The following is a 72,089-nucleotide window of genomic DNA, read 5'->3' on the forward strand; positions in this document are numbered from 1 at the left end:
GGGTAGGGTTAGGGTTAGGGGTAGGGTTAGGGCTAGGGGTAGGGTTAGGGTTAGGGCTAGGGGTAGGGGTAGGGGTAGGGTTAGGGTTAGGGTTAGGGCTAGGGGTAGGGTTAGGGTTAGGGCTAGGGTTAGGGTTTCGGTATGTGCACACGTATTCTGGTCCTCTGCGGATTTTTCCGCTGCGGATTTGATAAATCCGCAGTGCTAAACCGCTGCGGATTTATGGCGGATTTACCGCAGTTTTTCTGCGCATTTCACTGCGGTTTTACAACTGCGATTTTCTATTTGAGCAGTTGTAAAACCGCATGTGCAAAAGTGACATGCTGCGGAATGTAAACCCCTGCGTTTCCGTGCAGTTTTTCTGCAGCATGTGTACAGCGATTTTTGTTTCCCATAGGTTTACATTGAACTGTAAACTCATGGGAAACTGCTGCGGATCCGCAGCGTGTGCACATACCTTTAGAATTAGGCTATGTGCACACGGTGCGGATTTGGCTGCGGATTCGCAGCAGTGTTCCATCAGGTTTACAGTACCATGTAAACATATGGAAACCAAATCCGCTGTGCCCATGGTGCAGAAAATACCACGCGGAAACGCTGCGTTGTATTTTCCGCAGCATGTCAATTCTTTGTGCGGATTCCGCAGCGTTTTACACCTGTTCCTCAATAGGAATCCGCAGGTGAAATCCGCACAAAAAACACTTGAAATCCGCGGAAAATCCGCAGGTAAAACGCAGTGCCTTTTACCCGCGGATTTTTCAAAAATGGTGCGAAAATATCTCACACGAATCCGCAACGTGGGCACATAGCCTTAGGGTTAGGGTTGGAATTAGGGTTGTGGTTAGGGGTGTGTTGGGGTTAGGGGTGTGATTAGGGTTATGGCTACAGTTGGGATTAGGGTTAGGGGTGTGTTGGGGTTAGTGTTGGAGGTAGAATTGAGGGGTTACCACTGTTTAGGCACATCAGGGGTCTCCAAACGCAACATGGCGCCACCATTGATTCCAGCCAATCTCGTATTCAAAAAGTCAAATGGTGCTCCCTCACTTCCGAGCCCTGACGTGTGCCCAAACAGTGGTTTACCCCCACATATGGGGTACCAGCATACTCAGGACAAACTGCGCAACAATTACTGGGGTCCAATTTCTCCTGTTACCCTTGTGAATCAAAAAAAATGCTTGCTAAAACATAATTTTTGAGGAAAGAAAAATTATTTTTTATTTTCACGGCTCTGCGTTGTAAACGTCTGTGAAGCACTTGGGGGTTCAAAGTGCTCACCACATATCTAGATAAGTTCCTTGGGGGGTCTAATTTCTAAAATGGGGTCACTTGTGGGGGTTTCTACTGTTTAGGCACACCAGGGGCTCTGCAAACGCAACGTGACACCCGCAGACCATTCCATCAAAGTCTGCATTTCAAAAGTCACTACTTCCCTTCTGAGCCCCGACGTGTGCCCAAACAGTGGTTTACCCCCACTCATGGGGTATCAGCGTACTCAGGAGAAACTGGACAACAACTTTTGGGGTCCAATTTCTCCTGTAACCCTTGGGAAAATAAAAAATTCTGGGCTAAATAATTATTTTTGAGGAAAGAAAACGTATTTATTATTTTCACGGCTCTGCATTATAAACTTCTATGAAGCACTTGGGGGTTCAAAGTGCTCACCACACATCTAGATAAGTTCCTTTCGGGGTCTAGTTTCCAAAATGGGGTCACTTGTGGGGGGTTTCTACTGTTTAGGCACATCAGGGGCTCTGCAAACGCAACGTGACGCCGCAGAGCATTCCATCAAAGTCTGCATTTCAAAACGTCACTACTTCAATTCCAAGCCCCGGCATGTGCCCAAACAGTAGTTTACCCCCACATATGGGGTATCACCATACTCAGGAGAAACTGGACAACAAATATTGGGGTCAAATTTCTCCTGTTACCCTTGGGAAAATTAAAAAATTCTGGGCTAAATAATTATTTTTGAGGAAAGAAAACGTATTTATTATTTTCACGGCTCTGCATTATAAACATCTATGAAGCGCTTGGGGGTTCAAAGTGCTCACCACACATCTAGATAAGTTCCTTTCGGGGTCTAGTTTCCAAAATGCGGTCACTTGTGGGGGGTTTCTACTGGTAAGCCACATCAGGGGCTCTGCAAACGCAACGTGACGCCCACAGAGCATTCCATCAAAGTCTGCATTTCAAAACGTCACTACTTCACTTCCGAGCCTCGGCATGTGCCCAAACAGTGGTTTACCCCCACATATGGGGTATCAGCGTACTCAGGAGAAACTGGACAACAACTTTTGGGGTCCAGTTTCTTCTGTAACCCTTGGGAAAATAAAAAATTCTGGGCTAAATAATTATTTTTGAGGAAAGAAAACGTATTTATTATTTTCACGGCTCTGCATTATAAACTTCTATGAAGCACTTGGGGGTTAAAAGTGCTCACCACACATCTAGATAAGTTCCTTTGGGGGTCTTGTTTCCAAAATGGGGTCACTTGTGGGGGGTTTCTACTGTTAAGCCACATCAGGGGCTCTGCAAACGCAACGTGACGCCCACAGAGCATTCCATCAAAGTCTGCATTTCAAAACGTCACTACTTCACTTCCGAGCCCCGGCATGTGCCCAAACAGTGATTTACCCCCACATATGGGGTATCAGCGTACTCAGGAGAAACTGGACAACAACTTTTGGGGTCAAATTTCTCCTGTTACCCTTGGGAAAATAAAAAATTGCAGGCTAAAAGATCATTTTTGAGAAAATAATTTTTTTTTTTTTCATGGCTCTGCGTTATAAACTTCTGTGAAGCACTTGGGGGTTCAAAGTCCTCACCACACATCTAGATTAGTTCCTTTGGAGGTCTAGTTTCCAAAATGGTGTCATTTCTGGGGGATCTCCAATGTTTAGGCACACAGGGGCTCTCCAAACGTGACATGGTGTCCGCTAATGATTGGAGCTAATTTTCCATTTAAAAAGCCAAATGGCGTGCCATCCCTTCCGAGCCCTGCCGTGCGCCCAAACAGTGGTTTACCCCCACATATTGGGTATCTGCGTACTCAGGACAAACAGGACAACAATATTTGGGGTCCAATTTCTCCTATTATCCTTGGCAAAATAGGAAATTCCAGGCTAAAAAATCATTTTTGAGGAAAGAAAAATTATTTTTTATTTTCATGGCTCTGCGTTATAAACTTCTGTGAAGCACCTGGGGGTTTAAAGTGCTCAATATGCATCTAGATAAGTTCCTTGGGGGGTCTAGTTTCCAAAATGGGGTCACTTGTGGGGGAGCTCCAATGTTTAGGCACACAGGGGCTCTCCAAACGCGACATGGTGTCCGCTAACAATTGGAGCTAATTTTCCATTCAAAAAGTCAAATGGCGCGCCTTCCCTTCCGAGCCCTGCCGTGTGCCCAAACAGTGGTTTACCCCCACATATGAGGTATCGACGTAGTCGGGAGAAATTGCCCAACAAATTTTATGATCCATTTTATCCTACTACCCATGTGAAAATGAAAAAATTGAGGCGAAAAGAATTTTTTTGTGAAAAAAAAGTACTTTTTCATTTTTACAGATCAATTTGTGAAGCACCTGAGTGTTTAAAGTGCTCACTAGGCATCTAAATAAGTTCCTTGGGGGGTCTAGTTTCCAAAATGGGGTCACTTGTGGGGGAGCGCCAATGTTTAGGCACACAGGAGCTCTCCAAACGCGACATGGTGTCCGCTAACGATGGAAATAATTTTTCATTCAAAAAGTCAAATGGCGCTCCTTCCCTTCCGAGCGTTACCATGTGCCCAAACAGTGGTTTACCCCCACATGTGAGGTATTGGTGTACTCAGGAGAAATTGCCCAACACATTTTAGGATCCATTTTATCCTGTTGCCCATGTGAAAATGAAAAAATTGAGGCTAAAAGAATTTTTTTGTGAAAAAAAAGTACTTTTTCATTTTTACGGATTAATTTGTGAAGCACCTGGGGGTTCAAAGTGCTCACTATGCATCTAGATAAGTTCCTTGGGGCGTCTAGTTTCCAAAATGGGGTCACTTGTGGGGGAGCTCCAATTTTTAGGCACACGGGGGCTCTCCAAACGTGACATGGTGTCCGCTAAAGAGTGGAGCCAATTTTTGATTCAAAAAGTCAAATGGCGCTCCTTCCCTTCCAAGCCCTGCCGTGCGCCCAAACAGTGGTTTACCCCCACATATGAGGTATCAGCGTACTCAGGACAAATTGGACAACAACTTTCGTGGTTCAGTTTCTCCTTTTACCATTGGGAAAATAAAAAAATTGTTGCTAAAAGATAATTTTTGTGACTAAAAAGTTAAATGTTCATTTTTTCCTCCAATGTTGCTTCTGCTGCTGTGAAGCACCCGAAGGGTTAATAAACTTCTTGAATGTGGTTTTGAGTACCTTGAGGGGTGCAGTTTTTAGAATGGTGTCACTTTTGGGTATTTTCAGCCATATAGACCCCTCAAACTGACTTCAAATGTGAGGTGGTCCCTAAAAAAAATGGTTTTGTAAATTTCGTTGTAAAAATGACAAATCGCTGGTCAAATTTTAACCCTTATAACTTCCTAACAAAAAAAAATTTTGTTTCCAAAATTGTGCTGATGTAAAGTAAACATGTGGGAAATGTTATTTATAACTATTTTGTGTCACATATCTCTCTGGTTTAACAGAATAAAAATTCAAAATGTGAAAATTGCGAAATTTTCAAAATTTTCGCCAAATTTCCGTTTTTATCACAAATAAACGCAGAATTTATTGACCTAAATTTACCACTAACATGAAGCCCAATATGTCACGAAAAAACAATCTCAGAACCGCTAGGATCCGTTGAAGCGTTCCTGAGTTATTACCTCATAAAGGGACACTGGTCAGAATTGCAAAAAACGGCAAGGTCTTTAAGGTCAAAATAGGCTGGGTCATGAAGGGGTTAACATGCAAACCACCCTTGGGGTAAAGGTGTTAAACTCTGTTTATTGGCATAAAGAAATTGACTAGGATTGTGGAGCGCCAATATTTGTTTATTATTGTGATGCTAGTCACCACTCAAAGACAAGCCGTGAGGCAGGGTAGTCAAGCATTCCAGTGTCAGATACTAAGAGATCACATAGTAAATTACAAGGGAAAGACAATGGCGAAATCAGGTCCCGGTCTGAGGTCAGAATACCAGGAAGGTAGCTGACCAGAGCAAAGGGGCTAGGCAAATGGTCAGAACAAGGTCCAATGTCAGGCAGCAATAGATCGACAAATAGAGCACAGGAATGCAATTCAAATGCTACATCTGACATAGATCTGGGACTGACAGTTAAGCTAAGTAGCTGGGTGATCACAGCTACTTAGCTTAACTGTCAGGGAACAGCTTAAACTGGATGGCTGAGCTGTCAATCAAAATACTGACAGCTCATCACGCCCCTCACTAGACTGGATGACTGAACTGTCAATCAAAATAACAACAGTTCAGCCCACCCCTGCACTAGATCGGGCAACTGAGCTGTCAATCAAAATACCAACAGCTCAGCATGCCCCCGCACTAGTTTGCATGACTGCACTGTCAATGACTAAGTCCAAGAAACACTGAGCAGAGTAATCGTGACACATATGCGAAAGGGTCCATTCATACATCCAGAATGCTGCTATACTGTTGTCTCCACAAATCACTTTAATCTCTGATCCTTTAAAGGGAACCTGTCACTTCAGAAAGCACAATCTACCTGCAAATATAGTGTAAATCTGCAGGTAAATAAAGTTCCAATGTTGCCTGGTGGCCTTATTGAAAATACAGCTACCGGGAGAAAATAACTTACTTTCCAGTGAGCAACTTGCTTTCAAACATGGGTGTGTGCATGGAGAAGCTTCAGTCTCACATCACAGCACTCCTGTCTACATTGTGAGAAGCAGCTGTAAGCATGTACCAGCACTTTGATTGACTGCCAGCTCTGCAGCACATCGATCCAGGGATTGCTGGCAATCAAAATGCTGTGGCATGTTTACAGCCACCACTCACAGTGCTGGGAGAAATAGAATCATAGAATCATAGAATGGTAATGTTGGAAGGGACCTCTTGGGTCATCTGGTCCAACCCCCTGCTCAAAACAGGATTCACTAAACCTTCCCAGACAGATGTCTGTGTAGCCTCTGTTTGAAAACTTTCGTGGAAGTAAAACTCACCACCCTAACTGTCAAAAAGTTTTTTTTCTAATATCTAATCTGTGTTTCCTCCCATTCAGTTTCATCCCATTGCTTCTAGTGTTTCCTTGTACAAATGAGAATAAAGATGATGCTTCTACAATGAGACAGCCCTTGAGATATTTGTAGACAGCTATTAAGTCTCCTCTCAGTCTTCTTTTTGCAAACTAAACATTCCCAGATCCTGTAACCATTCCTCATAGGACATGGTTTGCAGACCGGTCACCATTCTGGTAGCTCTTCTCTGAACTTGCTCCAGTTTTTTTTATTTCATTTTTAAAATGTGGTGCCTAAAACTGGACACAGTATTCCAGATGAGGTCTGACCAAAGAGGAGAAGAGGGCAATAATGACTTTGCGTGATCTAGACTGTATGCTTCTGTTAATACATCCCAGAATTGCATTTGCCTTTTTTTGATGCTTCATCACACTGTTGACTCATGTTCAGTTTATGATCTATTAGTATACCCAAGTCTTATTCAGATGTGCTGTTGCTTAGCCCTTTTCCTCCAATTCTGTATATGCTTTTTTCATTTTAATTGCTCAGATGTAGTACTTTGCACTTTTCCTTGTTAAAAACCATTCTGTTAGTTGCTGCCCACTGCTCCAGTTTATATATATATTTTTTTGAATCTTCTCTCTCTTCTCTAGTGTTAGCTATCCCTCCTAGCTTTGTGTCATCAGCAAATTTAATCAGTGTACCCTCAATTCCTTCATCTAAGTCATTGATAAAGATGTTGAACAATACAAGGCCCAGGACAGAACTCTGTGGTACCCCACTTGAGACGTTCTTCCAACTGGATGTGCATCCATTTACGACCACTCTTGGATCCGATCACTAAGCCAGTTATGAATCCACCGAACAATTGCCTTGTCCATTCCATACTTAGTCATTTTTTCAATAAGGATGGTGTGAGATACATTGTCAAATGCTTTGCTGAAGTCAAGACATACTATATCTACAGCATTTCCCTGATCCACCCAGTCAGTGATTCCGTCATAGAAGGAAATTAAGTTAGTCTGACATGACTTATTAGTCACAAACCCATGCTGACTCTGGTTTATCACTTCATTCTTATCCAGGTACTTACGTACATGTTGTTTAATAATTTGTTCAAAGATCTTTCCTGGTATGGAAGTCAGACTCACCGGCCTATAGTTCCCTGTGTCCACCTTCTTCCCCTATTTGAAGATAGGAACAACATTTGCTCTCCTCCAGGCTTCTGGGACTTCTCCAAGAATTTTCAAAGATTATGGAGAGTGGTTAAAAAATTTTGTCTGCTATCTCCTTCAGTACTCTGGGGTGTAATTCATCTGGACCTGGATACTTGAATTAATTTATGTTAGCTAAGTGTTTCCTCACTATCTTTCTGTTTATAGATATCCTTGATTCTTCTCTTTTTTAATAGGACAGTGAACATCAGTTGATGTTACAGTACATTTCCTTTCTGACAGAAAACAGATGCAAAATAGAAATTTAAAAGTTTGGCCTTCTCAACATCCTTTCTTACCATTTCATCATTTTCATCCTGTAAAAATCTTATAGCATCTTTGACTTTTCTTTTACTTTTGACATATCCCCCAAATCCTTTTTTATTGTTTTTTGACATCTCTTGCAAGCCTTAATTCATTGTCAGCTTTAGATAATCTGATTCGTCCCCTGCAGGTTCTGCAGACAGCATCATATTCTTCTTTAGATATGCCTCCCTCTTTCCATTTGATAAACATTTCTTTCCTCCTTTTTAGCATTTAAGTTCTGTGTTCATCCATCCTGGTTTCCTTACGTGCTTTGCATTCTTCCGTCTTTTTTAAATTGTTAATGATTGTGCTTTGAGAATATAATTTTTCAAGATTTCCCATCCTTCCTGGACAATAGCCACCTCCCCAATGATTAAAAATCAGCAGCTCCTGGGAAGAAATAAGTTAATTTTCTCCTGATAGCCAAACTTTTACTATGGCTGCCATGCAGCATTGCAACGCTTTTTACCTACAGATTAAACATGTCTGCAGGTAAATAGCAATTTCCATGATAACAGGTTGCCTTTAAGGTTTCCTGTGTGAACTAGTCATTTTACCCTACAAATCACCGAAGCAGCAGTGATCACTGATGGACATGCTCAGCTCTAACAGTTACATAGACCAACTACATGTCTTTCTTGCAAGCCACACGGATGATCAACAACATAGCACATCATACATACATACATATATTCCTTTTATATATTATGGACAATGAAGCATCAGAAAATCGATAAAACAGCCTCTTGAAGAAATAACTAGTCTCTTAACCACTTGGCAGGGTGCTGGTTTGTAACCAAGGCATTCATAAGCCTGCTGAGGGCTCCCATCAGTGCTATGTTGGTTCTTCTATGAAGCCAAGCCCACATCTGGGTTTCATAGGAGAACGAAAAATTAACTATATATTGCAATACTGTAATTTTTCGGCATATATAGAATAAGCGATCATAGTTTTAATTCCTTTAAGGGGATGAAAAAAATACTAAAAATTAAAATAAGTGTTTTAAAAAATATTTTAAATACTAAACATTTAACTTTTTTTCTGTTTAAAAATAGACAAAAAAAAAAAATATATATATATATATATATATATAGATAGATATATCTATAATATAACGCTGGGAGCGTCACTCTGCCCGAAGCCTTTATGGACTGCGCAGGCGCAGCGCTCCTAACGTTACATTATAGAGTGTCAGGAAAAAAAAATGGCGCCGGAAGGCGCGGACTACTGGGAGCAGGGGGTCGGGAGCAGGGGGACACTGTGCACATATTTGCGCCCTGATTATGCTGTGGCACTTCATGCCACAGCAATTTGTTACTCACGCAATTCCTTTCCACCCATTTTCTTCGTCCTCCTGCTGCCGGAATCGGCGCCTGCGCAGTCTGCGCTTTCCGGCACCATTTTCTTGAAGACACACTGCAGGTGTGCCACCTGATACGGGGCATATACTATGGAGCATCTTATGGAGCAGCATATGGATGGGAGCAGCAAATTAAAGAACGGTGGCGCAGGATGGGAACAGCACATGACAGAATGGGGGCGCAGGATGGGAGCAGCACATGACAGAATAGGGCAGCACATGACAGAACGGGGGAGCAGGATGGCAGCAGCACATGACAGAAGGGGGGTGCAGGATGGAAGCAGCACATGACAGAACGGGGGCGCAGGATGGAAGCAGCACATGACAGAATGGGGGAGCGGGATAGAAGCAGCACATGACAGAACGAGGGCGCAGGATGGGAGCAGCACATGACAGGATGGGGGCGCAGGATGGGAGCAGCAAATGACAGAATGGAGGCACAGGATGGGAGCAGCACATGACAGAACGGGGGCGCAGGATGGGAGCAGCAAATGACAGAATGGAGGCGCAGGATGGGAGCAGCACATGACAGAATGGGGGCGCAGGATGGGAACAGCACATGACAGAATGGGGACACAGGATGGAGCAGCACATGTCAGAATGGGGGCGCAGGATGGGTGCAGCACATGACAGGATGGGGGCGCAGGATGGAGCAGCACATGACAGGATGGGGACGCAGGATGGAGCAGCACATACCAGGATGGAGACCATATACCAATATAAATGCTCGCCACCCGGGCGTAGAACGGGTTCAATAGCTAGTATATATATAAATATATAAATATATATATATATATATATATATATATATATATACACTGCTCAAAAAATAAAGGGAACACTAAAATCCCTCATCCTAGATATCACTGAATGAAATATTCCAGTTGTAAATCTTTATTCATTACACAGTGGAAAGTGTTGAGAACAATAAAACCTAAAAATTATCAACATAAATCACAACTAATATCCCACGGAGGTCTGGAGTTGGAATGATGCTCAAAATCAAAGTGGAAAATAAAGTTACAGTGTGATCCAACTTCAGTGGAAATGCCTCAAGACAAGGAAATCATGCTCAGTAGTGTGTGTGGCCTCCACAAGCCTGTATGATCTCCCTACAATGCCTGGGCATGCTTCTGATGAGGTGGCGGATGGTCTCCTGTCCTGAGGGATCTCCTCCCAAACCTGGACTAAAGCATCCGCCAACTCCTGAACAGTCTGTGGTGCAACGTGAAGTTGGTGGATGCTGCAAGACATGATGTCCCAGATGTGTTCAATTGGATTCCGGTCTGGGGAACGGGCGGCCCAGTCCATAGCTTCAATGCCTTCATCTTGCAGGAACTGCTGACAGAATCCAGCCACATGAGGTCTTGGATTGTCCTGCATTGGGAGGAACCCAGGGCCAATGGCACCAGCATATGGTCTCACAAGGAGTCTGAGGATCTCATCTAAGTATCTAATGGCATTCAGGCTACCCCTGGCAAGCAAATGGACGGCTGTGCGGCCCTCCAAAGAAATGCCACCGCACACCATTACTGACCCACTGCCAAACCAGACATGCTGAAGGATGTTGCAGGCAGCAGATCGCTCTCCACGGCGCCTCCAGACTCTGTCACGTCTGTCACATGTGCTCATTGTGAACCTGCTTTCATCTGTGAAGGGCGCCAGTGGTGAATTTGCCAATCCTGGTGTCCTGTGGCAAATGCCAAGCATACTGCATGGTGTTGGGCTGTGAGCACAACCCCCATCTGTGGACGTCGGGCACTTAGACCATCCTCATGGCGTCGGTTTCTATCCATTTGTGCAGACACATGCACATTTGTGGCTTGCTGGAGGTCATTTTGCAGGGCTCTGACAGTGCTCCTCCTGTTCCTCCTTGCACAAAGGCTGAGGTAGTGGTCCTGCTGTTGGGTTGTTGCCCTTCTATGGCCCCCTCCACATTTCCTGGTGTACTGGCCTGTCTTCTGGTAGCGCCTCCAGCCTCTGGACACTACATTGACAGACACAGCAAACCTTCATGCCACAGCTCACACTGATGTGCCATCCTGGATGAGCTGCACTACTTGAGGAACTTGTGTGGGTTGTAGAGTCCGTCTCATGCTACCATGAGTGTGAAAGCACAACCAACATTAAAGTGACCAAAACATCAGTCAGAAAGCATTGGTACTGAGATGTGGTCTGTGGTCCCCACCTGCGGAACCACTCCTTTATTGTGTCTTGATAATTGCCAATAATTTCCATCTGTTGTCTATTCCATTTGCACAACAGCATGTTAAATTGATTGTCAAACAGTGTTGCTTCCTAAGTGGACAGTTTGATTTCACAGAAGCTTGATCGACTTGGAGTTATATTCTGTTGTTTAAGAGTTCCCTTTATATATATATATATATATATATATATATATATATATATTTAGTATTGGATGTCCTTAAAGCACAAATTCATAACGTAAAGACATGGCTGTAGTGGTGCTGTAATACAGATGAAATTGATATCTTTGGTGAACAAATCTGCTGTATTCTTCTTTAATCACCATTTGACGTTTTCTCTGGTGGCTCAGTGGTTAGTACTGCAGCCTTGCAGCGCTGGTGTCCTTGGTTCAAATCCCACCAAGGACACCATCTTCAAGGAGTTTCTATGTTCATCCCGTGTTTCCTCCAGGTACTCCGGTTTCCTCCCACATTCCAAAGACATACTGATAGGGAATTTAGATTATGAGCCCCATCAGGAACATCGATGATAATGTGTGCAAACTGTAAAGCGCTGTGAAATATGTTAGCCCTATATAAAAAAAAAATATTATTATTAATTAAATTTTGGTGCATAGAGGCCGGACTGTATCCGGGGTCTTCTCCTCACGGTCTGTGATTCCCCGGCCCCAACCGCCTGCCCCTGGTTACTGAATTGAATGATAGGTCACTGCTTTTTCTGGGATCTGCCTCCTCTGTTTGAAATCTCAGCAGTGACCTGACAATTGCAACTTTTGGTAATTTTATGCAACTTTTTACCAGCTGCGCGAAAGTATGCAGAGCGGGGGAGGAGCAGGAGCACCTCGGACAGATGTAGTAGTGCCCAGCTCACAAATTCAACAAAATTGGTGACATAAATTACACAAGAATTGTTACTCCAGTCTATGACTATAGTAACATTTCTGGAGTAAGTGGCGCTCTCCCCTTTTTTCATTTTATTAATGCATAAACATCATTGGCATAGGAAACACCAGTCTTAGTGAAGCAGCCCGATATTCTTCTTATAAATTACAGGCAGAGCTTATTATAAAGCATTGGTCCTTTATTTTTTTCTCGTAGCATTGTTGCTATGTTCCATCCATAAATGGCAGAAATCAAGACAGAGCTTTTGCTTTTTCTCTGTGGCTCTTTTATTCTGTAATGTATATTCACAAGAGCATATTGCCCATTTCCGACACAGCGCAATACACATAAGCAGAGGAGTTACTCGCTTTCTATTAGATTTTACTCTGATACAGCTGTGGATGGATGTATTGTCTTCTAGATTTCACATTACTTAGCGAGGATGTAGAGACTTAGCTGTGTCTCCGCAGCTCAGCATCATAGAGAGCTCTCCTATTGCATGACAGCTCTTATAACTGTAGCATGCAGTAATATCAGATGTAACCATTACGCATCCTAAATGAACCCCGGCAAGATTATACTTTAATCGGATATTTAAGTGCTGCGCCCATTTGCCATCTGTGGGAGGCCGAGAACTGAGAGGCTGGCATCTGGGCTTCCTAACGACATCAGTCTAAGAGCTGGCAGGTCCGTTGTGCTCTGCAAATTTTAATTCTCAGTGCTAAGGAGAGCTTCAAAGTTATATCTATTACAATGAGCCTGCAAATATTTGCTTGTAATTAGCTGGAGACCGGGTTCTCTAAATAATGGATTCATTAACTGCAGATTAGGAAATGTTACAGGTAAAAAGTATCCCTATGGACCTTCTGGGTTTATATTGTGGTTAAGGCATGCTGCCAATTTTTTTTTACAAAAGTTTTGCTTACAAAAGTTTCAAGGTCATTATAGATAAATGAAAATGCAATGCTATCCTCCTTAGATCTCATTCAGACATCAGTTTTTTATGTATATATTCTATCCATGTTTTGCATGGATATAAGTCGTACACATAATAATCTATGGCTGTGGTGTCAAACTGCATTCCTCGAGGGCTGCAAACAGGTCATGTTTTCAGGATTTCCTTGTACTGCACAGGTGATAATTTAATCACCAACTCATTATTTGTGTAGGTGATTAAATTATCACCTGTGCAGTACAAGGAAATCCTGAAAACATGACCTGTTTGCAGCCCTCGAGGAATGCAGTTTGACACCCCTGATCTATGGTGCTGTCCACATCACAAACACATGCCCTTTTTCTCCGGCATCATAATACTAACACAAGTCTATGAGACCATGAAAATTAGAACGCACATCAGTGTGCAGTCCTTGTGCTGTAATTTAAGGAGTTGTCCATGTGTAGGACAACTCCTTTTTATACCCCACACTTGGCCCCGATAAAATAAAAAAGCCTATCTTCCCGTGCCGGTGCCATTCTCGCATTGTCGGCACTCGCTCTCCCCGAGGCTCTCGTGTTGTTGTTGTGCACTCAATCAGTGCTGGCGTTACTGTCCCCACGTCAGAGAAATTGAACATGAAAAAGAAGTCAGGGATCAGCTACAGCCCCGCATATGAGGAGTTGTCCAAGTAGTGGATAACTTCTTTAATACTGCTAAAGGTACGAGAAGCTTTGTCATCCATTTATTTATCGATACTAGAAAATCACTGATAAAACACATAGGGTAAAAACCTATCATACTGACCAAACACTGAAGAAACTCAGATCTAAGACACTAACATTTGAATGATGCCTAAGGGCCCTTTCACATTTTTTTCCTACGTTTAGTGGCTCCATCGGGGTTTATGTCTGAGCTCCCCCAAAAACCTGATTCTGGTGTATGCGCCCTTAGGGCCATTGACTATATTGATGCAGACAGAGTCACCATGTGCGCTGTGGTACATCATTTTCATCCATATATGCCTATTAGAGGCAGACAGCAAGACGTAGTAGACATCTTGTCTGAACTCCTCAAAAAACAAGATTCGAGTGTTTTCCCTGATAGGGCCATCGACTATTTTGGTGCAGACAGAGTAACCATGTGGTCTGTCATACATCATTTTCAGCCATATATGCCTGTTGGAGGCAGACAGCAAGACATAGTAGACTCAAACTGTCAACTTAGGAAGCAACACTGTTTTACAATCAATTTCACATGCTGTTGTGCAAATGGAATAGACAACAGATGGAAATTATTATTATTTATTTATATAGCACCATTGATTCCATGGTGCTGTACATGAGAAGGGGTTACATACAAATTACAGATATCACTTACAGTAAGCAAATAATCAATTACAGACTGATACAGAGGGGCGAGGACCCTGTCCTTGTGGGCTTACATTCTACAGGATGGTAGGGAAGGAGACAATAGGTTGAGAGTTACAGGAGCTCCGGTTTTGGTGAAGCGGTAGCTTCGGTAGTGATGAGGAGGCAGTGGTGTCAGTGCAGGCTGTAGGCTTTCCTGAAGAGGTTGGTTTTCAGGTTCCATCTGAAGGATCCAAATGTGGTTGATAGTCGGACGTGTTGGGACAAAGAATTCCAGAGGATGGGGGATATTCGGGAGAAGTCTTGGAGGCTGTTGGGTGAGGAGCGAATAAGTGTGGAGGAGAGAGGGAGGTCTTGGGAGGACCAGAGATTACGTGAGGGAAGATATCGGGAGATTAGTTCAGAGATATATGGAGGAGACAGGTTATAAATGGCTTTGTAGGTCAGCATTAGTAATTTGAACTGGATACCCTGAGGGAATGTGAGCCAGTGAAGAGATTTGCAGAGTGGGGAAGTGGAGAAGTAGCGAGGAGAGAGATGATTTAGTTGGGCAGCAGAGTTAATAATGGACTGGAGAGGTGCAAGGGTGTTAGCAGGGTGGCCACAGAAAAGGGTGTTGCAGTAGTCAAGGTGAGAGATGATGAGGGGATGCACAAGCATTTTAGTAGATTGACGGTTGAGGAAAGGACGGATTCTGGAGATATTTTTGAGGTGGAGGCGACAGGAGGTGGAAAGAGCTTGGATGTGTGGTTTGAAGGACAGGGCAGAGTCAAGGGTTACTCTGAGGCAGCGGACTTCCGGTTCTGGGGAAAGCGTGATGTCATTAATTGCGATAGATAGGTCAGGTAAGGAAGATCTATGAGATGGAGGAAATATAATGAGACACAAGACACACTCAATAAAGAAGTGATTCTGCAGGTAGAGACCACAGACCACATCTCAGAACCAATGCTTTCTGGCTGATGTTTTGGTCATTTTGAATGCTGGTCGAGCTTTCACACTCTTGGTAGCATGAGACGGACTCTACAACCCACACAAGTTCCTCAGGTAGTGCAGCTTATCCTGGATGGCATATCAATGCGAGCTGTGGCAAGAAGGTTTGCTGTGTCTGTCAGCGTAGTGTCCAGAGGCTGGAGGCGCTACCAGGAAACAGGCCAGTACACTAGAAGACATAGAGGGGGCTGTAGGAGGGCAACAACCCAGCAGCAGGACCACTACCTCAGCCTTTGTGCAAGGAGGAACAGGAGGAGCACTTCCTGAGCCCTGCAAAATGACCTCCAGCAGGCAACAAATGTGCCTGAGTCTGCACAAACGGTTAGAAACCGACTCCATGATAATGGTCTGAGTGCCCGACATCCACAGATGGGGGTTGTGCTCACAGCCCAACACTGTGCAGGATGCTTGGCATTTGCCACAGAACACCAGAATTAGCAAATTCATCACTGGCGCCTTGTGCTCTTCACAGATGAAAGCAGGTTCACACTGAGCACATGTGACAGACGTGACAGAATATGAAGACACCGTGGAGAGCGATCTGCTGCCTGCAGCATCCTTCAGCATGACCGGTTTGGCAGTGGGTCAGTAATGGTGTGGGGTGACATTTCTTTGGAGGGCCACACAGCCCTCCATGTGCTTGCCAGAGATAGCCTGACTGCCTTTAGGTACCGAGATTAGCTCCTCAGACCACTTGTGAGACCATATGCTAGTGCGGTTGGCCCTGGGGTCCTCCTAACGCAGGACAATGCCAGACCTCATGTGGCTGGATTGTGTCAGCAGTTCCTGCAAGATGAAGGCATTGAAGCTATGGACTGGCCCACCCATTCCCATAACCTGAAGCCAATTGAACACATCTGGGACACCATGTCTTGCACCATACACCAATGTCACGTTGCACCACAGACTACCCAGGAGTTGGCGGATGCTTTAGTCCATGTCTGCCTCATGAGGAGCATGCCCAGGCATTGTAGGGAGATCATACAGGCATGTGGAAGCCACACACACTACTGAGCATCATTTCCTTGTCTTGAGGCATTTCCATTGAAGTTGGATCAGCCTGTAACTTCATTTTCCACTTTGATATTGAGCATCATTCCAACTCCAGACCTACGTGGAATATTAGTTGTGATGTACTTTGATCATTTTTAAGTTTTGTTGCTCTCAACACATTCCACTATGTAATGAATAAAGATTTACATCTGGAATATTTCATTGAGTGAAATCTAGGATGTGAGATTTTAGTGTTCCCTTTAATTTTTTGAGCAGTGTATATATATATATATATATATATATATATATATATATATATATAGTGCAGAGCAAAAGTTTGGACACACCTTCTCATTTAAAGATTTTTCTGTATTTTCATGACTATGAAAATTGTACATTCACACTGAAGGCATTAAAACTATGAATTAACACATGTGGAATTATATACTTAACAAAAAAGTGTGAAACAACTGAAAATATGTCTTATATTCTAGGTTCTTCAAAGTAGCCACCTTTTGCTTTGATGAATGCTTGGCATTCTCTTGATGAGCTTCAAGAGGTAGTCACCGGAAATGGTCTTCCAACAATCTTGAAGGAGTTCCCAGAGATGCTTAGCACTTGTTATCCCTTTTGCCTTCACTCTGCGGTCCAGCTCACCAAAAAACATGTCGATTGGGTTCAAATCTGGTGACTGTGGAGGCCAGGTCAAGCAGGAAAAAGGAGCAGCATCCATACCAGGTGAATCGTGTCCAAAACGGTCTTTATTCAGCCATATAAAAGATACAACGTTTCGGCCAAATTGGCCTTCCAATTTCCATGTGGAGGCCAGGTCATCTGGTGTAGCATCCCATTACTCTCCTTCTTGGTCAAATAGCCCTTACACAGCCTGGAGATGTGTTTGGGGTTATTGTCCTGTTGAAAAATAAATGATGGTCCAACTAAATGCGAACCGGGTGGAATAGCATGCCCCTGCAAGATACTGTGGTAGCCATACTGGTTTAGTATGCCTTCAATTTTGAATAAATCCCCAACAGTGTAACCAGCAAAGCACCCCCACACCATCACACCTCCTCCTCCATGCTTCAGGGTGGGAACCAGGCATGTAGAGTCCATCCGTTCACCTTTTCTGCGTCGCACAAAGACATGGTGGTTGGAACCAAAGATCTCACATTTGGACTCATCAGACCAAATCACAGATTTTCACTGGTCTAATGTCCATTCCTTGTGTTCTTTAGCCCAAACAAGTCTCTTTTGCTTGTTGCCTGTCCTTAGCAGTGGTTTCCTAGCAGCTATTTTACCATGAAGGCCTGCTGCACAAAGTCTCCTCTTAACAGTTGTTGTAGAGATGTGTCTGTTGCAAGAACTCTGTGTGGCATTGACCTGGACTCTAATCTGAGCTACTGTTAACCTACGATTTCTGAGACTGGTGACTCGGATAAACTTATCCTCAGAAGCAGAGGTGACTCTTGGTCTTCCTTTCCTTGGCCGGTCCTCATGTGAGCCAGTTTCTTTGTAGTGCTTGATGGTTTTTGCAACTGCACTTGGGGACACTTTCAAAGTTTTCCCAATTTTTCGGACTGACTGACTTTCATTTCTTAAAGTAATGATGGCCATTCTTTTTTCTTTACTTAGCTGCTTTTTTCTTGCCATATTACAAATTCTAACAGTCTATTCAGTAGGACTATCAGCTGTGTCCACCAGACTTCTGCACAACACAACTGATGGTCCCAAACCCATTTATATAAGGCAAGAAATCCTACTTATTAAACCTGACAGGGCACACCTGTGAAGTGAAAACCATTTCCGGTGACTACCTCTTGAAGCTCATCAAGAGAATGCCAACAGTGTGCAAAGCAGTCATCAAAGCAAAAGGTGGCTACTTTGAAGAACCTAGAATATAAGTCATATTTTCAGTTGTTTCACACTTTTTTTGTTAAGTATATAATTTAACATGAGTTAATTCATAGTTTTAATGCCTTCAGTTTCAATTTATAATTTTCATAGTCATGAAAATACAGAAAAATCTTTAAATGAGAAGGTATGTCCAAACTTTTGCTCTGTACTGTATAATAGCAGCATAATTATGCACTAGCACTTTACATCACTTTTTGGCCTTTGTATGATGTATCGTAGGACTATACCTTTACACTAGCACATCAACATAATGCAATGGCAATTTATACTATTATCTGCCTATATGTGTGGTACAAACTGTTCAATGCTTTTGCTTTTTATGTGAACTTAATCACTTCGTCTGGGCATTTGACATTATTGTCCTGGGTGTGCGCCCCTTGCTTTTATGTTTTTTATGGTTTTATGGTTATTGGTTTGTTATCTTATTTGTTGTTACCTGAATATCAATAAAATATGATTATAGATCACAAATTTTGATGTATTAGGATTTTATGGTCGGATCTTTTCTACTTCTTTCCTGGTTATTTCATTGACTGTCCAATTTCCTAAATTAATACAGTCTGGCTTTTGACATGTGGAATAATTATACACATTGCACAATAGAAAAATCAATATTATTATTTATTTATTTATTTATTTATTTATTTATTTATATAACACCATTAATTCCATGGTGCTGTATATTAGACGGGGTTACATCAAAATACAAATATCACAGTAAACAAACTAACAATGACAGCTTGGTGCAGAGGGAAGAGGACCCTGCCCTTTCAGGCTTACATTCTACAGGATTATGGAGAAGGAGACAGTAGGTCGGGGGTTGCAGTAGCTCTGATGGTGTTGAGGTGGCCGTGTGGTCATTACACTTTGTAAGCTTTTTTGAAGAGGTGTATTATATTATAAACAGTATATACTCCAAAGCCAATTTTTTCTTGTTTTATATCTAATCCATCCGGACATTGCATGAGGCCTATTCACAAAGTCCATGTGATGTCTTGATGTGAGTCATTCCTAAGCATCATGTGATCATAGGGCCTAGTAAGCACCAAAGTTGCCTAGAGTACCAGACCACAGATGTAATGGGCAGACCCAGTACCATGGCGGACCAGATTGGATACATAGAAAATTCTACATGTAAGACATGAACATTTTATTGTTAATTTGTCCATAACAAATAATTACAAATGTGAATCCACCTTCAAGGCCACATTCAGACATACTTAGCTTGCTGATGGTTTTTGCAGTGGATTTGTAGTGAAGTAAAATCTGGAACAAAATCATTTTGCCTGCTGGTGTGCAGTAGATTTGTGGCAAAGTGCACAATGGACTTTTTCCTTGCCACATGAATGTATTCTTAGGCTACATTCTGACAATGAGCTTTCGGTGAGTTTTTGATGTTGCAAATATTACCATTTCTGCACCTATTATGTAAAATGGGTTGCATGCATTTTTTTCAAAAATACGCAGCCTAAAAAACTCGCCAAAAATTCATTGTAGGAACGTAACCTTATTGTTTGTACACACAATGGGTTTTTTCACATGGATTCTACTCCAAAAACCACAGACAAAACGCTCTCTGAAGATGCTGAAAATAATGAACTTGTGCATTTCTTTGCAAAAATGATGTGCTGTTCATATGTTAAACGATATGTTAAACAATATTAATTATTAACTGCTTCAGGTTTCCAAAGCTGACAAGCGCTTAATAGAAGTGGGCTGACGATTCTTCAGGTGTTTTCGGTTCTGAAGAATGTTCTATGATTTACAAAAGAAGTCAATAGAAGGGATCAAAAAATGCCCAGAATTTACCTGGGTTTCCTTTTAAGCATTTTGCCAGCATCTTTGCTTAAATAGCTTAAATAATCAAAAGCTGTCTCATCATTATTCAGTGGAGTAAAACATAATGACAGGAAAATATCAGTAAAAAGACTACTCAAAAACCAATGGAAACCAAAAATACATGATACAAAAGATGATTCAGAAAAAAAACAGGGTCATTTCCTGAAGTTTCTTTCGTTTACAAAATTGGGTGGGTTCACCTGCCTAAAAAGACATTTTGAGCACATACCCCTAAGCTGTTTTTCAAAGTTTCATAATGGCCAGTAAGAAGATCCCATCTAGTGCGAGGCAGCAAGTTTCCTTTTAATTCCACACTCTCAAATTCAAAACATTTAGTCACTGCAAACTAACACTCTTTTAGAGTATATTGACATTACAGAAGCAGGTCTCCCACGCTATGGACAGCCCTACATTGGCCGGAACAAAGAGATGCTGCCTAACAGAAATCAGGAACAAAAGGTAACAAATTTTAGCTAATTCTTGGGACAGCTTTTCTTATAAAAATTTGGTGGAGAGATATAAATCCTTTACCTGCAGGTTATCACCACATTCAATAGAAGCTTTAGAAGAGACCTGCTTTTAAACGGACCTGTACTTTCATCACACTTAGCATAAATCAATAGTACATGCAAATATAGGAAACATTGTTATATATTTTATTAAAGAAATTAACTTTCATCCCTACTTATGAAACAGTTATTCCTCTCCCCCCTGAATCCTGAACTTCCCATGCGCTCTAAGAAAAAAAACAGAATAAATCCATCATGCTCAGACCAGATGTACTGTCATCTATCTGTGGTGTCAGTTGAAACCGCCCATTATACTCAATGAAAGGGTAGTGGGAGGAAAAGCGAGGAGCAGGGGGAGAAAACAGGCAGAGACACACACAGAAAGATTGTGTTGAGCTCTCTAACAAGTCTTTTGCCTCACATCAGAGTTGCACCTACACTGTTCAGTATTGCTCTATAATGTCCTTCATACTACTGCATTTCACTGTGTGCTTTGAAATGAAGAGCAGGAAAAAAAAAGTGCAAACTCGAGGAGGAACCTCGAGTGTTATTCTTCATGTACACACAGGGCAGCTTACTCTGAAATGTAATTAGAAAGTTTGTTACTCTTTAAATAAACAAAAAGTTTATAGCGCTGATGTGCTATCAGTCCTGATAATATATTACATTAGCAGGAGCTCAAATTCCTACATCTAATAGAGAGCAGAATAATTTTTTGTTGGGTACAGTTGTTTGCTATTTCGCCACTAACATGCACAATCAAAGGCTCCACTTTATAGTATTGATTGGAAAATAACGGAGATTATTCTACTTTGGTCCAGTGCTCTCGGTTATTGTTCGATCCTCACAAGTGCACTTTAAAAGCCTATACTTAAATGGCTGCTTGTGTCTGATAGAGAACTACTTTTATCCTGATGCATAATAATCTAAAAGTTCCACTCTTGGGTAGCTACATGAAAAGAAGCAATTAATAGGAAAATAAAATTCAGAAAATAAACCTATGCATATATAGCGTAGTTATAACATCAAGATTACAAATAAAATGTTCACACAGGGCATTCACATGTACCGTATATACAACCCCTGGCAAAAATAATGGAATCACCGGCCTTGGAGGATGTTCATTCAGTTGTTTAATTTTGTAGAAAAAAAGCAGATCACAGACATGGCACAAAACTAAAGTCAAATGGCAACTTTCAGGCATTAAGAAACACTAAAAGAAATCAAGAACAAAAAATGTGGTAGTCAGTAATGGTTACTTTTTTAACCAAACATAGGGGAAAAATGATGGAATCACTCAATTCTGAGGAAAAAAATATGGAATCATGAAAAACAAAAAAACACTACTAGTATTTTGTTGCACCACCTCTGGCTTTTATAACAGCGTGCAGTCTCTGAGGTATGGACTTAATGAGTGTCAAACAGTACTCTTCATCAATCTGGCTCCAACTTTCTCTGATTGCTGTTGCCAGATCAGCTTTACAGGTTGGAACCTTGTCATGGACCATTTTCTTCAAATTCCACCAAAGATTTTGAATTGGATTGAGATCCGGACTAATTGCAGGCCATGTCATTGACCTTATGTGTCTTTTTTCAAGGAATGTTTTCACAGTTTTTGCTCTATGGCAGGATGCATTATCATCTTGAACAATGATTTCATCATCCCCAAACATCCTTTCAATTGATGAGATAAGAAAAGTGTCCAAAATATCAACATAAACTTGTGCATTTATTGAAGATGTAATGACAGCCATCTCCCCAGTGCCTTTACCTGATATGCATTCCCATATCATCAATGACTGTGGAAATTTGCATATTCTCTTCAGGCAGTCATCTTTATAAATCTCATTGGAACGGCACCAAACCAAAGTTCCAGCATCATCACCTTGCCCAATGCAGATTCGTGATTCAATACTGAATATGACTTTCATCCAGTCATCCACAGTCCACGATTGCTTTTCCTTAGCCCACTTTAACCTTGTTTTTTTCTGTTTAGGTGTTAATGATGGCTTTCGTTTAGCCTTTCTGTATGTAAATCCCATTTCCTATAGGCGGTTTCTTACAGTTCGGTTACAGACGTTGAGTCCAGTTTCCACCCATTAGTTCCATTTTTGTTGTGTTGTGCATTTCCTGTTTTGGAGACATATTATTTTTAAGTTTCCGGTCTTGACACTTTGATGTCTTCCTTGGTCTACCAGTATGTTTGCCTTTAACAACCTTCCCATGTTGTTTGTATTTGGTCCAGATTTTAGACATAGCTAATTGTGAACAACCAACATCTTTTGCAACATTGCGTGATGATTTACCCTGTTTTAAGAGTTTGATAATCCTCTTCTTTGTTTCAATTGACATCTCTCGTGTTGGAGCTATGATTCATATTAGTCCACTTGGTGCAACAACTCTCCAAGGTGTAATCACTCCTTTTTAGATGCAGACTAACGAGCAGATCTAATTTGATCCAGGTGTTATTTTTGGGTATGAAAATTTACAGGGCGATTCCACAATTTTTCCCTCAGAATTGAGTGACTCCATAATGTTTCCCCTATGCTTGGTTAAAAAAAGTAACCATTACTGACTACCACATTTTTTGTTCTTGATTTCTTTTAGTGTTTCTTAAAGCCAGAAAGATGCCATTTGAAATTACTTTAGCTTTGTGCCATGTCTGTGATCTGCTTTTTTTCTGTAAAATTAAGCAACTGAATGAACATCCTCCAAGGCCGGTGATTCCATAATGTTTGCCAGGGATTGAATTTGCAAACAAAATGTTCAACCTCTTTGCAAATTAGGCTTAGGCCTCTTTTCCACTTGCGAGATAAACGTCCGTGTCTCACATGTGAAAACCAAGCTGTGGCGCCGGCAGTCCAGAGCGGAGCTTGCGGCCGCATAGCAATACATGGAGCCGCATGCTCCGCTCCCAAGTGCCGGCGCCAGAGCTTGGTTTTCACATGCGAGACACGGACGTTTTTCAAACCAGAATGATTTACCTACCCCAGCACAATTAATAAAACAAGTTATTTTTTCAGATTCAAAACAAAATTCCACTTGCTGTACAATGACTATTGCTGTATCAGAATTATTGAACTCCTTTATGACAAGCATCTTTAGTCCTTATGGAGTACCTTTGGCTGTTATAGCCTGATGCAAATATGATGCATATCCAGACTCCAGCTTCTGGCTGCAAGTCTGAGCAATGTTAACCCATTCTACATGGGTAATGGCCTTCAGTACAGTAACATTCTGGGGTTGTCAAGAGAATGGTCTAAAAGGTTAAAGGGAGAGATAATTGCCAGAAACAAAGAAAATTATACAAAAAGGTTACATGTTCATCGAAATACAGCTGGGAGCAAAATTCACAAGTTCAAAATTGTACGAACACTGAGAACAGTACCCAGACATGGCAGAAAGAAATAGGTCCATTTTTCAACCAGTTAACCCCTTTCTGACATCTGATGTACTATCCCGTCGAGGTGGGGTGGGCCCGTATTCCCACCGACGGGATAGTACGTCATACGCGACCGTCCCCAGCACATTAACCCCCGACACATCGTGATCAAACATGATTGCGGTGTGCTGGCGGTGCAGAGAAGCATCGCGCAGGGAGGGGGCTCCCTGCGTGCTTCCCTGAGACCCCCACAGTGATCGCGTTGCTGCGAGGGTCTCTTACCTCCCTCCCTGCCACAGACCCAGATCCAAAATGGCCGCAGCATCCGGGTCCTGCAGGGAGGGAGGTGACTTACAAAGTGCCCGCTCAGAGCAGGCGCTTGGTAAGCCTGCAGCGCTCTAAGTCAGATCGCTGATCTGACAGAGTGCTGTGCAAACTGTCAGATCAGCGATCTGTGATGTCCAACCCCTGGGACAAAGTAAAAAAGTAAAAAAAAAAATTCTAAATGTGTAAAAAAAAAAAAAAAAAATTCCTAAATGATGAAAAAAAAAAAAAATTATTATTCCCATAAATACATTTCTTTATCTAAATAAAAAAAACAATAAAAGTATACATATTTGGTATCGCCACGTCCGTAACGACCCAACCTATAAAACTGTCCCACTAGTTAACCCCTTCAGTAAATACCGTAAGAAAAAAAAAAACTAGGCAAAAAACAACGCTTTATTATCATACTGCCGAACAAAAAGTGGAATAACACGCGATCAAAAAGACGGATATAAATAACCATGGTACCGCTGAAAATGGCATCTTGTCCCACAAAAAACGAGCTGCCATACAGCATCATCAGCAAAAAAATAAAAAAGTTATAGTCCTCAGAATAAAGCGATGCAAAAATAATTATTTTTTCTATAAAATAGTTTTTATCGTATAAAAGTGCCAAAACATAAAAAAAGATATAAATGAGGTATCGCTGTAATCGCACTGACCTGAAGAATAAAACTGCTTTATCAATTTTACCAAACGCGAAACGGTATAAACGCCTCCCCCAAAAGAAATTCATGAATAGCTGGTTTTTGGTCATTCTGCCTCACAAAAATCAGAATAAAAAGCGATCAAAAAATGTCACGTGCCCTAATATGTTACCAATAAAAATGTCAACTCGTACCGCAAAAAACAAGACCTCACATGACTCTGTGGACCAAAATATGGAAAAATTATAGGTCTCAAAATGTGGTAATGCAAAAAATATTTTTTGCAATAAAAAGCGTCTTTCAGTGTGTGACGGCTGCCAATCATAAAAATCCGCTAAAAAACCCGCTATAAAAGTAAATCAATTTCCCCTTCATCACCCCCTTAGTTAGGGAAAAATAAAAAAAAATGTATTTATTGCCATTTTCCTACTAGGGCTAGGGTTAGGGCTAGGGTTAGGGCTAGGGTTAGGGTTAGGGTTAGGGCTAGGGTTAGGGCTAGGGTTAGGGCTAGGGTTATGGTTAGGGCTAGGGTTAGGGCTAGGGTTAGGGCTAGGGTTAGGGTTGGGGCTGGGGTTAAGGCTACAGTTAGGGTTGGGGCTAAAGTTAGGGTTAGGGTTGGGGCTAAAGTTACAGTTAGGGTTTAGATTACATTAACGGTTGGGAATAGGGTTGGGATTAGGGTTAACGGTGTGTCAGGGTTAGAGGTGTGGTTAGGGTTACTGTTGGGATTAGGGTTAAGGGTGTGTTTGGATTAAGGTTTCAGTTATAATTGGGGGGTTTCCACTGTTTAGGCACATCAGGGGCTCTCCAAACGCGACATGGCGTCCGATCTCAATTCCAGCCAATTCTGCATTGAAAAAGTAAAACAGTGCTCCTTCCCTTCCGAGCTCTCCCGTGTGCCCAAACAGGGGTTTACCCCAACATATGGGGTATCAGCATACTCAGGAGAAACAGAACAACAACTTTTGTGGTCCAATTTCTCCTGTGACCCTTGGGAAAATACAAAACTGGGGGCTAAAAAATAATTATTTGGGGAGAGTTTTTTTTTTTCACGGCTCTGCGTTATAAACTGTAGTGAAACATTTGGGGGTTCAAAGTTCTCACAACACATCTAGATAAGTTCCTTGGGGGGTCTAGTTTCCAAAATGGTGTCACTTGTGGGGGGTTTCTACTGTTTAAGTACATTAGGGGCTCTGCAAACGCAATGTGACGGCTGCAGACAATTCCATCTAAGTCTGCATTCCAAATGGCGCTCCTTCCCTTCCGAGCCGTCCCATGTGCCCAATTGGTGGTTCCCCCCCACATATGGGGTATCAGCGTACTCAGGACAAATTGTACAACAACTTTTGTGGTCCAATTTCTCCTGTTACCCTCGGGAAAATACAAAACTGGGGGCTAAAAAATAATTTTTGTGGGAAAAAATTTTTGCTTTATTTTTATGGCTCTGCATTTTAAACTTCTGTGAAGCCCTTGGTGGGTCAAAGCGCTCATCACACATCTAGATAAGTTCCTTAGGGGGTCTACTTTCCAAAATGGTGTCACTTGTGGGGGGTTTCAATTTTAGGCACATCAGTGGCTCTCCAAACGCAACATTGCGTCCCATCTCAATTCCAGTCAATTTTGCATTGAAAAGTCAAATGGCGCTCCTTCGCTTCCGAGCTCTGTCATGCGCCCAAACAGTGGTTTACCCCCACATATGGGGTATCGGCGTACTCAGGACAAATTGTACAACATCTTTTTGGGTCCATTTTCTCCTGTTACCCTTGGCAAAATAAAACAAATTGGAGCTGAATTAAAGATTTTGTGAAAAAAAAGTTAAATGTTCATTTTTATTTATACATATATGCTAGCCACCTTAGGGAGAGACCCAAGTTGGGCTAAATGTAGCGGGACGAAAGAGACCGAAAAGCCCTCTACTTAAAGGAAATACATAGTGGATGCTTTCCTGAAACGGAAAGTACTTGCAAGCAGCATAATACAAAGAATAGCAGGTTTACCCAGAATCCTTTGCAGTAGGCGGAGCTATGCAAATCATCTCTTTCCACCCCAGTCTAATCCACAGCGCTTGGAACCGCCAAGCGTGCAATGCTGCGGATTAGTTTCTAAATTTACACAGCCAACCAATTCCTACCTGTGGACACGTGTCACGTGTATCGCTTGCTCACCGAGCCCCACTCCATACAGCCAACCAATTCCAGCCCTGTGCTGATGAGGGCCTAAAGCCCGAAACACGTGTCCACAGGTAGGAATTGGTTGGCTGTGTAAATTTAGAAACTAATCCGCAGCATTGCACGCTTGGCGGTTCCAAGCGCTGTGGATTAGACTGGGGTGGAAAGAGATGATTTGCATAGCTCCGCCTACTGCAAAGGATTCTGGGTAAACCTGCTATTCTTTGTATTATGCTGCTTGCAAGTACTTTCCGTTTCAGGAAAGCATCCACTATGCATTTTTATTTAAACATTCCAAAAATTCCTGTGAAACACCTGAAGGGTTAATAAACTTCTTGAATGTGGTTTTGAGCACCTTGAGGGGTGCAGTTTTTAGAATGGTGTCACACTTGGGTATTTTCTATCATATAGACCCCTCAAAATGACTTCAAATGAGATGTGGTCCCTAAAAAAATGGTGTTGTAAAAATGAGAAATTGCTGGTCAACTTTTACCCTCATAACTCCCTAACAAAAAAAAAATTTTGGTTCCAAATTTGTGCTGATGTAAAGTAGACATGTGTGAAATGTTACTTATTAAGTATTTTGTGTGACATATCTCTGTGATTTAATTGCATTTAAATTCAAAGTTGGAAAATTGCAAATAAACGCAGGTAATATGAAAGAAATTTTACCACTATCATGAAGTATAATATGTCACGAGAAAACAGTGTCAGAATCACTGGGATCCGTTGAAGCATTCCAGAGTTATAACCTCATAAAGGGACAGTGGTCAGAATTGTAAAAATTGGCCCAGTCATTAACGTGCAAACCACCCTTGGGGGTAAAGGGGTTAATATAATCCCTCATAAGACAAGACATTTTAAAATCTGATGTTTTCTCAATCACACCGGATGCAACTAATCAAGAAACTAACCAATTAGGAAAAAAAACACATCAAATACCTGGACTGGTTTGTTGACTGTGATATCTTACTGCATATCAGATACCTGGCTAAAATTACATTAAGGGTATGTGCACACGATGCAGATTTAGTGCAGAAAAATCTGCTGCAGTTCTGCACTAAATCTGCATCTCCTGGCAGAATCTGCAGGTGCGTTTTTGATGCGTTTTTGATGCGTTTTTGATGCGTTTTTTGAGCACAAATCTGCACAAAAAACGCATGAAAAACGCATAAAAACGCATGAAAAACGCATCAAAAACGCATCAAAAACGCACCTGCAGATTTCTATTATGGAGGGGTGCAGAAACGCTGCAGAACTGCACAAAAGAAGTGACAGGCACTTCTTTGAAAACTGCAGCGTTTCTGCGCAGATTTTTCTGCACCATGTGCACAGCTTTTTTTTTTTCACATTGATTTACATTGTACTGTGATCACAGTGCAGTTCTGCAGCGTTTCTGCTGCAGAAAAATCTGCTGCAGTTCTGCACTAAATCTGCATCGTGTGCACATACCCTTACACTGCACCATTATCATGAGCTAGCATTCCTAGGGACACTTCTATCACAATATTTGTTCGGGCAGAACAGGCTGCCAATCATCTGACAAGCGTGTAGCACTGGCAGACACTCTAGCCGTGGGATGTTTCTGTGTCCTCAGATATTGCAGAAAAAAGGGGGATCCTGGCTGGGTGTCTGTGTTATTACCTGAGAAATACACCACTGCAGATCGCATGCTGCTGGTTAACATGGCAGGCCAGGACCCAACAAAGTAGAGATGAATAAGGCCGCCGTCACACATGCGAGTTTTACGGACGTAAGAGCGCAGAATCTACGTCCGTAAAACTCGCAAAAAATACGGCACAATTATTCTCTATGCCCCTGCTCCTATTTGCCGTATTTTACTGATCAGTATTATATGGCTTTCTACGGCCGTACAAAATCGCAGCATGCTGCGTTTGTCACCGTACTGCGCAAGAAATACGCCAATGAAAGTCTATGGAAGCGTGAAAAATACGGATTACACACGGACAAGCAGTGTGACTTGCGAGAAATACGCAGCGCTGTTAGAGAGAAAAGCCGGTAATTCAGTGCGGTGTACAGTAAAATCACACTGACAGCTTACAGTAGAATAGGTAGAATAAATGTGTACACATAGAATAGGTATATATATATATATATGTCAGTGAGACACATATATGTATATATATTAATATTTATTCCAGCGCTAGACAGCTTGAAAGCCGGTAATTCAATTACCGGCTTTTTCCTTCTCCTTCCTAAAACCCGACATGATTTGAGACATGGTTTACATACAGTAAACCATGTCTTCTCTCCATTTTTTTTGCAGATTCCACACTACTAATGTCAGTAGTGTGTATCTGCAAAATTTGGCCGTTCTAGCTCTTAAAATAAAGGGTTAAATGGCGGAAAAAATTGGCGTGGGATCCCGCGCAATTTTCTCTGCCAGAGTAGTAAAGCCAGTGACTGAGGGCAGATATTAATAGCCTGGAGAGGGTCCATGGTTATTGGCCCCCCCCCTGGCTAAAAATATCTGCCCCCAGCCACCCCAGAAAAGGCACATCTGGAAGATGCGCCTATTCTGGCACTTGGCCACTCTCTTCCCATTCCCGTGTAGCGGTGGGATATGGGGTAATGAAGGGTTAATGCCACCTTGCTATTGTAAGGTGACATTAAGCCTAATTAATAATGGAGAGGCGTCAATTATGACACCTATCCATTATTAATCCAATACTAGTAAAGGGTTAAATAAAACACAAACACATTTTTTAAAATTATTTTAATGAAATAAAAACAATGGTTGTTGCAGTATTTTATTCAACGCCCAATCCAGTCACTGAAGACCCTCGTTCTGTGAGTAAAAAAAACATAATAAACCAACAATATACTTACCCTCCGCAGATCTGTAACGTCCAACGATGCAAATCCTTCTGAAGGGGTTAAAACATTTTGCAGCAAGGAGCTGTGCTAATGCAGGCTGCTCCTCGCTGCAAAACCCCAGGGAATGAGGCTAAAAATAGATCAATGATCTATATTTAGCTTCATTTGCGGTGAGGCGCCCTCTGCTGGCTGTTCATAGATCGTGGGAAATTACCTAGAAAGCCAGGGAGCTGGGACAGTAAAAGTTATGTTTTAATATTTCCCATTGGTGCTGGAGCCCAATCCTCATGGACCCTTCCATGCAAATAAGAAGTAAACACACAAGTGTGAAACAAAGCAGAATTAGTTTTAAACCTTAACAAAGTACCTCCTTTTTACTCTGATGACAAATTTACACCCCCTTAGCATTATCTCAAAAAGCTTCATCAAGTCGTCACCTACACTGGCTTTCCAACAGTCTAGATGGAGTTCCCAGAAGTGACGAGGACATGTTGGTGCCTTTCCTTCATTTTGCATCCAACTAATGCCAAACCATCACATTTTTTAGGTTTTGGAGAAGGAATAGTAGACTTTCCAGGCAAGGCACTAGGTACTGTCAGGGCTACCACTAGAAATTTCGGGGCCTCATACTGGCAAATTTTTGGGGCTCCCTCGAGACTTCGCCCAGGCCCAGGCTCCACCCCAGCCCCGCCTACATCCCTTGAACTGTCCACAGTCCCACCGCTCTCTCTTGGAAAAACTCCACTTCTCACCTATCACACATTAACAGTTCCCATCACCAGATCACACATATAGCTGGCAGCTTTTGTTTTGGCCAAAAGATTTTTTAAGCCGCCACCACAACAAGGTAGACACTTTTGGCCGGGCCCTACTCTACTGTAACCTACTAAATATTTGTTAAAATATGCAATACAATTTAGGTATATTTTTATTTATTTTTCAATTTTTAAAATGACCTATAATACTACATACAAGGAACAAATACCACAACACTATGACCAGATGACATATTACCACCACAGTGATCGAATAATATAAAATACAAGGAACAAATACCGCTACACCATGACCAGACCACATATTACCTCCACATCATGACCAGACCACATATTACCAACAATGACTGAATACTACAATACTGATCAGTAATACAAAAAAAAACCACAATACTATCACCATCAGTGCCATTATGCACAGGAGATCTGTAATTAGTAAGCAGTGTCTGTGTACAGGTAATACAGTGATCACTGGTGACATTACACACAGGAGCTCTGTATATAATGTATAGATAATACAGTGATCACTGGTGACATTGTACACAGGACCTCTGTATATAGTATACAGTGTATAGTGTAAGTGTATAGGTAACACTGACTCACCAGTGACGTCTCTAGGTGAAGTACTTCATCTTTCATCCAGCACAGACCGCCATCACTTTATCCAGCCAGGACTCGTCTCTGCAGGAAATAAAACAGTTATCTCGAGTTCCGCTTGTAGAACACATTACTTAATTTTCCCAACTTCTACATTACACCACATGAAGAAGGCAACATAGTATCACTCTACACAGTAACAGGACCGCCCCCCCATTTAAAACAGTATACTCAAAAAATAAAATAAATACATCACTGCAATAATAATATCCCTTAATTAGCCCCTATGGTAATATTCGCCATCCTGGCCACCGTGTGTCTCATTTCAGGCTCCAGCCATATGTTCTCTCATCCTGCCCTCATGAGTATCCATTCTACCCCATATGATCTCCCCATCCTGCCCCATCTATCTCCATCGTATCCATCCTGCCCCATCTGTTTCCAATCCTGCACCATCTCTGTCCAGCACTCTGCCCCATCTCTGTCCAGCACTCTGCCCCATCTCTGTCCAGCACTCTGCCCCATCTCTGTCCAGCACTCTGCCCCATCTCTGTCCAGCACTCTGCCCCATCTCTGTCCAGCACTCTGCCCCATCTCTGTCCAGCACTCTGCCCAGCACTCTGCCCCATCTCTGTCCAGCACTCTGCCCCATCTCTGTCCAGCACTCTGCCCCATCTCTGTCCAGCACTCTGCCCAGCACTCTGCCCCATCTCTGTCCAGCACTCTGCCCCATCTCTGTCCAGCACTCTGCCCCATCTCTGTCCAGCACTCTGCCCCATCTCTGTCCAGCACTCTGCCCCATCTCTGTCCAGCACTCTGCCCCATCTCTGTCCAGCACTCTGCCCAACACTCTGCCCCATCTCTGTCCAGCACTCTGCCCCATCTCTGTCCAGCACTCTGCCCCATCTCTGTCCAGCACTCTGCCCCATCTCTGTCCAGCACTCTGCCCCATCTCTGTCCAGCACTCTGCCCCATCTCTGTCCAGCACTCTGCCCCGTGTCCAGCTTTCTGCCCCCCATGTGTCCAGCTTTCTGCCCCCCCCCGTGTCCAGCTTTCTGCCCCGCCCCCCCCCCTGTCCAGCTTTCTGCCCCCCCCCGTGTCCAGCTTTCTGCCCCCCCCTGTGTCTAGCTTTCTGCCCCCCCCGTGTCCAGCTTTCTGCCCCCCCCCCGTGTCCAGCTTTACTGCCCCCTCTGTGTCCAGCTTTACTGCCCCCTCTGTGTCCAGATTTACTGCCCCCTCTGTGTCCAGATTTACTGCCCCCTCTGTGTCCAGATTTACTGCCCCCTCTGTGTCCAGATTTACTGCCCCCTCTGTGTCCAAATTTACTGCCCCCTCTGTGTCCAGATTTACTGCCCCCTCTGTGTCCAGATTTACTGCCCCCTCTGTGTCCAGATTTACTGCCCCGTGTCCAGCTTTACTGCCCCCTGTGTCCAGCTTTACTGCCCCCTCTGTGTCCAGCCTTCTGCCCCCCCTGTGTCCAGCTTTACTGCCCCCCTGTGTCCAGCCTTCTGCCCCCCGTGTCCAGCTTTACTGCCCTTCTGTGTCCAGCGGCCTTCTGCCCCCCCCCCCCGTGTCCAGCTTTACTGCCCCCGTGTCCAGCGGCCTTCTGCCCCTTCTGTGTCCAGCTGCCTTCTGCCCCCTCTGTGTCCAGCTGCCTTCTGCCCCCATGTCCAGCTGCCTTCTGCCCCCTCTGTGTCCAGCTGCCTTCTGCCCCCTCTGTGTCCAGCTGCCTTATGCCCCCTCTGTGTCCAGCTGCCTTCTGCCCCCCTGTGTCCAGCTGCCTTCTGCCCCCTCTGTGTCCAGCTGCCTTCTGCCCCCCTGTGTCCAGCTGCCTTCTGCCCCCTCTGTGTCCAGCTGCCTTCTGCCCCCCTGTGTCCAGCTGCCTTCTGCCCCCTCTGTGTCCAGCTTTACTGCCCCCCCGTGTCCAGCGGCCTTCTGCCCCCGTGTCCAGCTGCCTTGTGCCCCCTCTGTGTCCAGCTGCCTTCTGCCCCCTCTGTGTCCAGCTTTACTGCCCCCTCTGTGTCCAGCGGCCTTCTGCCCCCCTGTGTCCAGAGGCCTTCTGCCCCCGTGTCCAGCGACCTTCTGCCCCCTCTGTGTCCAGCTGCCTTCTGCCCCCTCTGTGTCCAGCTGCCTTCTGCCCCCTGTGTCCAGCTGCCTTCTGCCCCCCTGTGTCCAGCTGCCTTCTGCCCCCTCTGTGTCCAGCTTTACTGCCCCCCTGTGTCCAGCTGCCTTCTGCCCCCTCTGTGTCCAGCTGCCTTCTGCCCCCCTGTGTCCAGCTGCCTTCTGCCCCCTCTGTGTCCAGCTTTACTGCCCCCCCGTGTCCAGCGGCCTTCTGCCCCCGTGTCCAGCTGCCTTGTGCCCCCTCTGTGTCCAGCTGCCTTCTGCCCCCTCTGTGTCCAGCTTTACTGCCCCCCTGTGTCCAGCGGCCTTCTGCCCCCCTGTGTCCAGAGGCCTTCTGCCCCCGTGTCCAGCGACCTTCTGCCCCCTCTGTGTCCAGCTGCCTTCTGCCCCCTCTGTGTCCAGCTGCCTTCTGCCCCCTGTGTCCAGCTGCCTTCTGCCCCCCTGTGTCCAGCTGCCTTCTGCCCCCTCTGTGTCCAGCTTTACTGCCCCCCTGTGTCCAGCTGCCTTCTGCCCCCTCTGTGTCCAGCTGCCTTCTGCCCCCCTGTGTCCAGCTGCCTTCTGCCCCCCTGTGTCCAGCTGCCTTCTGCCCCCTCTGTGTCCAGCTGCCTTCTGCCCCCCTGTGTCCAGCTTTACTGCCCCCCTGTGTCCAGCTGCCTTCTGCCCCCTCTGTGTCCAGCTGCCTTCTGCCCCCGTGTCCAGCTGCCTTCTGCCCCCTCTGTGTCCAGCTTTACTGCCCCCCTGTGTCCAGCTGCCTTCTGCCCCCTCTGTGTCCAGCCTTCTGCCCAAACCCCCCCCCCCCCGATCGCCGCTCTCCGCTCTCCGCTCTTAATAGAAAAAAAAAAAAGTTCTACTTACCTGCCGCGCTCCTCTCTCCACGCAGCTGCACTGTGCACTCGCCGGCGACTGACAATGACGTCAGACGCCGGCGACCTGCCCGCATGTCAATAGCGTACAGCTGCAGCGCCGGCCGCCGCTAAGGGCCCGGTTCAGCCTGCGGCTGCCGGTAGGGGCCCGGTGAGCAGGTAAGAGGGGGCCCGATGCGGGCCCCCTCTGCTCACCGGGCCCCTTACGCCAGTCACGGCTGTAATGCCCTGATGGCGGCCCTGGTGCAGTTTACCAGATTCGTATACAGCCTTGATAAATGCCCTTGAGACGAGACCAGAAACTGACATTACATTAGATTTTGTGAAAACAAGACTAATAGATGAATATCAGAGAAGAAAAGAACAAAGAAATGATTCTTCTACTGAAAAGGACAGTGAAAACGCTCTTAAAGGTACAGAATTCCAAAAACCCTATAATAAAGAGACAAGAGAATGCTTCAGATGTAAGAAAAAAGGTCATTTAAAGAAAGACTGTACCATATGGAAAGCAGAACAACAAAAATTACAACATAAAAAGCATACAGAGAAAGTAAAAAACACAATTTCCGATTCATGTGAGAATAATTGGAAAGGCACATTTAAAGTAACAGACAAGAAATCATCACTTGGTTGGTTTATTGATTCAAGAGCAACGAGTCATATGACAAGTGACAAGAATTTCTTTACTGATCTTGATTTAGATAAGAAAGAAGCCATTTATCTCGCAGATGGAAGCAAAATAACCGCAGAAGGTATCGGACAAGGTATGCTAAATTGTTCAAACAAGTTCGGACAAGATTCAAAGATACTTGTACAAGATGTGTTGTATGTTCCAAAATTGGAAGACGGATTATTATCTGTGAAACGTTTAACAGCAAAATGACTTACAGTGAAATTCAAAGACAATGAGTGTGCAATTATTGCATCATGATTAAGGGTGCTTTGTCACCGGAAACGCGTTGACCTTGGTTTTAATTTTTTTGTATGCTGATGTTTTGTCCTTTCACTATATTTTAAGTGAAATAAATTATGGATTTTTCACTATTTCGTTGAGCTGGATCTCCTTCTCTTTCCTGTGTGCAATTATTGCAGGAAACAAGGTGATAACCAAAGTCAAGGCAGATGAACAATTATATCATTTTGACACACCAAAGGAACAGATGAAGGTATGTACACATGTTTCAAAAACCTGACCTGCACATCCAAACATAGACTTAGTGTGAACAGGTGCTGAACCTAGAGTCGCCAACTCGTATATAGTTAAGTAAATAAGGCAGCACACTGCAGCGCTAAAACATGCAAACTTGAAAACACGAAATTTGAACTGCGTTACTGCACTAGAAATATGAAAAATGAGAGCTTTTAGCGCATAAAAATGGCCAATTTTATGTGTACCTGGTAGCCCCTTTACGGCATCTCTCTTATACCAGGTCCTACGCTTGCCTTACCTCGCTGAGAATAAACGTCTCCATCTGAATGGGTACATGTGAAACCTCTTCTTAGACTAAAATTCTCTCTCTCTGTGGAGGGGTATTGGACCTGCTGTAATTAAAACACCTGAAGCTAGGAGGCGGAGTGCACGATCAGAAGGCTAGAGAATACATTTCAAAAACCTGACCTGCACATCCAAACATAGACTCAGTGTGAACAGGTGCTGAACCTAGAGTCGCCAACTCGTATATAGTTAAGTAAATAAGGCAGCACACTGCAGCGCTAAAACATGCAAACTTGAAAACACGAAATTTGAACTGCATTACTGCACTAGAAATATGAAAAATGAGAGCTTTTAGCCCATAAAAATGGCCAATTTTATGTGTACCTGGTAGCCCCTTTACGGCATCTCTCTTATACCAGGTCCTACGCTTGCCTTACCTCGCTGAGAATAAACGTCTCCATCTGAATGGGTACATGTGAAACCTCTTCTTAGACTAAAATTCTCTCTCTCTGTGGAGGGGTATTGGACCTGCTGTAATTAAAACACCTGAAGCTAGGAGGCGGAGTGCACGATCAGAAGGCTAGAGAATACATTTCAAAAACCTGACCTGCACATCCAAATATAGACTCAGTGTGAACAGGTGCTGAACCTAGAGTCGCCAACTCGTATATAGTTAAGTAAATAAGGCAGCACACTGCAGCACTAAAACATGCAAACTTGAAAACACAAAATTTGAACTGCATTACTGCACTAGAAATATGAAAAATGAGAGCTTTTAGCGCATAAAAATGGCCAATTTTATGTGTACCTGGTAGCCCCTTTACGGCATCTCTCTTATACGAGGTCCAACGCTTGCCTTACCTCGCTGAGAATAAACGTCTCCATCTGAATGGGTACATGTGAAACCTCTTCTTAGACTAAAATTCTCTCTCTCTGTGGAGGGGTATTGGACCTGCTGTAATTAAAACACCTGAAGCTAGGAGGCGGAGTGCACGATCAGAAGGCTAGAGAATACATTTCAAAAACCTGACCTGCACATCCAAACATAGACTCAGTGTGAACAGGTGCTGAACCTAGAGTCGCCAACTCGTATATAGTTAAGTAAATAAGGCAGCACACTGCAGCACTAAAACACAAGAGGTTGGTACACAAAATGAGAATGCTTGGTCTGGGGGAAAATGTGTGTAAATGGGTTAGTAACTGGCTTAGTGATAGAAAGCAGAGGGTGGTTATAAATGGTATAGTCTCTAACTGGGTCGCTGTGAGCAGTGGGGTACCGCAGGGGTCAGTATTGGGACCTGTTCTCTTTAACATATTCATTAATGATCTGGTAGAAGGTTTACACAGTAAAATATCGATATTTGCAGATGATACAAAACTATGTAAAGCAGTTAATACAAGAGAAGATAGTATTCTGCTACAGATGGATCTGGATAAGTTGGAAACTTGGGCTGAAAGGTGGCAGATGAGGTTTAACAATGATAAATGTAAGGTTATACACATGGGAAGAAGGAATCAATATCACCATTACACACTGAATGGGAAACCACTGGGTAAATCTGACAGGGAGAAGGACTTGGGGATCCTAGTTAATGATAAACTTACCTGGAGCAGCCAGTGCCAGGCAGCAGCTGCCAAGGCAAACAGGATCATGGGGTGCATTAAAAGAGGTCTGGATACACATGATGAGAGCATTATACTGCCTCTGTACAAATCCCTAGTTAGACCGCACATGGAGTACTGTGTCCAGTTTTGGGCACTGGTGCTCAGGAAGGATATAATGGAACTAGAGAGAGTACAAAGGAGGGCAACAAAATTAATAAAGGGGATGGGAGAACTACAATACTCAGATAGATTAGCGAAATTAGGATTATTTAGTCTAGAAAAAAGACGACTGAGGGGCGATCTAATAACCATGTATAAGTATATAAGGGGACAATACAAATATCTCGCTGAGGATCTGTTTATACCAAGGAAGGTGACGGGCACAAGGGGGCATTCTTTGAGTCTGGAGGAGAGAAGGTTTTTCCACCAACATAGAAGAGGATTCTTTACTGTTAGGGCAGTGAGAATCTGGAATTGCTTGCCTGAGGAGGTGGTGATGGCGAACTCAGTCGAGGGGTTCAAGAGAGGCCTGGATGTCTTCCTGGAGCAGAACAATATTGTATCATACAATTATTAGGTTCTGTAGAAGGACGGAGATCTGGGGATTTATTATGATGGAATATAGGCTGAACTGGATGGACAAATGTCTTTTTTCGGCCTTACTAACTATGTTACTATGTTACTATGTAACATGCAAACTTGAAAACATGAAATTTGAACTGCATTACTGCACTAGAAATATGAAAAATGAGAGCTTTTAGCGCATAAAAATGGCCAATTGTATGTGTACCTGGTAGCCCCTTTACGGCATCTCTCTTATACCAGGTCTTACGCTTGCCTTACCTCGCTGAGAATAAACGTCTCCATCTGAATGGGTACATGTGAAACCTCTTCTTAGACTAAAATTCTCTCTCTCTCTGTGGAGGGGTATTGGACCTGCTGTAATTAAAACACCTGAAGCTAGATTATTATCTGTGAAACGTTTAACAGCAAAAGGACTTACAGTGAAATTCAAAGACAATGAGTGTGCAATTATTGCAGGAAACAAGGTGATAACCAAAGTCAAGGCAGATGAACAATTATATCATTTTGACACACCAAAGGAACAGATGAAGGTATGTACACATGATCACAAAAACTGTATTCACATGTGGCATAGACGTCTAGGACATAGACACCCTGACAGTATAAGGGAACTACAGGGAAATGAATTGACAAAAGATTTAAAGATATCAGATTGCTCAATTACCATAAGATGTGATTGTTGTATAAAATCCAAAGCCACAAGGATATCTATTCCAAAAGAAAGTGAGATGAAAAGCAAAAGACCACTTGATTTGGTGCATACTGACGTATGTGGACCCATGAAAGTGACTACATCAGGAGGCAATAGATACATGTTGACTTTTATAGACGATTACTCAAGATACACAGTCACATACTTAATTAAAAACAAAAGTGAAGTTTTTGATAAACTTGTAGACTATGTAACAAGATCAAGTAACAAATTTCAAAGGAAGCCAATTGTCATCAGAAGTTATAATGGAGGTGAATTTACAGGTCACAGAATAGAAGACTACTTAAAACAAAATGGGATAGAACACCAGAAAACGGTTCCATACACACCTGAACAAAATGGAGTAGCAGAAAGAAAAAACAGAACTCTAACAGAGATGATAAGATGTATGCTGACGGATTCCAAACTACCAGAGAAATATTGGGGTGAGGCAGCAATGACAGCTACTTATCTACAGAACCGACTTTTTTCCAGAAAACTGACGAAAACTCCATATGTAAATGACGAAAGCTAGCACTCGACGGTAGTGAGTCACGGTGCTAGTGAACGGGTCATAAAAGTCCCATAAACCATAGAATGAAGAAATCACTGCACTCGTATATTGAAGTTGCTTGAACAAGTGTAAAGTGTAAACAAGTGTAAAGTGTAAGTGTAAAACTCCATATGAACTGTGGCAAGGTATGAAACCAAGTGTCAATCATTTAAAAGTTTTTGGATGTAAAGTTTTCATATTCATTCCAACAGAAAAACTTTCCAAACTTCAAAACAGATCCATGGAAGGAATATTTGTTGGATATAGTGAAAATTGCAAAGGATACAGAATCCTAGATCCCAAAACAGAAAGAGTTACGGTGAGTAACAGTGTGACATTCATTGAAGATTTAAATGAAGACATTATGATTTCAGTTGAAACAAAAAATGAGAAAACCAATAATGACACAACTGAAGAAATATCTGCTGAGAAAGAAGCAGAAGTTAATGAAGAACAAAATACTGAAAGTGAAGAATCACAACTACAAACAGACACAGAACCAAGACGTTCAATGAGAGAGAACAAAGGAAAACCACCAAAACGTCTCTCATACAAGACAAGCACAAGAAAAATCAATGAGCCTACTTCTTGGGAAGAAATATCTAAACTTCCTGTAGAAGAAGCTAATAAATGGATAGAAGCAACAGAAACGGAAATTAAATCCATGCAAGATTCAAATACATGGACACTGACAGATTTACCAGAAGGAAGAAAAACCATAGGATGTAAATGGATTTTTTAAGTTAAATACCAAACAGATGGCACAGCTGAAAGATACCGAGCAAGACTCGTAGCTAAAGGGTATTCTCAAAAATATGGAGAAGACTATGATGAGACATTTGCTCCAGTTGTCAAACACACTACAATAAGAACTTTACTTACAGTTGCAGCAATGAAACAGATGCAACTGAGACATCTGGATGTAAAGACAGCTTTTCTGAATGGAGATTTAACAGAAGACATTTATATGGAACAACCTCCAGGATTCAAAGATGAAAGAAATCCAAACAAAGTTTCTAAACTACAGAAAAGCACATATGGTTTAAAGCAAGCAGCTAAAGCGTGGAATGACAAAATCACAGAAGTACTTACAAATGAAAAATTTCAAAGAAGCAAAGATGATCCATGCTTATACACAAAAAGGCTGATTAATAGATGGATTTACATACTCATATATGTAGACGATATTTTGATTTGTTTTGAACAAGAAAGGGATAACGAAAACATTCTAAAAATCCTGAAGCGACATTTCGAAATCAAAGACTTGGGAAATGTAAAACAATATCTAGGAATACAAGTAGAAAGAGAATGAATCAAAATCACATGATTCAAGACATAACAGAAAAATTTGGATTAAAGGATGCAAAAACAGTAAAGTCTCCAATGGAAACTAATTATCTCAAAGAGATGAACAGTGAACAAAATATGCTACCAAATAATGAAGAATACAGAACAGCAATAGGAAAACTACTGTATCTAGCGACCGTTACAAGACCAGACATCGCAGCAGCAGTAGGAATCCTGAGTAGAAAGGTATCAAAACCAAATAAAGCTGATTGGAATGCCGTGAAGAGAGTAATACGTTATTTGAAAGGAACTAGCAATGTTAAGCTGAAATTACCCACAAGCGATGATTGCATTTTAACAGGATATGTTGATGCAGATTGGGCTGGAGATCCAACTGACAGAAGATCTACCAGTGGACATATTTTTTTCCTCTTAGGTGGACCAATAAGTTGGACAAGTAAGAAACAGTCAATTGTGACACTATCTTCAACAGAAGCAGAATATGTTGCCGCAGCACATGCGAGTCAAGAAGTACTGTGGTTAAGACAATTGTTGACAGAATTAGGACAACCACAGTTGGCACCAACAAAACTGAAAGAGGACAATCAAGGATGTCTTGTTCTTGCTCAGATGGAAAGAGTCAATCCAAGAACCAAGCATATTGATGTGAAATATCATTTCTTGAGAGATCATCAGGAACAAGGAGTCTTGAAGTTAGAGTACTGTCCTACTGAAGAAATGACAGCAGACATTTTCACGAAGGCGTTGAATGCTGATAAACATCAGAGACTAATAAAAAAGTTGGGTTTCATTGAATAAGTCCTTACTGTTGAGAAAGGGTGTTGGCATATGCAACAGATTAGAACTTATAAGTGAAAGGAGGACTTTATACTAACCAGACAGCAGATGGCAATAGTGTGTAAAGTTATATACTTGCTGTAATGTGGGGAGGGAAGCTCTCAGTTGTTGGTTGTTTTCTTACTTTCTGTTTTGCTTTTCTTCATGAATGTGTTGTGTTCAGTGCACGGACTGTGTGACACTGAATTGTATCTCATGTTTATCCAGTATGAAGTAAATACTGTTTACTCAAGATATCTTGCTGATTGAAGCTCTCCTAAGTACAGCGGTGACTGCAACAACATGCACTCTGCAACAATGATTTGGGTAAAACGTTTGGGATATCCTTCCTTAAGCTTCTAACAATAGTTGAGCAGAATTTGGGTCCATTCCTCCTGACAAAACTGGTGTAACTAATCCAGGTTTGTAGGTCGCCTTACTCCACCCAAACTCACGGGTGCTTGCGCCAAGTGGTGACTGACCATGGCCCCGTGGGGGGAGTCGGCCCATTTAGGGAGGTTTAAAAATGTCGTATGCTGGACATACAGCAGCTGCAAATTGAGAAATTGGAACAGTCAGTAAGGCCAGTCCAAAAGCAAGACCTTTTTACAAGAAAGCTAGGTGTCAGCCGGGAAAGGTGGGGCAAAATAATTCGAAATCCATGATTGGTTCATTTTAATGAAGGTTATATCATCAACATTTTTGGGTAGCCAGACGACTCCTTTTTTCGGTCAGTATTGAACCAGCAGCACTGAGTACTCTTTCTGATAGCACACTAGCTGCTGGGCAAGCAAGCTCCTGCAATGCATATTCTGCCAATTCAGGCCAGGTGTCTATTTTGGATACCCAGTAATCAAATGGGAATGACTTGTGAGGGAGAACATCGATAAGGGAGGAAAAATAGTTAGTAACCATACTGGACAAATGTTGTCTCCTGTCACTTTGAATTGATGCTGCAGTACCTGTCCTGTCTGCGGTCACTGCGAAATCACTCCACAACCTGGTCATAAAACCCCTCTGTCCAACGCCACTTCTGATTTGTGCACCTCTAACACCTCTGCCATGTTGCCCCCTGCAGCTCGGGTGGGAACCATCACCGCCGCTGTGTGCTGGGAATGCCAGAATCATACGGTCTACAAGAGTTGCTTGTTTGGTTGCCAATATTTGCTCAAGGTTCTCATGTGGCATGATATTTTTCAATTTCCCTTTATAGCATGGATCCAGGAGGCAGGCCAACCAGTAATCATCATCGGTCATCATTTTGATAATGCGGGGGTCCCTTTTTAGGATACTCAAGGCATAATACGCCATGTGGGCCAATGTTCCAGGTGCCAATTCACTGCTTGTGCTGGGTTGAGGAGCACTTTCTGGCAAATCAACATCACTTGTCTCCCTCAAAAACCCTGTACCTGACCTTGCAACGCCAGCAGTTTCTATTGCCCCCTGAGAAGCTTCCTCCTCCAAAAAATATTCATCCCCATCATCCTCCTCGTCCTCCTCCTCTTCGTCCGCCACCTCGTCCAGGAGACTTCCCTGAGCAGACAATGGCTGACTGTCATCAAGGCTTCCCTCGTCCTCGGCTGCAGACGCCTGCTCCTTTATGTGCGTCAAACTTTGCATCAGCAGACGCATTAGGGGGATGCTCATGCTTATGATGGCATCATCTGCACTAACCAGACGTGTGCATTCCTCAAAACACTGAAGGACTTGACACAGGTCTTGAAGCTTCGACCACTGCACACCTGACAACTCCATGTCTGCCATCCAACTGCCTGCCCGTGTATGTGTATCTTCCCTGTTATGATCTGGTGGCCTTGGAGCAGCATGAGACGTACTCTGGAGAAGGTGGCACCTGTACTGACCGCAAACCCTGAACTCAGCAGCGCAACTAGAAGTTGCCGTGGGGGGTACCTAACACTCCCTAGACCCCTCGACACAGCCTAAGAACTAACTACCCCTAAAGACAGAAACAGGAAACCTATCTTGCCTCAGAGAAAATCCCCAAAGGATAGACAGCCCCCCACAAATATTGACTGTGAGAGGAGAGGGAAATAACATACGCAGACATGAAATCAGGATTTAGCATAACACACCTGATAAATGCTGCGATCCACAGACAGCAGCACTACCACTCATAACCACCGGATTGAGCCCAAGAGCAGAATTTACAACACCTCCCACAAATACATCACACACACATACAGCACGCCTCTGTTCGCACAGCCTCTGAAGCATGTGCAGTGTGGAGTTCCACCTTGTTGCAACGTCGATTATTAGGCGGTGCTGGGGAAGCTTCAAAGATCACTGATGGTTCTGCATATGGCTGGAGTGTACGGGTGAACGGCGGATGTGCGAGCAAAGTCGTCGCACCTTCAGGAGCAGGGCGGGTAACCCCGGATAACTTTTCAGGAAGCACTGCACCACCAGGTTCAAGGTGTGAGCCGGGCAAGGAATGTGTTTCAGGTGTGAAAGGGCTATGGCAGCCATAAAATTCCTTCCGTTATCACTGACTACCTTGCCTGCCTCAAGATGTATACTGCCCAGCCATGACTGAGTTTCTTGCTGCAAGAACTGGGACAGAACTTCTGCGGTGTGTCTGTTATCGCCCAAACACTTCATTTCCAACACAGCCTGCTGACGCTTACCACTAGCTGTTCCATAATGGGACACCTCGTGTGCAACACTGGCAGCTGTGGATGGAGTGGTCGTGTGACTGCGGTCTGTGGATGAGCTCTCGCTTCTGCCGGAGGACAAGGAGGAGGAGGAGGGGTGGCGAATGCCTACAGCCAACTGTTTCCTAGACCGTGGGCTAGGCAGAACTGTCCCAATATGGCTGTCCCCTGTGGACCCTACATCTACCACATTAACCCAGTGTGCCATGATGGACACGTAACGTCCCTGGCCATGCCTACTGGTCCATGCATCTGTTGTCAGATGCACCTTTGTACTGACAGATTGCCGGAGTGCATGGACAATGCGGTCTTTTACATGCTGGTGGAGGGCTGGGATGGCTTTTCTCGAAAAGAAGTGTTGACTGGGTAGGTCGTAGCATGGTACTGCGTAGTCCATCAGGGCTTTGAAAGCTTCGCTTTCAACTAACCGGTAGGGCATCATCTCTAACGAGATTAGTCTAGCAATGTGGGCATTCAAACCCTGTGTACGCGGATGAGAGGATGAGTACTTCCTTTTCCTAACGAGAGTCTCTTGTAGGGTGAGCTGGACTGGAGAGCTGCATATGGTGGAACTAGCGGGGGTGGTGGTGGACATGGCAGACTGAGAGAGGGTTGATGATGATATTCTTGCTGTTGGCCTACATTCAGTGTTTCCTACCAAGAACCTGGTGATTCCTTGACTGCTTTGGCTTTGCGACGATACCTCCACATTTGCTGCAGGTGGTGTCGTAAACGGTGGGCTTACAGTGAGGGAAGGAATGTAGCGTTGCTGACTAGCTTCATTGTGGGTGGGTGCAACAATGTTACGGGACGTTTGGTAGTTAGTCCAGGCTTGCAAGTGCATGGTGGTTAAATGTCTACGCATGCAAGTTGTATTTAATTTTTTGACATTCTGACCTCTGCTAAAGGTCCTTGAGCATTTATTACAAATGACTTTGCGCTGATCATTCGGATCTTGGTTAAAAAATTGCCAGACTGCATTCTTCCTACTATTGAATACCTTTTCAGGCATTGCACACTGAGCTATTTTAACCGGATGGCCACGCTGTCCTACAACTGTTTTTGGTTTTGACACACGTTTTTGGCCAGATACGGGCCTGCCAGATGAAAGCTGTTGCGATGTTGATGCCTGCTGCACCTCCTCCTCCTCCGCTTCAGAGCTACTGCCGGCGGCACCCTGTTTCCCCAATGGCTGCCAATCGGGGTCAACAACTGGGTCATCTATCGCCTCCTCTTCTATGTCCTGTGCACCTTCCTCTGTGTCACTGTGTAAGCCGGTGCTATAGCGTTCGGGACGGGGCACCATAGTCTCATCAGGGTCAGATTCTGGATCAGTACACTGTGAGGGCAATGTTGTGATCTGAGTCAATGGAACAACATAATAATCTAGCTGTATCTGTGCACTCCAGGTCCGATTCATCTTGTAATGGGCATGGCCTGTTAACAATTTCCCTTTTTAATCCAGGCACGGTATGTGTAAAGAGCTCCATGGAGTAACCCGTTGTGTCGCCTGACGCATCGTTCTTTGTTGTTCTGTGTGAAGGACACAAGGAAGCGACTTGTTCCTGACCGGGAGCATCCACTGGCGATGCGCTGCTTTTAAATTTTGCACTTTCTGAAGAGGAGGCGAAAGAGCTAGAGGCAGAGTCAACAAGGAAAGCCAAAACTTGTTCCTGCTGCTCCGGCTTTAAAAGCGGTTTTTCTACTCCCAGAAAAGGGAGCGTTCGAGGCTTTGTGCAGCCAGACGATGATGCTGGCTCAACAACTCGAGACTTAGGTGCTATATTGCTTTTCCCATGACCACCTGATGCTCCACCACCACTACCCACTACCATCATTACCAGCTGGCAATGACCGCCCACGGCCACCACCTCTTCCACCAGACTTCCTCATTCTTGGAAAAATGTAACCAAACTAACAAACATTATATGGTACTGTAGAACCAGTTAGAAAGTGTACGTTAAAGGGAACCTGTCACCTGAATTTGGCGGGACTGGTTTTGGGTCATATGGGTGGAGTTTTCGGGTGTTGGATTCACCCTTTCCTTACCTGCTGGCTGCATGCTGGCCGAAATATTGGATTGAAGTTCATTCTCTGTCCTCCGTAGCACACGCCTGCGCAAGGCAAGATTGCCTTGTGCAGGCATGTACTACGGAGGACAGAGAATGAACTTCAATCCAATATTGTGGCCAGCATGCAGCCAGCGGGTAAGGAAAGGGTGAATCAAACAACCGAAAACTCCACCCATATGACCCATAACCAGTCCCGCCAAATTCAGGTGACAGGTTCCCTTTAACTTGTTGTGAATTTAAATCTCCCTTTATAGGTGTGTGAGACTGCTGGGAAAATCAGGCCCACTGTATTACACTACACAGTTTGTGTGTATGAAAGTGGCTGACACATATGCCACAAACAGGACTGACGCAGATGCACTTAGTGGCAATAGAAATTTCCCTTTATAGGTGTGGAAGACTGCTAGGAAAATCAGGCCCACTGTATTACACTACACAGTTTGTGTGTATGAAAGTGGCTGACACATATGCCACAAACAGGACTGACGCAGATGCACTTAGTGGCAATAGAAATTTCCCTTTATAGGTGTGGGAGACTGCTGGTAAAATCAAGCCACTGTATTACACTACACAGTTTCTGTGTCAAAAAGTGGCTGACAGATATGCCACAAACAGGACTGACGCAGATGCACTTAGTGGCAATGGAAATTTCCCTTTATAGGTGTGGGAGACTGCTGGGAAAAGCCCACTGTATTACACTACACAGTTTCTGTGTCTGAAAGTGGCTGACAGATATGCCACAAACAGGACTGACGCAGATGCACTTAGTGGCAATCGAAATTTCCCTTTATAGGTGTGGAAGACTGCTGGGAAAATCAGGTCCACTGTATTACACTACACAGTTTCTGTGTCAGAAAGTGGCTGACAGATATGCCACAAACAGGACTCACGCAGATGCACTAAGTGGTGAAAAAGAAATTTCCCTTTATAGGTGTTGGAGACTGCTGGGAAAATCAGGCCCACTGTATTACACTACACAGTTTCTGTGTCCGAAAATGGCTGACAGATATGCCACAAACAGGGCTGACGCAGATGCACTTAGTGGCAATAGAAATTTCCCTTTATAGGTGTGGGAGACTGCTGCGAAAATCAGGCCCACTGTATTACACTACACAGATTCAGTGGCAGACAGTGGCTGACAGATATGCCACAAACAGGACTGACGCAGATGCACTTAGTGGCAATAGAAATTTCCCTTAATAGGTGTGGGAGACTGCTGGGAAAATCAGGCCCACTGTATTACACTACACAGCTTCAGTGGCAGACAGTGGTTAGCAGATATATATATACATATATATATATATATATATATATATATATATATATATGGGACTGTGCTACAATAACAATCTCCCTACAATGATCTCAGGACAAGTATGGCAGCAAGCAGTAAAAAGGACTGCTGCACACAAAAGTGTCGACAAACAAAGAAACAAGAAAACTGTGCAGAAAGAAGCAACAGGATTTTTGCTTTGAAAAAAGCAGTTGGTTTGCACAGCGGCGTACAAACAGCAATGCAGCTATCAGGGAGCCTTATAAGCTACAGAGCTGATGCACAGAAATCTAGACTCCACTGTCCCTGCAAAGAAAAGGTGGTGTTGGACAGTGGAAATCGCTACAGCACAAGCGGTTTGGGGGTTTATATTCCCTCCCTAACAATATCCCTGCTTCTGACGAAGCTGCAGCAACCTCTCCCTAAGCTCAGATCGGCAGAAGTAAGATGGCGGTCGGCATGCACGCCCCTTTATAGCCCCTGTGACGCCGCTGAAAGCAAGCAAATCACTGTAATGCCCTTCTCTAAGATGGTGGGGCCTTAGACCTATGTCATCACGCTGCCCACACTCTGCGTCCACCTTCATTGGCTGAGAAATGGCGCTGAAGGCGTCATATGAAACGCGACTTTGGCGCGAAGATCGCCGACCGCATGGCCGATCCCACACTGGGATCGGCTCGGGTTTCATGAAACCCGACTTTGCTAAAAGTCGGCGATTTATGAAATTGACCGATCCGTTTTGCTCAACCCTAGCGGTGGGTACTAATAAATAGTTTGCTGAAAACCTGATTAGATGAGCTTTCTAGCTAAAACTGGTTGAACAACCCTGGAACTATAACATGAAAAGATCTATAGATTTGTTTGTATAACGTTGTATTTTTAGATCTATTTACACCTTTTTCATTTCTTGATTTGTGTATACCTCTACGTGAAGCTACAATAAATGTATTTTATTTTTTAAACAATGCAGTGAAGTACGCTTTGTTTTTTTTGTTTCGTCATTATTATGAATGCTACAACCAACTATCACGGGATCCTGAGACTGCCATCTCTCACAAAACATGTCTTGAAACGTTTTCTTACATACCCTGGAGGGTTATGAACACTACAGCCTGCTGTAATTAACCCTTGGGATCCTGGGACTGCCTTCTCTCACAAATCATGTCAAGTCATGTTTTCTTACACACTGGAGAGGTTTAGACAGGAAGTGGGGCGGACTTGGTCTCTCCACCTATCAAGAACTGACACATAAGCCCAATCTTACACACTAGAGAGGTTTAGACAGGAAGTGGGTGGACTTGGTCTCTCCACCTATCAAGAACTGATACATAAGCCTAATCTTACACACTGGAGAGGTTAAGACAGGAAGTGGAGCGGACTTGGTCTATCCACCTATCAAGGACTGACACATAAGCCTACAAGATGGGCGATAAATGGGTGGTAATGGGGGACGAAACAGAGGCTGAACAGGGTGGCTTCCAGGGTGGGGACAGAACTGATGTAACAGGTATTGACACACTCAGGGCGGCTTCCGGGGCTGGCACGGAACTGACGTAACAGATATTGACACACAGAGGGGACAGAGGGTGCGAGGAGAATGGGGAGGAGAGTGGAGGGGCTAAGACCAGAAGTGGGACGGGCTTAGTGTTAAAAGGTGTCAAAAAGGGGTGGGGCACCTGTCAAAAAATGAAAGTGGGCGTTTTGACGAGAGGTGGGTGCTCTTACTAACTAGCATATGTGTCTGTGGGTGGGTAGCTGGATATTTCTGCTTTCTAGTAAATGTCTGGGGCAGGGACAACTGAACACTGTGCTGGAACAATGAAGTGGACGTGGTTGCTGACTGTTGTGTGTGTGGTTGTGGGCAGGAGGCATCAGTGCCTGCTTCATGGTCAGCAGATTGGGAAGGCCGAAACACAGGGGAAGGGGCAGTGGTTTCACCCTTAGACACAAATTTGGTACCCACTACCCAGGCATTCCACCCACCTACTGGGGTGCTTGGCTGTCATGAACTTTTGTATGCTGGTGGTGCCCAGGTTGGCAGTGTTCTTGCCTCTTCTTAGCTTGGTTTGGCAGGTGCTGCAAATTACAGTTGTTTTATCTGAAGGACTTTCAGAAAAATACTGCCATACAGGGCCTGCTAGCTAGCCGAGTAAAGGGGGCTCTTTGGAACAGTTGACAAAGTTCTACCTCTGTGAAAACCATTACCTCTTCTTGCCTGTTTTCTCGCTACGAATCCATCCCTCTCTGCACTGCTGTACTCGCTAGGTGTGTTATCATGGCAGGTTGGATCAGTGGCCTCATCATCGACAACGTCAGCTTGCAATTCCTCAATCTGATCCTCCTTCTGAACTGCGATTTGAGGCTGACCTGATGGCAACTGTTATTATCCTCCACCTCTTCGGACATCAATTTAACTTCCTCAATGTGCCTTTCTCTTGGCCATGGGTGCTCAAATTTTTGGGCATCACTGCACTTCTCATGACCCTCTTTAATGGTTCACATTGAGAGGTCTTACAAATTACAAGGGAACGTAAACGGTTCCTGATAGTGGCCAGCGATGGGGTCATATGTCTCCTTGGACTCTTGATAGTGGGAGGAAGATGGACCAGGTTGAGGATTCAGAGGCCCAGCCTCTTGGCTGCTGAGACTAAACAGTGTGGAAGACTTCGTGGTCCTGCTTGTCAACACACTGGAGCCTTTGTCCGCCATCCAACCCACAGCATCCTCGCAATTGACTGGGTTTGTGACAGGAACCTAGAATAGGATTCGGATCTGTCACACGGCCTTGGCGGGCACCACCACATCCACGTCCCTTAATGTCACCCTTTCACATCTTGAATGTGTTATGATTATGAAACAAAAAACTGACTTTATTTTTCACAAGTACCCTTACAAAGGTCTTATGTACAAATTCACTGTATCTAGCAACGTGTGGCTATTTTTTTGGAGATCATCTTGCTGACACACTCCAATTGCAGAGTAATGAAGATTATTGTGCCTGCTAAATTGTCACATAAGATTATCTGTACCCGGGTTGCGCCAGTCGCACAACTGCTAGACAATTATTAGATATTTTAAGTGGAAAATAGCGGACAGCTGCAGCATGTACTTGCTATGATCAGAACACCCAGTTGCCTGCCTTTCAACCACCCACCCTCCCTCATATTAAATCTCTCACTACTAAATCCCCTCCTAACAATCAAAAACAAGTAATCTTGACAGTCTTCAGCTCTTAGGCTACGTTCACATTTGCGTTGTGCGCTGCTGCGTTGGCGACGCAATGCACAACGCAAATAAAAATGCACCAAAACGCACGCAAAAACGCTGCGTTTTGCGACGCATGCGTCCTTTTTTGCCAAAATTTGGACGCAAGCAAAATGCAACTTGTTGCGTTTTCTGCGCCCGACGGTTGCGGCAAGAAAAACGCCGCTGCGTCGTCCCTACGCTCCTCTCAGTCTTCCTACACTCACACTACCCTCTCACTACGCTGTTTCTGGCTGCAAAGTGTGGAAGATGGCGCCAGCAGAGTTTAAATAGTTTATATGTCGCTGGAAGGCCAGCCAATCACAGTAATGTCACACCAAATGTGGCACCGGCATTACTGTGATTGGCTAGCCAACCCAGTATGTTCATTGGCTGCAAATAAAGCACTAAACATGCTGGGTGGGTCACTTGAATATACCGAGGTGAATACCTAATTACTTGCCGAGTAACGAGTAGCCCGAATACCGTACTATTCGTATGAGTAACGAATAGTGCCGAATGTATTCGCTCATCATTAATGATGAGCCTTTTTGAAGACTCCAGCAGTGAGGGATAGCCTCCTACCACCTTCCCCCAAGCCTGTGGTGGAATTCTTAAATGAAAAGTTGTGACGTATAAAAAGGAGGATCTGCTTGTGTTCTGAAAGACTACATTACAATAGCCATGGCATCATTGCTTCAACTAAAGGAATACAGAGCTGCCTCGTGACCATCATTGAACTGTCAAAGACGTTTAGAGTATCCTGGTTGGGACAATCAAGTCACCTGGGCTTGTACATCAATGGACTGTCATCTTTCTAAGCTTTAGTAAATTAGGGAGACATATAGGGTGCATTTTTTTAACAGGGAGCTGCTCACCTGATGGTGTAAAGCAAAAGCATGTACGTATTGGCTGCTGCAGATCAACGGGCCGCCAGCGTGACCTTCTCAGAGACATTGTGCAGGATAGTTTGTGGATTAAGTCCACGCTGCCACAATAATCAGGGGTGGATTAAGGGTAGCCAGGGCCCCGGGCTGTTCAGACACTGTGGGCCCCCCCGGCCATGTGACGGGGGTAGTTTGACGGGGGTCATGTGACGGGGTCATGTGATGGGAGTCATGTGATGGGGGTCATGATATACCTGAACCAGATTATTCCAGAAAAATGGCCGGGCCCTACTCTACTGTAACCTATTAAATATTTGTTAAAATATGCAATACAATTTAGGTATATTTTCATTTATTTTTCAATTTTTAAAATGACCAATATCACATACAAGGAACAAATACCACCGCACCATGACCAGACCACAAATTACAACCACTTGGTGACCAAATAGCACATACAAGGGACAAATACCACAACACCATTTCCAGACCATATATTACCACCACATAGTGCCTGAATACTACAATACTGATCAGTAATAAAAAAAACCCACTATATTATCACCATAAGTGCCAGTATTCACAGGAGATCTGTACCTAGTATGCAGTGTCCGTGTAGAGTTTATACAGCGATCACTGGTGACATTATACACAGGAGCTTTGTATATAGTATACAATGCATAGTGTCAGTGTATAGGTAACACACTGACTCACCAGTGATGTCTCTAGGTGAAGTCCTTCATCTTTCATCCAGCACAGACTGCCATAATTTCTTCCAGCCAGGGCTCGTTTCTGCATGAAATAACACAGTTATCTCAAGGTCCGCTTGCAGAACACATTAATTAATTTTTCCCAATTTCTACATTACACCACATGAAGAAAAAAAGGTGATATAGTGTCACTCTGCACAGTAACAGGAATGCCCCATTTAAAACAGTATACTCAAAAATAAAATAAATACATCACTGCAGTAATAATATTCCTTAATTAGCCCCTATGGTAACAATATTCCCTATCCTGGCCCCGTGTATCTCATTCCTGGCTCCAGCCATATGTTCTCCCATCCTGCCCTCATGAGTATCCATTCTACCCCATATGATCTCCCTATCCTGCCCCATCTGTCTCCATCGTATCCATCCTGCCCCATGATCCAATCCTGCCTCATGTCTTTCATTCTGCCCCGTGTCTCCAATCATGCCCCGCACCTACATTCTGCCCATGCCTCCAGTCCCGCCTCCAGCGTGTCCAGTAATCTGCCCCAGTATGTCCAGCATATTGCCCCAGAGTGTCCAGCATTGCCCCCAGACAGTATGTCCAGCAATCTGCCCCAGTGTTTCCAGCATTGCCCACAGACAGTGTGTCCAGCATATTGCCCCAGTGTGTCCAGCAATTTGCCCCAGTGTGTCCAGCAATCTGCCCCAGTGTGTCCAGCAATCTGCGCCAGTGTGTCCAGCATATTACCCCCAGTGTGTCCAGCAATCTGCCCCAGTATGTCCAGCATATTGCCCCAGTGTGTCCAGCATTGCCCCAGACAGTGTGTCCAGCAATCTGCCCCAGTATGTCCAGCATATTGCCCCAGAGTATCCAGAATTGCCGCCAGACAGTGTGTCCAGCAATCTCCCCAGTGTCTCCAGCATTGCCCCAGTGTACCCAGCAATCATCTGCCCCAGTGTGTCCTCCAGCATCGCCCCCAGTGTGTCCAGCAATCTGCCCCAGTGTCTCCAGCATTGTCCCAGTGTGTCCAGCAATCTGCCCCAGTGTCTCCAGCATTGCCCCAGTGTGTCCTCCAGCATTGCCCCCAGTGTGTCCAGCAATCTGCCCCAGTGTCTCCAGCATTGCCCCAGTGTGTCCAGCAATCATCTGCCCCAGTGTGTCCTCCAGCATTGCCCCCAGTGTGTCCAGCAATCTGCCCCAGTGTCTCCAGCATTGCCCCAGGGTGTCCAGCTAGCATCTGCCCCAGTGTGTCCTCCGGCTCCAGCATATTGCCCCCAGTCAGACAGTGTCACTGACTGTCTAGCATTCTGGCCCACCCGGAATGCCGTTAGGTTAGCAAAAAAAAAAAAAAACAAGTTCTCCTCACCTGACCAGCGCTCCAGGCGGCGAGCTCCCTCCAGCATCGTGCACTCGCCAGCAACTGACAATGACGTCAGACGCCGGCGACGTGTGCGCTGCGCCTGCGACCGACTTCAGCTGCCAGCCTCCAATTGGCTGGTGGCTGTTGTTAACTATTGACGTGCGGGCGCGCGCCCGCACGTCAATAGGAAACCACCGCAGCGCCGGTAGGGGCCCAGTGAGCAGATGAGAAGGGGCCCGATGCGGACCCCCTTTCTCTGCCCACTGGGCCCATAAATGATATGCCAGTCAGGGCACGGGCAGTAATGCCCTGATGGCGGTGGGCAATCTGTGCAGTAGCCCAGGGCCCCCCCACACCACTGGGCCCTGGGCTACCGCCCAGATTGAGCCTCTTATAATCCGCCCCTGACAATAATACAGACTCAGATGTAATGAAGAATTCTGGTGGTTTATTCAACGCGTTTCAAGGATTCTCTGACCCCTTCATCAGGAAAACACCACAAAGACATACATAGCGTTGCACTGCTTAAATACATTCACATTTAAAAAAACAGGCCTGTTTTTTTGAAATTTTAATGTATTTAAGCCGTTATTGTATTATATGTATTTAAGGACTGTTTTATATGCTATTGTGTGTTGGTGGTTCAATAAATTATTGCCATACTGTTTTACCCTTAGTGTTCTGCCAACGAGGAGAGAGAGTAGGCATTCAGTGGTATGAGCCCTAGTCCATGCAGTCTTTCTAAAGACAGCCAAGCCAGCGGCTGAGAGCCCCCACTAACCCTGTATCTCTACACATAGGTTAGGTTTAGGTTGGGCTTTAGGACATAAGGTAGTGACTAGGGTTGAGCGAAACGGGTCGTTCATTTTCAAAAGTCGCCGACTTTTGGCAAAGTCGGGTTTCATGAAACCCGATCCGACCCCTGTGCGGGGTCGGCCATGCGGTACGCGACTTTCGCGCCAAAGTCGCGTTTCAATGACGCGAAAAGCGCCATTTCTCAGCCAATAAAGGTAAACGCAGAGTGTGGGCAGCGTGATGACATAGGTCCTGGTCCCCACCATCTTAGAGAAGGGCATTGCAGTGATTGGCTTGCTGTCTGCGGCGTCACAGGGGCTATAAAGGGGCGTTCCCGCCGACCGCCATGTTACTGCTGCTGATCTGAGCTTAGGGAGAGGTTGCCGCCGCTTCGTCAGAAGCAGTGATAGCGATAGGCAGGGTCCATTAACCACCAAACCGCTTGTGCTGTAGCGATTTCCACTGCCCAACACCACCTTCGGTGTGCAGGGACAGTGGAAGCTACATTTTTTTTTTTCCCCTCTGCGCTGTAGCTCATTGGGCCGCCCTAGAAGGCTCCCTGATAGCTGCATTGCTGTGTGTACGCCGCTGTGCAAACCAACTGCGTTTTTCAAAGCACAAATCCTCTTGTTCCTTCCTTTCTGCACAGCTATCTTTTTTGTTTGTCCACACTTTTTATTTAATTTGTGCATCAGTCCACTCCTTATTGCTGCCTGCCATACCTGGCTGAGATTACTGCAGGGAGATAGTAATTGTTGGACACTCCCTGTTTTTTTTTTTTTTTTTTTGTGGGAGATTAAGATTGACATTTCTGCTAGAGTGCCATCCCTGTGTGTGCCATCTCTCACTCAGTGGGCCATAGAAAGCCTATTTATTTTTTTGCTTGATTTGGGTTATAAAATCTACCTGAAAAAATCACTACATCAATCAGTGGGAGAAAAATATTGGCCTCAGGGCTTGTGTGCCACTCTTGACTCCTGTGTGTGCCATCTCTCAGTCAGTGGGCCATAGAAAGCCTATTTATTTTTTTGCTTGATTTGAGTTCTAAAATCTACCTGAAAAAATCACTACATCAATCAGTGGGAGATAAATATTGGCCTCTGGGCTTGTGTGCCACTCCTGACTCCTGTGTGCGTCATCTCTCACTCAGTGGGCCATAGAAAGCCTTTTTTTGTTTTATTTGTTTTCTAAATTCTCCCTGAAAAAATCATTTTATTTTATTTGGTTTCTAAATTCTTCCTGAAAAAATCATTTTATTCTATTTTTTTTTCCTAAAGTCTCCCTGAAAAAAAAAAAAATCAAATCAGTGGGAGATTAATATTGCCCTTTCTGCTTGTGTGCCAGTCTTGACTCCTGGGTGTGCCATCTCTCTCTCTCTCTCTCCAATTGTGGGCCATAGAAAGCCTATTATTTTTTTAGCTTGATTTGGGTTCCAAAATCTACCTGAAAAAATCACTACATCAATCAGTGGGAGATAAATATTGGCCTCTGGGCTTGTGTGCCACTCCTGACTCCTGTGTGCGTCATCTCTCACTCAGTGGGCCATAGAAAGCCTTTTTTTGTTTTATTTGTTTTCTAAATTCTCCCTGAAAAAATCATTTTATTTTATTTGGTTTCTAAATTCTTCCTGAAAAAATCATTTTATTCTATTTTTTTTTTCCTAAAGTCTCCCTGAAAAAAAAAAAATCAAATCAGTGGGAGATTAATATTGCCCTTTCTGCTTGTGTGCCAGTCTTGACTCCTGGGTGTGCCATCTCTCTCTCTCTCTCTCCAATTGTGGGCCATAGAAAGCCTATTATTTTTTTAGCTTGATTTGGGTTCCAAAATCTACCTGAAAAAATCACTACATCAATCAGTGGGAGATAAATATTGGCCTCTGGGCTTGTGTGCCACTCCTGACTCCTGTGTGCGTCATCTCTCACTCAGTGGGCCATAGAAAGCCTTTTTTTGTTTTATTTGTTTTCTAAATTCTCCCTGAAAAAATCATTTTATTTTATTTGGTTTCTAAATTCTTCCTGAAAAAATCATTTTATTCTATTTTTTTTTTCCTAAAGTCTCCCTGAAAAAAAAAAAAATCAAATCAGTGGGAGATTAATATTGCCCTTTCTGCTTGTGTGCCAGTCTTGACTCCTGGGTGTGCCATCTCTCTCTCTCTCTCTCCAATTGTGGGCCATAGAAAGCCTATTATTTTTTTAGCTTGATTTGGGTTCCAAAATCTACCTGAAAAAATCACTACATCAATCAGTGGGAGATAAATATTGGCCTCTGGGCTTGTGTGCCACTCCTGACTCCTGTGTGCGTCATCTCTCACTCAGTGGGCCATAGAAAGCCTTTTTTTGTTTTATTTGTTTTCTAAATTCTCCCTGAAAAAATCATTTTATTTTATTTGGTTTCTAAATTCTTCCTGAAAAAATCATTTTATTCTATTTTTTTTTTCCTAAAGTCTCCCTGAAAAAAAAAAAAAATCAAATCAGTGGGAGATTAATATTTACATTTGTGCTTCAGTGACAGTCCTGCGTGTGTGGCATCTCTCTCATTTGTTGCCACCAACAACAGAGTGTGTAACATTGTGCCTGATTTTCGTTGTGGTCTCACTCACCTGTAAAGGGGTAGCTAAATCATACTGAAGTTATAGCTCACCGTGTAAGTTGTGTGACAGCAACAAATACCGTTAGTTTGGTTACGTTTTTAAAACAATGAGGAAGTCTGGTGGAAGAGGTCGTGGCCGGGGGCGTTCATTGTCAGCTGGTAATGAGGGTAGTGGTAGTGGTGGAGCATCAGCTGGTCGTGGGAAAAAAAATATTGCACCTAAGTCTGGAGCTGTGGAGCCAGGTTCGTCGTCTGGCTACACAAGGCCTCGAACGCTCCCTTTTCTGGGAGTAGGAAAACCGCTTTTAAAGCCGGAGCAGCAAGAGCAAGTTTTGGCTTATCTTGCTGACTCAGCCTCTAGCTCTTTTGCCTCCTCTCGTGAAACTGGCAAATGTCAAAGCAGCGCGTCGTTAGTGGATGTTCACGGTCAGGGACAAGTCGCTTCCTTGTCCTCTTCAGCAAAAACAACAACAGAGAAGAATGCAGCAGGCGACACAACGGGTTACTCCATGGAGCTCTTTACACATACCGTCCCTGGCTTAGAAAGTGAAGCAGTTAACAGTCCATGCCCATTACAAGTTGAATCTGACATGGAGTGCACTGATGCACAGCCACAGCCAGACTACTATGCTGGTCCTTTGACTCAGATCACAACATTGCCCTCGCAGGGTAATGATCAAGAATCAGACCCTGATGAGACTATGTTGCCCCATCACGAACGCTATACCACCGACCGACGCGGTGACACAGACGAAGTTGCACACGAGCTACAAGAAGAGGTAATAGATGACTCAGTTCTTGACCCCGATTGGCAGCCATTGGGGGAACAGGGTGCAGGCGGCAGCAGTTCTGAAGCGGAGGAGGAGGGGCCGCAGCAGGCATCAACATCGCAACAGGTTCCATCTGCCGGGCCCGTATCTTGCCCAAAACGCGTGGCAAAGCCAAAACCTGTTGGAGGACAGCGTGGCCATCCGGTTAAAGCTCAGTCTGCAATGCCTGAAAAGGTATCCGATGCTAGAAAGAGTGCAGTCTGGCATTTTTTTAAACAACATCCAATTGATCAGCGCAAAGTCATCTGTCAAAAATGTTCAACTACCTTAAGCAGAGGATAGAATCTGAAAAGTCTCAATACAAGTTGCATGCATAGACATTTAACCACCATGCATTTGCAAGCCTGGACTAACTACCAAACGTCCCTTAAGGTTGTAGCACCCTCGGCCAATGAAGCTAGTCAGCAACGCAACATCCCTTCCGGCAGTGTAGGGCCACCATTTTCCGCACCACCTGCAGTATCTGTGCAGGTTTCTTTGCCAGGCCAAAGCAGTCAGGGTCAGGGAATCACCAGTTTCGTAGTAGGAAACACTGCATCTAGGGCACCGGCGGCAACAATACCATCTCCCACCGTCTCTCAGTCTGCCATGTCCACCGGCACCCCCGCTAGTTCCACAATCTCCAGCTCTCCAGTCCAGCTCACCCTACATGAGACTATGGTTAGAAAAAGGAAGTACTTAGCCTCGCATCCGCGTACACAGGGTTTGAACGCCCACATAGCTAGACTAATCTCGTTAGAGATGATGCCCTACCGGTTAGTTGAAAGCGAAGCTTTCAAAGCCCTGATGGACTACGCTGTACCACGCTACGAGCTACCCAGTCGACACTTTTTTTCCAGAAAAGCCATCCCAGCCCTCCACCAGCATGTTAAAGAGCGCATCGTCCATGCACTCAGGCAATCTGTGAGCACAAAGGTGCACCTGACAACAGATGCATGGACCAGTAGGCATGGCCAGGGACGTTACGTGTCCATCACGGCACACTGGGTGAATGTTGTGGATGCAGGGTCCACAGGGGACAGCAAGTTTGGGACAGTTCTGCCTAGCCCACGGTCTAGGAAACAGTTGGCTGCAGCCGTTCGCACCCCCTCCTCCTCCTCTTCGTCCTCCTGCAGAAGCGAGAGCTCGTCCACAGACCACAGTCGCACAACCACTCCATCCGCAGCTGCCACTGTTGCACACCAGGTCTCCCATTATGGGGCAGCTACTGGCAAACGTCAGCAGGCTGTATTGGCTATGAAGTGTTTGGGTGACAACAGACACACCGCGGAAGTTCTGTCCGAGTTCTTGCAGAAAGAAACGCAGTCGTGGCTGGGCACTGTAGATCTTGAGGCAGGCAAGGTAGTGAGTGATAACGGAAGGAATTTCATGGCTGCCATCTCCCTTTCCCAACTGAAACACATTCCTTGCCTGGCTCACACCTTAAACCTGGTGGTGCAGTGCTTCCTGAAAAGTTATCCGGGGTTATCCGACCTGCTCCTCAAAGTGCGTGGACTTTGCTCACATATCCGCCGTTCGCCCATACACTCCAGCCGTATGCAGACCTATCAGCGTTCTTTGAACCTTCCCCAGCATCGCCTAATCATAGACGTTGCAACAAGGTGGAACTCAACACTGCACATGCTTCAGAGACTGTGCGAACAGAGGCGGGCTGTTATGTTTTTGTGGGAGGATACACATACACGGGCAGGCAGTAGGATGGCAGACATGGAGTTGTCAGGTGTGCAGTGGTCGAAGATTCAAGACATGTGTCAAGTCCTTCAGTGTTTTGAGGAATGCACATGGCTGGTTAGTGCAGACAACGCCATAATAAGCATGAGCATCCCCCTAATGCGTCTGCTGATGCAAAGTTTGACGCACATAAAGGATCAGGCGTCTGCAGCTGAGGAAGAGGAAAGCCTTGATGACAGTCAGCCATTGTCTGGCCAGGGCAGTGTACAGGACGAGTTAGCGGGCGAAGAGGAGGAGGAGGACGAGGAGGATGATGGGGATGATTATATTTTTAATGAGGAAGCTTTTCCGGGGCCACTGGAAATTGGTGGCGCGGCAAGGCCGGGTTCTGGTTTTTGGAGGGACACAAGTGACGTGGATTTGCCTGAAACTGCCCCTCAACCAAGCACAACCGCAGATTTGAGAACTGGAACTTTGGCCCACATGGCGGATTATGCCTTACGTATCCTCAAAAGGGACACACGCATAACTAAAATAATGAACGATGAGGATTACTGGTTGGCCTGCCTCCTTGATCCTCACTATAAAGGCAAATTGCAAAATATAATGCCACATGAGAACTTGGAACTAATATTAGCAACCAAACAATCAACTCTTGTTGACCGTTTGCTTCTGGCATTCCCTGCACACAGCGCCCGTGATCGTTCTCACACGAGCTGCAGGGGCCAGCAGACCAGAGGAGTTAGAGGGGCAGAAATCAGAAGTGGCGTTGGCCAGAGGGGTTTTCTGACCAGGTTGTGGAGTGATTTTGCTATGACCGCAGACAGGACAGGTACTGCAGCATCAATTCAAAGTGACAGGAGACAACATTTGTCCAGTATGGTTACAAACTATTTTTCATCCCTTATCGATGTTCTCCCTCAACCGTCATTCCCATTTGATTACTGGGCATCAAAATTAGACACCTGGCCAGAATTGGCAGAATATGCATTGCAGGAGCTTGCTTGCCCGGCAGCTAGTGTCCTATCAGAAAGAGTATTCAGTGCTGCAGGTTCAATACTAACAGAAAAAAGGACTCGTCTGGCTACCCAAAATGTAGATGATCTAACCTTCATTAAAATGAACCACAACTGGATTTCGAAATCTTTTGCCCCACCTTGCCCGGCTGACACCTAGCTTTCCTATGAAAAGGTCTTGCCTGTGGACTATTCTGAATGCCTTTTCCAATCTCGTAATTTTCTGCACCTGATTGTCCAGCATACGACATGTTTACACCTCGCTAAATGGCCAAACTCCCCACACGGGGCCGTGGTATCGACACTTGGCGACAGCACCCGTGAGAGTGCTGTTTGTCTGAAGAGGTGGGTGTGCCCGCTTTTGGTCGACGGCACTGCCACTGGGTCCCTCCTAGTACAATAAAGTGTCTCTGGCGGTGGTGGTGCGCACGTCAGACACACCGTTGTAATATGAGGGGCCCTGGGCCTGTACCGCCGGCCACAAGACAGTTCCCCCCCCAGCTCAAACAGTGCTCTACCACTTGCAAAATTATCTCATAGCTCCACCAATGTTTAGTCTATGCGCTGACATCCTTCAATGCCTGCCACTGACAATACCATTGTATTGACATTTTTGTTATGTTAGGCCTTCGAAGCCTGTCTGCGGTCACTCCTTCCACTATGCCTCCACTGACCACACCACTGCTGCCCGTGTACCCCTGGAACCAATTTAAAATTGCCTACAGCCATGTGTTATTATTTTAGGCCTTCGATGCCTGTCTGCGGTCACTCCTTACAATATGCCTCCACTGACCACACCACTGCTGCCCGTGTACCCCTGGAACCAATTTAAAATTGCCTACAGCCAGCCCAATTTTTTTATTTTAGGCCTTCGATGCCTGTCTGCGGTCCGTTCTTTCTACTACTACTACACTGACCAGGCCACTGCTGCCCGTGTACCCCTGGAACCAATTTAAAATTGCCTACAGCCATGTGTTATTATTTTAGGCCTTCGATGCCTGTCTGCGGTCACTCCTTCCACTAGGCCTCCACTGACCACACCACGGCTGCCCGTGTACCCCTGGAACCAATTTAAAATTGCCTACAGCCAGCCCAATTTTTTTATTTTAGGCCTTCGATGCCTGTCTGCGGTCACTCCTTCCACTAGGCCTCCACTGACCACACCACTGCTGCCCGTGTACCCCTGGAACCAATTTAAAATTGCCTACAGCCATGTGTTATTATTTTAGGCCTTTGATGCCTGTCTGCGGTCACTCCTAACAATATGCCTCCACTGACCACACCACTGCTGCCCGTGTACCCCTGGAACCAATTTAAAATTGCCTACAGCCAGCCCAATTTTTTTATTTTAGGCCTTCGATGCCTGTCTGCGGTCACTCCTTCCACTAGGCCTCCACTGACCACACCACTGCTGCCCGTGTACCCCTGGAACCAATTTAAAATTGCCTACAGCCATGTGTTATTATTTTAGGCCTTCGATGCCTGTCTGCGGTCACTCCTTACAATATGCCTCCACTGACCACACCACTGCTGCCCGTGTACCCCTGGAACCAATTTAAAATTGCCTACAGCCAGCCCAATTTTTTTATTTTAGGCCTTCGATGCCTGTCTGCGGTCACTCCTTCCACTAGGCCTCCACTGACCACACCACTGCTGCCCGTGTACCCCTGGAACCAATTTAAAATTGCCTACAGCCAGCCCAATTTTTTTATTTTAGGCCTTCGATGCCTGTCTGCGGTCCGTTCTTTCTACTACTACTACACTGACCAGGCCACTGCTGCCCGTGTACCCCTGGAACCAATTTAAAATTGCCTACAGCCATGTGTTATTATTTTAGGCCTTCGATGCCTGTCTGCGGTCACTCCTTCCACTAGGCCTCCACTGACCACACCACTGCTGCCCGTGTACCCCTGGAACCAATTTAAAATTGCCTACAGCCATGTGTTATTATTTTAGGCCTTCGATGCCTGTCTGCGGTCACTCCTTACAATATGCCTCCACTGACCACACCACTGCTGCCCGTGTACCCCTGGAACCAATTTAAAATTGCCTACAGCCAGCCCAATTTTTTTATTTTAGGCCTTCGATGCCTGTCTGCGGTCACTCCTTCCACTAGGCCTCCACTGACCACACCACTGCTGCCCGTGTACCCCTGGAACCAATTTAAAATTGCCTACAGCCATGTGTTATTATTTTAGGCCTTCGATGCCTGTCTGCGGTCACTCCTTACAATATGCCTCCACTGACCACACCACTGCTGCCCGTGTACCCCTGGAACCAATTTAAAATTGCCTACAGCCATGTGTTATTATTTTAGGCCTTCGATGCCTGTCTGCGGTCACTCCTTCCACTAGGCCTCCACTGACCACACCACTGCTGCCCGTGTACCCCTGGAACCAATTTAAAATTGCCTACAGCCATGTGTTATTATTTTAGGCCTTCGATGCCTGTCTGCGGTCACTCCTTACAATATGCCTCCACTGACCACACCACTGCTGCCCGTGTACCCCTGGAACCAATTTAAAATTGCCTACAGCCAGCCCAATTTTTTTATTTTAGGCCTTCGATGCCTGTCTGCGGTCACTCCTTACAATATGCCTCCACTGACCACACCACTGCTGCCCGTGTACCCCTGGAACCAATTTAAAATTGCCTACAGCCAGCCCAATTTTTTTATATTAGGCCTTCGATGCCTGTCTGCGGTCACTCCTTCCACTAGGCCTCCACTGACCACACCACTGCTGCCCGTGTACCCCTGGAACCAATTTAAAATTGCCTACAGCCATGTGTTATTATTTTAGGCCTTCGATGCCTGTCTGCGGTCACTCCTTACAATATGCCTCCACTGACCACACCACTGCTGCCCGTGTACCCCTGGAACCAATTTAAAATTGCCTACAGCCATGTGTTATTATTTTAGGCCTTCGATGCCTGTCTGCGGTCACTCCTTCCACTAGGCCTCCACTGACCACACCACTGCTGCCCGTGTACCCCTGGAACCAATTTAAAATTGCCTACAGCTAGCCCAATTTTTTTATTTTAGGCCTTCGATGCCTGTCTGCGGTCACTCCTTCCACTAGGCCTCCACTGACCACACCACTGCTGCCCGTGTACCCCTGGAACCAATTTAAAATTGCCTACAGCCATGTGTTATTATTTTAGGCCTTCGATGCCTGTCTGCGGTCACTCCTTACAATATGCCTCCACTGACCACACCACTGCTGCCCGTGTACCCCTGGAACCAATTTAAAATTGCCTACAGCCAGCCCAATTTTTTTATTTTAGGCCTTCGATGCCTGTCTGCGGTCCGTTCTTTCTACTACTACTACACTGACCAGGCCACTGCTGCCCGTGTACCCCTGGAACCAATTTAAAATTGCCTACAGCCATGTGTTATTATTTTAGGCCTTCGATGCCTGTCTGCGGTCACTCCTTCCACTAGGCCTCCACTGACCACACCACTGCTGCCCGTGTACCCCTGGAACCAATTTAAAATTGCCTACAGCCATGTGTTATTATTTTAGGCCTTCGATGCCTGTCTGCGGTCACTCCTTACAATATGCCTCCACTGACCACACCACTGCTGCCCGTGTACCCCTGGAACCAATTTAAAATTGCCTACAGCCAGCCCAATTTTTTTATTTTAGGCCTTCGATGCCTGTCTGCGGTCACTCCTTCCACTAGGCCTCCACTGACCACACCACTGCTGCCCGTGTACCCCTGGAACCAATTTAAAATTGCCTACAGCCATGTGTTATTATTTTAGGCCTTCGATGCCTGTCTGCGGTCACTCCTTACAATATGCCTCCACTGACCACACCACTGCTGCCCGTGTACCCCTGGAACCAATTTAAAATTGCCTACAGCCATGTGTTATTATTTTAGGCCTTCGATGCCTGTCTGCGGTCACTCCTTCCACTAGGCCTCCACTGACCACACCACTGCTGCCCGTGTACCCCTGGAACCAATTTAAAATTGCCTACAGCCAGCCCAATTTTTTTATTTTAGGCCTTCGATGCCTGTCTGCGGTCACTCCTTCCACTAGGCCTCCACTGACCACACCACTGCTGCCCGTGTACCCCTGGAACCAATTTAAAATTGCCTACAGCCATGTGTTATTATTTTAGGCCTTCGATGCCTGTCTGCGGTCACTCCTTACAATATGCCTCCACTGACCACACCACTGCTGCCCGTGTACCCCTGGAACCAATTTAAAATTGCCTACAGCCAGCCCAATTTTTTTATTTTAGGCCTTCGATGCCTGTCTGCGGTCCGTTCTTTCTACTACTACTACACTGACCAGGCCACTGCTGCCCGTGTACCCCTGGAACCAATTTAAAATTGCCTACAGCCATGTGTTATTATTTTAGGCCTTCGATGCCTGTCTGCGGTCACTCCTTCCACTAGGCCTCCACTGACCACACCACTGCTGCCCGTGTACCCCTAGAACCTATTTATAATTGCATAGAGCATCCTTTTTTTAATAGTAGGCGTACAAAGTCTGTCTGCGGTTCACTATTGAAATTGTCCTCCACTGCCCAGAGCACTGCAGCTTGTGTACCCCTGTAACTTTTTTCTGCTGCAGTGAGCAACATTTTTGGTTTGAGTCCTACTACCTGTGTCTGTCTGCGCCACTCAATTCAGCTGTGTTCCTTTGAAAAAAGCTGAGCGTCAATAGTCTTGTTTTCAGCCTCTAGGAATTTTAAAACTGCATTGGGTGTGCAACTTTGGTAGGGCCTACTAACGGTGTCTGCCTCCCCAAGGTGTTCCCCAGGTTTCCTCTCCATTGCTTCAATCTTCATGCTCTCGTTTAGTAGTTGTTGGAAACTACGCTGCATTAGGCCTACAAATTGGGTATGGGGTGTAGAGAGATGGTGTGTTCCACTCCAAGGTGTTCTCCAGGTTGCCTTTCCTGAGCTTCAATCTTCATGCTCTCGTTTAGTAGTTGTTGGAAACTACGCTGCATTAGGCCTACAAATTGGGTATGGGGTGTAGAGAGATGGTGTGTTCCACTCCAAGGTGTTCTCCAGGTTGCCTTTCCTGAACTTCTATCTTCAGGCTCTCATTAAATTGTAGTTAAATGGAACAACTGCATTTGGCGTACTAGTTGGTTTGGGGCCTACTATCGGTGTCTGCCACTCCTTGCTTTTCTCCTGGTTTCCTGTCCTGAAATTCCATTTTCAGGCTCTTGTTAAGTAGTTGTTAATGTTAGACTGCATTTGGCCTACTAGTTGGGTTGGGGCCTACTATCGGTGTCTGCCACTCCTTGCTGTTCTCCTCAACTGAACAAAGCTGGGCCGCCTGTTTACTACGGTTGCCAATTTTGAACTGCATGTCGACTACTTACTGATTTGGGCCTACTCTCTGTGTCAGCCTCTCATTCCAGTTGTCCTCCACTGCAATGCCCCCTGGCTAGTCCTGTGTTACCAATTTTGAACTGCATTTAGCCCACTTTATTCTTTGGGCCTATATCTGTGTTTCCTCCTCATCCTGCCCATTGCCCAGCCAGTGATAGATGAGTCTGCTGGTACATTGACCCATAACGCAAAATTCCCCGTGCACGCTACACAGCAAGATTGTGACCCTGCTGAAAGTCAGGTTCCTCTTCCCGCATACCATACCACCTTACACGGGGACAAAGAGGAAGGTGCAGATGAAAGTGCAGGTTCCTTCATCAGGTGGGGGGAGGAATACTAGTTGGCGACGTCACTGGCACAGGGCCTCTCATAGTACGCAAAAGTGTTGCTGCCGGTGGGAGGCGCCCCCGCCGTGCAAACACACCGCTGTACTTTGAGGGGCCCTGTGCCAGTGCCAATGCCAACGAGTGGGCCCCCCCTGCTGGCTCAGGATCACAGCACTTGCAAAGTTTAAATACTTACCTCTCCCTGCTCCACTGCCGTGACGTGGTCCAGATTTACTGGGCCCACTAATTACTTGAACCAGCCCTACCCCCCACAACTTTAGCCAAATGACCCCCAATTTCAAATGCCTTCCAATTATTATAAGGTAAATTACGATTGACAAGCTTCTTTAACAAGAATGGATGTTTTTGCCATTAAAATGGGCAGTGTAGGTGTTTTCCTGGCCTCCACTCACTGCCGACTATGCGCCCCCATTGACTTGCATTGGGTTTCGTGTTTCGGGCGATACCCGACTTTTCGCGATAATCGGCCGATTCCACTCGACTCGACTTCTAAGATTGTCGGGTTTCGCGAAACACGGCTCGACTCTAAAAAGGTCAAGGTCGCTCAACCCTACTGGAGGCAACACTGAGTTCTGCAAAGAACTAATGCTAAGAACCTTGTCAATCACTCTGCTGTACAGAGTGCGACTGGAACGCCCGCCAGGGCGTGGGCTACTCAGTACTGTCTCCGGTACTTAAAGGGATGTGTCACGGCGGCGGCGACCCGGTCCAAGGTCCTGGTCGCCCAAATAAAAGGGACAGTCATCAAAGGAGTTTGTGAAATAATAAAAGTTTGTGATGCCACCTGTGGTACTCGGTCAGGGGTGACCGACGCTACTTAAAGGGGTCCTCTGGGGTGATGTTATGGCAGCTGGGATGGGATGGCTTCCCACAGGTGAAGCTGGGTCCCCCAGGGCTCCTGGTGTGTTTAGCAAGGATGGTGTGGTGCCGTAAGGAAACAGAAGACACGGGGTTGCAATCTCTTTTCCTCTTTACTGAAGAGTTCAGGCATCCACAGTCCAGGGTACCGGATCACAGGTGTCGATGGTCCGGCCGACTTGGAAGCGAGTCTGGAATCACCCTTACCAGGTGGGGTTGGAAGCCTTCCCTATAGCGCTGTAGTGTAGTCCCATGCTGTCTTAGGCCTCACATAAGGTCCTCATGTTTTCTCTCTGTCCCCCTTGTTGGAAGGACACTACTCATATGACAGATAGCTCGAGCCTTTTTACGGGATCTCTATCATGACCCGGGATCTATCAGCTACTGTGTCTTCGGGCATTAATGGTGGACAGGTAACTTGCAATCTGCTGTTTGCCGGTTTCTGCCATGGAGCATAAAGGTATCCCCACAACCTCGGTCTTCCGGCTACCGGTATCTGCGCTCAGCATGAAGGAAGCCCAGTCGCAGCTTCTCTCTCCTGCTCTTCACTTGCCTTTGCTCCTTTTCCTCCTTCACAATCTCTACAACTTATTCCGTCCTCTCTTCCAGGAGCTTAAGCACCACACGTGGCTTCACGGCCCCTTGTCTTCCTCACTCTCTCTGTCTCTTCCTTTCTCGTCATTCCTCTGTGACAGACTGACTGACTACTTTCCCTCCAGCCAGAATATATATAGGCGAGCCACCCATAAACTGGATCAGTGCTCCCCCTTTTGGCCTGAAGTAAGAACATGTTGTATGTTTGTGAATACCTGATAATAGGAATCCTTCCTCACTTCCAAGCATGACATCACTCTCCCCGTGAGGAAAGCAATGCCACTGTAACAACCATGAACCTGGGGTGTTACACAACCACATCAAACAGAAGCGATACTGTTATGATCCGGTGACCTTGGAGCAGCATGAAAACTTTCACTGGAGTAGGTGGTAACTATACTGACCGCAAATCCTGATCTTAACACCGCAACTAGAAGTAGCCATGGGGTGTACCTAACAAGCCCTAGACACCTCGTCACAGCCGGAGGACTAAATACCCCTAAAGATGGAAATAGGAATACTACCTTGCCTCAGAGCAGAACCCCAAAGGATAGGCAGCCCCCCACAAATATTGGCTGTGAGTAGGAGAGGAAAGACACACACAGTCAGAAAACAGGATTTAGCACAAGAGGCCACTCTAGCTAAAATAGGAAAGGATAGGACAGAGTTCTGTGCGGTCAGTATTAAAACCCTTCCAAAAATATCCACAGCAGATTATACAAAAAATTCCTCCATCTAACTAAAGACGTGGAACGTATATCTGCAACTCCAGAGACTACTAAACTCAGAGCAGGAATACAATAAAAAACAAGCACACAGCTTGTGTGCCATAGAAAAAGAAACAGACACTTATCTTTGCTGATTTGGCAGCTAAGCAGGAGAAGCCAGACAGAGATCCAACACTTCCCAAGAAACATTGACAACTGGCAAGTACTAATGAGTCCTGCAAACCTAAATACCCCAGTCAGAACTGCAATCAGCAGATACACCTGTCCAAGACTGCAGCCCAGAGACAACTGCATTACCACCTACAACCACCGGAGGGAGCCCAAAAGCAGAATTCACAACAGTACCCCCCCTTGAGGAGGGGTCACCAAACCCTCACCAGAGCCCCCAGGCCGATCAGGATAAGCCAGATGAAAGGCACGAACCAAATCAGCGGCATGGACATCAGAGGCAAAAACCCAAGAATTATCCTCCTGGCCATAACCCTTCCACTTGACAAGGTACTGAAGCTTCCGCCTCGAAAAACGGGAATCCAAAGTCTTCTCAACAACATATTCCAACTCCCCATCAACCAACACAGGGGCCAGAGGATCAACACAGGGAACAACGGGCTCCACATATTTCCGCAATAAAGATCTATGGAAGACATTATGGATAGCAAAAGAGGCCGGAAGCGCCAGTCGAAAATACACCGGATTAATAATCTCAGAAATCCTATAAGGACCAATAAACCGAGGCTTAAACTTAGGAGAAGAAACCTTCATAGGAACATGACAGGAAGAGAACCAGACCAGATCCCCAACCCGAAGCCGGGAACCAACACACCGACGACGGTTAGCAAAACGTTGAGCCTCCTCCTGAGACAACACCAAATTGTCCACCACATGAGCCCAAATCTGCTACAACCTGTCAACCACAGAATCCATTCCAGCACAGTCAGAAGGCTCAACCTGCCCAGAAGAAAAACGAGGATGAAAACCAAAATTACAAAAGAAAGGCGAAACCAAAGTAGCCGAACTAGCCCGATTATTAAGGGCAAACTCGGCCAATGGCAAGAAAGCCACCCAATCATCCTGATCAGCAGACACAAAGCATCTCAAATAAGTCTCCAAAGTCTGATTAGTTCGCTCGGTCTGACCATTTGTCTGAGGATGAAACGCAGAAGAAAAAGACAAATCAATGCCCAGCCTAGCACAAAAGGCCCGCCAAAACCTAGAAACAAACTGGGAACCTCTGTCGGACACAATATTCTTCGGAATACCATGCAAACGGACCACATGCTGAAAAAACAATGGAACCAAATCCGAAGAGGAAGGCAATTTAGGCAAAGGCACCAAATGAACCATCTTAGAGAACCGGTCACAAACAACCCAGATAACCGACATCCTCTGGGAAACCGGAAGATCCGAAATAAAATCCATAGAAATATGCATCCAGGGCCTCTCAGGGACCGGCAATGGCAAAAGCAACTCACTAGCACGGGAACAACAAGGCTTGGCCCGCGCACAAGTCCCACAGGACTGCACAAAAGAACGCACATCACGCAACAAAGAAGGCCACCAAAAGGACCTACCAACCAAGTCTCTGGTACCAAAAATGCCAGGATGACCAGCCAACACGGAACAGTGAACCTCAGAAATCACTCTACTAGTCTATCTGTCAGGAACAAACAGTTTCCCCACAGGACAGCGGTCAGGCTTGTCAGCCTGAAATTCCGGAAGAACCCGTCGTAAATCAGGGGAAATGGCAGAAAGGACCACCCCTTCTTTCAGAATACTGACCGGTTCTAAGACCTCAGGAGAATCAGGTGAAAAACTCCAAGAGAGGGCATCAGCCTTAATGTTCTTAGAACCCGGAAGGTAGGAGACCACGAAATCAAAACGGGAAAAAAACAAGGACCATCGAGCCTGTCTAGGATTCAGCCGTTTGGCAGACTCGAGGTAAATCAAATTCTTATGATCGGTCAAGACCACAATACGGTGCTTAGCTCCCTCAAGCCAATGTCGCCACTCCTCAAACGCCCACTTCATAGCCAACAACTCCCGATTGCCGATATCATAATTGCGTTCAGCAGGCGAAAACTTATGGGAAAAGAAGGCACACGGTTTCATTAAGGAACCAACAGGATCCCTCTGAGACAAAACGGTCCCTGCCCCAATCTCAGAAGCATCAACCTCAACCTGAAACAGAAGAGAAACATCCAATTGGCGCAACACCGGAGCAGAAGTAAATCGACGTTTAAGCTCCTGAAAGGCAGAGACAGCCGCAGAGGACCAATTCGCCACATCAGCGCCTTTCTTCGTCAAATCGGTCAAGCGTTTAACCATGCTGGAAAAATTAGCAATGAAACGGCGATAAAAATTTGCAAAACCCAAACATTTCTGAAGGCTCTTCACGGATGTGGGCTAAATCCAATCATGAGTAGCCCGAACCTTAACCGGATCCATCTCTATAGACGAGGGAGAAAAAAAAAGCCCAAAAAAGAAACCTTCTGCACCCCAAAGAGACACTTAGACCCTTTCACAAACAGGGCATTGTCATGAAGGATCTGAAATACCATCCTGACCTGTTCCACATGAGACTCCCAATCATCGTAAAAAATCAAAATATCGTCCAAATATACAATCAAGAACTTATCAATATAAGTCCGGAAAATATCATGCATGAAGGACTGAAAAACAGATGGAGCATTAGTGAGCCCTAATGGCATCACAAGGTATTCAAAATGGGCTTCGGGCATGTTAAACGCAGTTTTCCATTCATCACCCTGCTTAATACGAACAAGATTATATGCCCCCCGAAGGTCAATCTTCGTAACCCAACTAGCTCCCTTAATCCTAGCAAACAAATCGGTAAGCAAAGGTAAAGGGTATTGAAACTTGACCGTGATTTTATTCAAGAGGCGATAATCAATACACGGTCTCAAGGAACCATCTTTTTTAGCAACAAAAAAGAACCCCGCTCCCAACGGTGAAGAAGATGGCCGAATATGCCCTTTCTCCAAAGACTCCTTAATATAGCTCCGCATGGCGGTATGTTCAGGCACAGACAGGTTGAAAAGTCGACCCTTAGAAAACTTACAGCCTGGAATCAAGTCAATAGCACAATCGCAGTCCCTGGGCGGTGGAAGGAAACTGGACTTGGGCTCATCGAATACATCCTGAAAATCAGACAAAAACTCTGGAATTTCAGAAGAGGAAGAAGAAGAGATTGACATCAAAGGAACATCATTATGAACCCCCTAACAACCCCAACTAGTCACAGACATGGACTTCCAATCCAACACAGGATTATGTACCTGCAACCACGGAAAACCCAGCACGATAGCATCATGCAAATTATGCAACACCAGAAATCGACAATCTTCCTGATGGGCTGGCGCTGTGCGCATGGTCACCTGTATCCAAAACTGGGGCTTATTTTTAGCCAAGGGTGTAGCATCAATGCCCCTTAAAGGAATAAGGTTCTGCAAAGGCTGCAAGGGAAAACCACAACGCCTGGCAAACTCAAAGTCCATTAAGTTCAAGGCGGCGCCTGAATCCACAAACGCCATGACAGAAAATGATGACAATGAGCAGATCAAGGACACAGATAACAGAAATTTAGGTTGTACAGTACTGATGGTAAATGAACTAGCGATCCTCTTTGTCCGCTTAGGGCAGACTGAAATGACATG

Source organism: Ranitomeya imitator, chromosome 2 (genome assembly GCF_032444005.1).
Source record: "Ranitomeya imitator isolate aRanImi1 chromosome 2, aRanImi1.pri, whole genome shotgun sequence".
In the NCBI taxonomy this organism is placed as follows: Eukaryota; Metazoa; Chordata; class Amphibia; order Anura; family Dendrobatidae; genus Ranitomeya; species Ranitomeya imitator.